The sequence below is a fragment of the Anopheles moucheti genome, chromosome 3, assembly GCF_943734755.1.
Source record: "Anopheles moucheti chromosome 3, idAnoMoucSN_F20_07, whole genome shotgun sequence".
NCBI lineage: Eukaryota > Metazoa > Arthropoda > Insecta > Diptera > Culicidae > Anopheles > Anopheles moucheti.
Genome location: NC_069141.1, coordinates 74,419,946 through 74,480,787, shown reverse-complemented (window position 1 = coordinate 74,480,787; position 60,842 = coordinate 74,419,946). Strand labels below are relative to the sequence as shown.

At 42.2% G+C, this 60,842-nt stretch overlaps 5 protein-coding genes across 7 annotated transcripts; all 5 read left to right on the top strand.

Moving 5' to 3' along the window:
* Positions 1-11,524: 11,524 nt before the first annotated feature.
* On the top strand, positions 11,525-12,240 carry LOC128304382 (bifunctional endo-1,4-beta-xylanase XylA-like). 2 transcript variants are annotated; one of them, XM_053041564.1, is made up of 2 exons: positions 11,525-11,846; positions 11,949-12,240. In XM_053041564.1, exons 1-2 carry the CDS (start codon positions 11,606-11,608, stop codon positions 12,098-12,100), a joined length of 393 nt encoding a protein of 130 aa, XP_052897524.1. In that variant the 5' UTR covers positions 11,525-11,605; the 3' UTR covers positions 12,101-12,240. The 2 variants fall into 2 exon arrangements, with proteins under 2 accessions (XP_052897524.1, XP_052897523.1); XM_053041563.1 differs by having other exon boundaries at positions 11,525-11,873.
* A 2,729-nt stretch (positions 12,241-14,969) lies between these two features.
* On the top strand, positions 14,970-18,484 carry LOC128302255 (ribonucleoside-diphosphate reductase subunit M2). 2 transcript variants are annotated; one of them, XM_053039037.1, is made up of 5 exons: positions 14,970-15,201; positions 16,295-16,567; positions 16,674-16,954; positions 17,036-17,483; positions 17,554-18,484. In XM_053039037.1, the coding sequence occupies exons 1-5, from the start codon at positions 15,151-15,153 to the stop codon at positions 17,704-17,706; spliced, it is 1,206 nt and encodes a 401-aa protein (XP_052894997.1). In that variant the 5' UTR covers positions 14,970-15,150; the 3' UTR covers positions 17,707-18,484. The 2 variants fall into 2 exon arrangements, with proteins under 2 accessions (XP_052894997.1, XP_052894998.1); XM_053039038.1 differs by lacking the exon at positions 14,970-15,201 and adding an exon at positions 16,125-16,226.
* A 4,311-nt stretch (positions 18,485-22,795) lies between these two features.
* On the top strand, positions 22,796-27,856 carry LOC128301256 (protein ABHD1). The gene is made up of 5 exons (XM_053037638.1): positions 22,796-22,852; positions 25,357-25,537; positions 25,619-26,210; positions 26,764-26,900; positions 26,986-27,856. The coding sequence occupies exons 2-5, from the start codon at positions 25,433-25,435 to the stop codon at positions 27,448-27,450; spliced, it is 1,299 nt and encodes a 432-aa protein (XP_052893598.1). The 5' UTR covers positions 22,796-22,852; positions 25,357-25,432; the 3' UTR covers positions 27,451-27,856.
* A 2,156-nt stretch (positions 27,857-30,012) lies between these two features.
* On the top strand, positions 30,013-32,408 carry LOC128302598 (transmembrane 7 superfamily member 3-like). The gene is made up of 3 exons (XM_053039453.1): positions 30,013-30,161; positions 30,253-31,353; positions 31,431-32,408. Exons 1-3 carry the CDS (start codon positions 30,023-30,025, stop codon positions 32,000-32,002), a joined length of 1,812 nt encoding a protein of 603 aa, XP_052895413.1. The 5' UTR covers positions 30,013-30,022; the 3' UTR covers positions 32,003-32,408.
* A 6,769-nt stretch (positions 32,409-39,177) lies between these two features.
* LOC128303004 (uncharacterized) lies at positions 39,178-39,947 on the top strand. Its single transcript, XM_053039855.1, has 3 exons — positions 39,178-39,402; positions 39,550-39,573; positions 39,672-39,947. Exons 1-3 carry the CDS (start codon positions 39,178-39,180, stop codon positions 39,945-39,947), a joined length of 525 nt encoding a protein of 174 aa, XP_052895815.1.
* The last annotated feature ends 20,895 nt before the right edge of the window (positions 39,948-60,842 follow it).

Genomic DNA, 60,842 nt, shown 5'->3' with positions numbered 1-60,842 from the left:
AAGCTTTCTTCATTCACATACGCACCGGAACGGCCTGAGCGCCTCTCTCTCTTTCTCGCTCTGCTGCCGCGCTACTGCGATCGATCGACATCGGCGTTTTTGCAAGCAGTAATCGAACGATGATGTGTGTTCCCCCGGGATGGGCGCATCTATTACACGTTACGTTACAGGGTTAGTAGGGGTAAAGCTTATCTTACGAACACGCTGTGTGTTTTATATTATCACCACCGATAAGGGCCGCACCACATCATGCTGGCGACATATCCGCCAATGTATTTGTTTCACTGTTTGACTGTTCTGTTATTTTATTACACTTCATTGGATTTCTTTGTTTATCGCAAATGACTCAAACAATCTGAAGGTTACATGAGTTAACTGACAAAAGGGAAGGAAGAATTCCCTTATGGATAGCTCTTTTTTCAATTATCGGTTAATTTAAGATTCCATATTCTTCCAACTACTAATATGATGCTTTTTGAATAAATAAGGGAGTTTGAATATACAGTCAGAATTTGTGTTGGATGAATCGGATTCATTGAGCTGAATGAATTGCCCTTTGATCCGCCACTATTCTGTAGATTCATGAATCTTTTGAGAGTCGAATCCTGCCCCAGGAACAAAATTATCATGCTCTCTCGTTCTAACTAATCCACAAGCAAACCTGGCGAAGCGAGAAAGCATGAGGATTTTGCTTGATGGGTGATTTGAATGACTCCTCACTAAAGATACGAATGACTCTTCTCAAATGATTCGTTAACCACAACACCGAATTCAGAATTAATATCAGGATGAATGTCTTACATCTGTTGTTACATTTTCCAAGTTGTCACAAGATCCAGGAATTATAAATATTTGATGTTCTTCTTCATTATATTTATTCTCCAAAACGACTCTTTGGCTCTTTGGCACTCAGAATTTCTCGAAAACCTTAAAACTCTCGGTGAATCCTAATCGATCCTTGACCAGAATGAATTTAAATACAAATATTTTTAAAGGACTACCATTCTTGACGCTGGCCTCCTATACAACCATCGTGATGCTCGTCCTCATTTTGATCGAACCGTAATGGCGTAGCTGATTCCATAAGTGAAAAATGATATCATTACGAATGCATTTGCATGAATAGCACGTATTAAATTATAATTCGTTACCATCGAGCAGACAGACAAAGCGAGAACTTGCTCCATTCCTACTGCCGCTACTGTTTTAATTGCTTCCCCCCAACGGGTGCAATGAACGCACGATCGTGATGATCGTGTGATCGCTACCGAAACGAGGATGTTTTGTTTGTTTGCTTTATCTTGCATCTGTAAACTCTGTTTGCAGATCGAAAGTGACAACTCCGCTTGCTTTGTGTATGTTTGCGGTCCACAATTAACGTATCATTTATTTCCATCCTTCCATGATAAGGGGAAGTAGATGGTATCGCAAAGCACCCGCCGTTACTTATCAGCCCTCTTCTATATCGCCCCGTGTGCTTCCCCAGCCAACCGTACCAAATCCAGCAAATAATGATATAAGAATCCATTACAATAAAAAAAAGGCACCCCCTTCACACGGTAATGTCTTTATCGTGCGAAACGAGTTTATGTATGTTTAATCAAAAAACTATTCCATAACCGAAACCACCGTTGCACTGTCTAGACCATGGATAAGTAACTCTTCACTCGTGGCGGTGTGCGCTTATCGCGTCAATATTCCTTTTTTCACGCCATTACAACCCATCCGTGACTCTCTCTTTCCCTCTCTCGAGTGTAGGGGGTGGCCAAGTGTAGAGCCGGACCAAACGGTGACATGCGTGCGCCCGCACAAACGCTTGTCGTATTAATTCGCCAATGGATGTTTGCTTTTTGGCGAACAGAAATGTGCGCTCGGTTCTTCTCTACCGATCCGGAAAGAGCACCCACAAACAGGCCACAAGTCAATGGGTGTAAAATGCACACAGCAAGTTATCACGAAGCGCCGCAGCTTACGTGAGGCACCGGTGCCATTTTTCACTTTCATTCCCAAAAACGCTTCGATCAGCTGTTTTGAAGCGGGGGGGAAAAGGAAGGTTGACAAAACAAAAAAAAACGAACGAACGCCATTGCGGGGAGCGCCGATTGATGTGATTTATGGATTTGAGCTAGTTTTGCTTTTATTACCGCGTGGAGTGAGGATTTCAGTTGCGCCGTTAGCATTACGTCAGTGGAAACGATGATCGGTTTTTGAACACCAGAAAGCGATAACGAATCAGGCGCGTGTTGGTTGGATCCAAGCCGATCAAACAATCACATTCCAACGCTTTGTGTGATGAGATTGTGTTTGAGCTACTTTGACAGATTGAAGTTAATTTCTTGGGTAACTTAAACTTGCAATTCTTAACGGCATGTTCTACAATATTTCCTTAAACTTATGTTCTCTTATACATTTTTTGAATAAGCCTAATCAATATACCGATAAGCAAGGAAGTTACAGTCCAAAGTGTAAGTACAAGCCCAAATCGAATACCTCGAATCTCTCGAAAAGTTGACAAACCATTTAACTTGAAATTGTTTTCGCATGATCTTTACAAACTTTATGTCAGTTATCTTTAGGATTTCGATTGTATTTTACGAAATGCTAGTATTTTATCCAATGACCCTCAGAAAGGTTTGTTAAAACGTCAATTGATGACATTTTCCAATCATTGTTTCCACAGCCTGCTTGAATACATTCTGCTATAATAGCTTCTGGTAGTCCACACTTGAGATAATTCTCCTTCTACATGAAAAGCAAGTTTCCCCCTTTTAAAAACTCACACAATCTATCTTTTTTTCGTGCTTCGAAGTGTATATGTTCTAAGACCATAAGAACTACTGGACAAGCTAATTCGACGCGTCAGTCTCATTCTAATCAAATTAATTTTTGGGGTTAAACAATCCGTATCGCTCGGATAGCAACAAAAATCCATGGGGATAAAGTGTTTCCCCGTTTTGGCGCAGAACGCAAACGTAGCAAAGACGCCAACGCCAAAAGCGGCTTGGAGAAGCGTACATTTAGCTTCAAAGGCGCGAATACTATTTAAAGCATTTTTACCTCCACAGACCGGCTGACGTCGGCAGTAGCAGCAACAGCAACAGCAGCAAAACCTGTGTGACCTTCACGTTGGCATTTCACCAGCACCCATATCATCATCCCGTGGTGCCATCCGTCATGTTTTTGTTTAGTTTCTTTGGTTCGCTTTACGGTGTGGCCGTGTGTGAATTTTTTGTTTGAATTATTCGTTCGCCCTTTTTTCCGTTTTGCTCTAAACCTAGCAAGCGTGTGACACATCTTCGGTGTCGCTGCATTGCGATCATCTCTCGCGCAATGTTCACGTACTGCTGCCCGAATATCGTGCATGCCTGCAATGGAGAAATGGAATGAGTAACGATGACCACACACATGCACACGGAAGATGCGATTTAAGAATAACAAATTCAGATTCTACTTCAATACGCCGCTTCGGTTTGCCTTAGTGGTTGCGCCAATCGGTCTTCGCTCCGTCTGCCAGTGGAGAAATATCGACGAATTATTCACAAAACCGGATGTTGCGATGATATCATCACCCGGGACCGACGAGAGCAGCACACACACACCATAGGCGAGACCATAGGCTATTCCGCCGTACCAGCACACATCGCCACTGTTCCTTCCAAGTTCATCTCGAGAAAATGCCATCGACATCGAAGGAAAGCATTGCATTGGGGACAGGTTCGTTTGCAGCGCAGCGGCACTGCGGTATGACTGCGGCCTTAGAAGCAAAACCGCGTTGCATCGAAAAGCGACCTGAAAAATCGATCAAAGCGAAAGTGGTCGATGTCGGTCGATGGACCAGCCGGATCCATACCAATTTCACCGGCACCGGAGCAACTTCATCTGCATCTTTGCACACACACTCACACACACACTGCCGGCCGGCATGCCGTTATCGGATCGTCGGACCGCCCGACATTGCCACCATCCCGACCAGCGCGCCAGGGTGTGTTTCGGGTTTCCCGTTCCGCGGAAACGCACACACTGCTCCCATTTCCTACAAATGCAATCAATACGCGAAACGGAACCGGCGGAGCCCAAAATGTGGCCCCCGCACGGTGGCCCACCCCAATAACAAGGCGTTGAAACATTGGCTTGCTTTGTTTAATATTCGATACGCCCCTTGTATCGGGGGGGAAGATGGGTAATCGTAACACGCACTCGGATCACCAGCGGTCCAGTGTGTGGCACAGTAACGTACTTTCGCGTCTTGTGCCGCCTTCTTCCATCTGAAGATGATGATCGTGTGCGCTTCTTTTGTGGCAGGTTCCGTGCCGCTCGCACAACATGCCGGAGACGTACGCTACACACAAAAGCGCTGGCTCGCGCGCTGACTGGTATTTGGCACATTTCTGCTACAGAGGAGGAAAGTTGTGTGGTGTGTATGTGCAATAATGTTTTATTTGAAGGCAAAATCAGCTCCGTTGATTGTGCGTGGTTTTTTTCTTTGCACCGATGATGCACTTGTCTTTATTGCATGTTAGTTATCAAATATGGGTCCTCCCGAACCATGCGCTTGTTCCGTACGTGATGGTGAGATGGATTGAAATTCCAATTCTTTGTTTTTCTTTCCCAATTCCCTACTCGCACGGTCCGTCTGATGTCATACAAGTGACAATTTGTGAGTCATGAAGTAAATAAACAAAAAAGGCATTTTGAGCATTCTTGCGATAGGAAAATTAGCTCCCATTTAGAATTCGATCCAACCGATACTCTGATACACCTTGAGAACGAATCCTCGGAGTCCAGTGCGAATTCCTCATCAAAAATCAAACCACGAGAGTTATATCCCAAAGAAAAAACGGAAATACTCTATTCTATACTCTACTCTATATAAATATAATATTTTAATCTACTCCACTTCTTCGGCTACAGAAGACGATGAGATAAGATTTTTAATCTAGATATGTTTTGTTTAGATTTATGTCTAAAAATATTAGGTATTTTAGATTCCTTGACAAAATCTTGACAGATCCAGGTCTTTAAAAAATCCCCAACTATTTTTTTGTTTTTTATTCCAATTGCAGCTTTCAATCGTTATCAATTGGGATTCTGAAGTTTCTGGACATTAGCGTTCTATCTCAATCCCCAATGGACTCGAGACTCCAGACTATCCTACTGTAGAATTCTAGAATTCCTATATAGAATGCTAGAATTCGATTGCCCAACACTATATCATTGTCCAAGAAGACACACCCACCGCATGAGTCCCACTGACATCTAATCTGATCTCAATATGCTTATCACACTCCCTTACAAAGTTGTTTGTCAGTGTAAAGTAGAGAGTATACAATACTTTCCTCTATTTGCGTCCTCTTATCTTGTTTAGTTTTCCAACATCCAACAAACAAAATCTTGTGAGAACTGGATCCAGATCACCAGATTCCAGAATCCGACAAAACTTGATCCTAAAGGATTCGTATTCTTCTTCAATTCGGACTTCTTCTCTTCTTCTTCTTCTTCTTCTTCTTCTTCTTCTTCATTATCGACAAAATAACCTCAAGAGGGATGTGTCGGTTCTGGCTTTCTTCGACTTTATTTACCCGCAGTCGGATAGTCAAAAGTCCTGCGTACGGTAGATTGGTGAGGATGAGATTTTGAACCGGTCCCCTTGTGTGAAGACCGGCCTCGCTACCAATACACTACCGGACCCAACCCATGAATGCTCGGACTAGAAACTCAAAACGATCCAAGCTTTAAAATTGATTCCTTCTATCTGACTCCCATTGCTCAACACTACAGCATTCCTCTAATCAGATCGCAGTAGGCAATAGTTTTTTTATGCTGACGTTTGTCACACTGCGGTACAAAGCTGATTGTTGGTGAGATCTTTTTCTTTTGGCAGAATGTGGGAAAGCTAGTGAAATCTAATGGTAGTTCGTTTGCTGTTCGTTTTTTTGGTGGCCTGCCTTCACATTATGTTTCGTACCGTTTGGCCTATATTGGCCGATGGTCACAGCTCTCATCTACGAAGGACTCACACAACACGTCGTCAAGAAAGGGGGAGGATGATTCTATGCAAAAACTTTCTCCAAAAAAAAAAACGCACATTGAAGCAGCCATAGTAAATCGAGAGACGCGCTTTGGAAGAATTCTTAAAGCGAATCATTCAGACGAAATATTGGTGAGTAAGTGAAACGCAGAAAAAAAGCTTTCGCAACCATCAAACATTAAACAATTGAAGTAAAGACACTTTCAACATAGAGAATCAGGACAACGCCGGATGGATGAGTCGACCGTACAGGGGGGTTTGTTGGTTGACCCAATTTGCTACATAAACACATACACACCCGGCCGTGGAATACTCGCGGTCACTGCTGGTCAAAGCACATGAGGTCTCTCTGGTCGCAAGGGAACGGAAAACGAGCCAAGCAAAAAAAAAACCCGCTTAATAAAAACATTATCTTGCACACGTTCCGACCACAACGCGATGTGTCATTTCGTGGCAAATGCGGTAAAACAGACGGGGTTCGACTAGACGCAGCAAAACACGTCCCTCCCCCGTTTTTGGCCGAGGAAAACCTCGAGAAACCATCATTAGTTAAGTAGTTTTCCACGGGGTTTGGGTGCGTGCGACAAAACCGGGCCTGGCTGGCGATCAATGCGCTTCGACGACGGGCCAACAATCTCCCGACGCGCGCCCAAAGCAACCGGGCAACATTCGCTCCGCCGTCAAACCGAATTCGCGCGCCTGGCACACCACTCACTTGCGTTCAGCAGCACAGACCTTGGGTCATATATTTTCAGCACGTCGTCGGTAGTCTCGGGCGGCAAAAATTCACTCTCGTCGCGGCCACGACCAGCGACAACTGGTCTGCGCTGTTAATGATACTTGGTTTTGGGGGCGAAGAGATCGAAACGAAGAGAATGAAAAAAACCCGAAACTTCCATCCACATCCGCCCACTCAACACACGCACACACCAGATCGCCACTAAAATCACTCCAGCTTCGTTGTTGACCAATGAATCTTATGATGATCTTTTTTTTTATTGTTGTTTCAGTACCACTCGATTTCGTTTCATTTCTGCATCTGTTTGGACTACCAAAAATACACGACTGGTGGATGGCGATCATTCCATCTTTCCACAGCCGCGTCAGCGTCGGCGATCGCAATCTAGATCTGGGCACTGCTTAAATAGACACACGCACCAAACGGGAACCGTCGCCCTTTTGCAGAACCGGAACATTCGCACATAACCTAACATAAAAACGAGCTCTCCTAATTACCGCGAATGGCAGGGCGATCCTGCAAGCTTGGGCGTTGGATGGTTACGTGATCCTCCTTTCGGTTTGCAAAGGGGGACGACGTTCGGCAAAATATTCACACGTAGCGAAGATTTTCAATCACATTGCACTGGCTTTTTATCGTCGCTCGGGCAACGGGCGGCGGCTGTGTGTGTCTTCGCGTTCGAGTCTTGGGCGAACAGCACCACGATATGCCCCGTCCAAGATTTTGCCGACCCAACACACTTCCCACACGCACACGGGGGGGCACCGAACTCGAATGTGGCCAGCCAGCCACAGGGACGGCTAGGCTACCGCACGATGATCAAGACGAGTTTCTCACGGCCACAGTTCGACGGTCGAAACAGCAAACACACAAGACACTGAAGCAAAAAAAAAAGGGCGCACCATCAACTCACTCACCACCCCGAGCAGTCACCGGACCGTCCGTTTAATGCCCTACGGATATTCTTAACAGGGCGTAACAGGGCAGATTGTGGGGTTCGAAACAACACGAAAAACGCACCGATAAGCGCGAACGGTTGTCGCTCGCACGGCCGGAACACACTGAGGGGTTTCTACCACACTTGTTTATCACAAATCATGCACCAGCTCTCTTTTTGGGGTGAGGTTCGAAAATACTACACGCATCTGCAGTACACGTTGCCCAGACCCGGCGGAGTACCCGTACGTACGCTTACCTAAACACCACCGTTCGCGAATGCAAATGCACGGCCGGCCAAAAATTTCGCAGCGAGACTCGAAAACTGGATATATATAATTTTTAATGTATCGCGATCAACCCAAAAAAGGCAATTCTTCAAGTGCAGTGGTTGGCAACTAGCCGATAGTTCGATCGTCTAGCATCGCTAGCACAATATTATCCGCTAAAAACACGACACAACAATTATAAAGCATTCTTCTGTAAAAATATCTATCGTGAATCATTTACCCGAAAGTAATTATACACTTAACCTAGTTAAATATCATAAATTTTGAAAAAAACACCAAGTTCTTCACTGTTTGGTATTGATTACCACTGCAACGGTGGCACGAAAATGACAGCATCATGCGTGCGTTTATAATAGTAGAGCTGAGGCGTTCGTTGGTTTGTCTGTTCTCCATTAATTGATCATTATTTTTATCATTTATCTGTAATAATTAATTATTTTTATATGGAAAATGGTTTATAAAACACCATTCAATTAAAAATAACAAAAAATACTACAATATTTGAAGGTGAAACTGCATTTCTGGGTTTCAATTTGAAAACATGATCGGGAGCTGTTGTAAGCCACTGAACTGTAATTGTGCATGTTTAAATTTCGCTCAGAAAACCAGTTTTCAAATAATATGATGATCATCCTTTTTAGCGTTGTAATAACATATCCAGAAAGATCTTTGAACGGTTGACAATTGAAAGGACTTTTACTACAGGGTGCAATTCTTCCAAGGTGCAATTCTAAATATAAAAATAATTTTTGAAATGATGGTAATGATTTCTTGAAAATTCCTAATGCAATACAATTTACTTACATGGTTTGTTAATAAAAACTTTCAGGAAATTGCATTGAATGGCCAACGGGCCAACGAGCTAGAACCGGTCCCCGTAAACATTCTTCTGCTTTCTTTAAGTGGGTCACTGCCATCAATGCCTGACAAGCTCGAAACTCCGGAGACATATTCAAGGGTGCGTCCAATCTTCTATTGTTCAACCCAAACCATAAATGTGGTGCAGGTTATTCTAGTCTTGGCAATCAACTGTTTGCTCCTCACAGATCTCGAAACTATTCGATTAATTCTTTCGTTTTGAGGATTGACCTGAAGTTCGGAGGTGTAGCTCGGTTATTCGCAACTGAGCGCTATTGGGAGGTATAACGAATCCACAATTCTGAATTAAAAAAAAATCATTGGGATCTTCAGTAGTTCGATCTTTAGCTTTAGATTCTGTTGCACTTCAAGGTGAAATCTGCTGTGGAGCGGCCAACACAAGACTTCTAATTTCTCAGACCCTAGCAGCAGATCAAGTTTCTTGGAGCAATAAGCGACGGCTTGGAAGTTATTGCAGATTCTTCAAATGTTATTGGTGCTCGTGACCTCTTGATGATCGATGCCCTCTCCCGTAGTCACTTAGTTTGGGTAGTGCACGATTCACCTCTGTCCGGCTTTTTTTCAGTTAGGAGAAGATTTTACTGATACCAAATCAGCAATATCTGACAAGTAGGAAGTCTCTCATCACGTAAAACTTCTTCGCTCTAGTGTGATGCATGCAAATCGAGAATAGCTTTCAGTCTAATGTCATTCAGTTAACGTTTCCTCCCCCGTCAGTAGTACGCTAGAATTCTAGTTATATCTTAAAACTCTAAACTTATGCTCATCTTTCAGAATTCCCAAAAGAGAGATACTCAAAGCACTTTACTTAAGCACTTAGCGCCAGCTAGTCGAATACAAATGTCAGTTAATGTAAATCATCCACACCTTATCGATGCACATTACAAAGCACATCAGAAGCGACTATTAGTTTCATCACTCAGTAAGATAAGAAAAAACCTTTTCCCAACACACGCTACCAAATTTATCAATACTCCTTAATCCCTTAGATACACCGTACGCGAATACTGTGCACCTGTGCCAAACCTTGGGCAGGAAGGGCACGGCCCTGTTCTTTAGGTTGTGGCCGATTGTTTAATCGCCATCACCTTGCCCGGCTTCCAATTAATTACCACCTCGCCAAGCCATAACAGCGATTAGCGAAAATGCCAAAGATGGCTCATATTTTGTTAGATATTATTTTTTATTACCTGCTCGCCCTCCTCCCGAAGGTGGGTGTGCATCGTTTATGCTAATCAAACGATTATTATTTGTGTGCCCGGTGCATATGTGTTGTCGCCGGAAAGGTGTTGCTATGAAATTTGCTACAATCCACACAACAAACGATATTTCATTTCAAACCTTCGAACCGCAGGTGAGCTGGTACCAGTAAAAGTGCATGTGCTAATTAAAGATCACCGATCAGGATCACATTGCAACGGCTTTTGCGTGAAGGCATATGCACAAAAATACACACCTACCACACATACGCGGATGCGCTTCTTCCAGCAACTGTAGATCGCTACTGCTGCCTAAAGATCGTGGGCGATCGTGGGGCGGTAAAAAATGTGCTCCAACACGCACCGGCTAGATCGGTTTGACATTTGATGTAGTTAGACAAATTACGTGACCGTTTACATTTTAATCAAACTGTTATAATGAATCGAAGAGGTTACTGACTTTACATGACCGTATACTATGTACCGCGTAGTACACTATGTACGCCTTCGAAAAGCAATAGAAATGAAGTATTAAATTAGCTTTATAAACATCCGTTCCCGCTCAATTGTAATAATTTAAACCACTCGCTAAAACATTGGAACAATTTAAATGCGAGCCACTAGCTAATAACATCCTCAAACAGAACCCGCTAAGGGCACGGTATCATCATCAATCATTTCCACTCGCTCGCTCGCGATCGCGACCGATCATAGCGCGCGCTATACATTGTGCGGTGTGGCGCATCATCCGCACGCCCTTCCGGAGGCGTATGCACCACGATGGGTAGCATAATCGATATTGCTATCGTTAGTGAAAACCACCCCGCACACCGTGGTGGCTGATAATGTGCAGCAGGGCTAATTATTTGGTGAACTATTAATCGAACAAACATTATACCGCCCGACTGCTGCGTTCGGGATGATGAATGGACCACGATCGTTCCGTTGCGGTGTGCGCGAAAAGTCATTCCCGCTCCTGGGGCTTACATGCCAACCTCCCCCCCCCCCCCCCCCCCCCCCCTGGGTAATGTAAATAAAGCAAAGCATTAGTTTAAATTATCGCCACAGTTAACATTGAGCGTTATGGCGTTGGTCTTTGAGGTGTTCCGAGACCCGCCGGATCACTGGAAAACGGTGGGGAAACTCACTGTGCGATTCGACGATCCGAGGCTTCACTTTAACCTTTCCCGCGAGGCTTGTTTTATCGCGAACCGAAGTAGTTTGCAAGCTGCGACGGTGCGATCGGTTGGTCACCTGCGAGTATTAGAATAAAGTTCTCCTCCTTCGCGGTGGCATTGAATATTTCACTCATCCAATCGCCTGGAGGAAGCATCATGTCGATCGCGAGCCGTTGTGTGCGAAGTGCATCCCTACTTACGAACTAGCAGAGACATACACATCCAACTATATAAAGCTTACCAATTAGCGTAATTTTCATTCAGTGTTGCAACAAACAGTTCCGCAGTAACAAGTGCTCCCAACGAGTCTATTGAAGCCACCGAAATCAGCAATCAACAAACACCCAGCCAGCAGAATGTTCAAGTTTGTGCTGTTCAGTGCCTGTTTGGTGGCTGCCGTCTGTGCCGCACCGGCCGATAACAAACCGGGCCAGCAGGGCCGCACCGATGGGCTGGACCAGGCTGAGTCGGCCTGGAACAACCCCAACGCCTGGAACGCGCAGAACACCTGGGGCCGGGATCCGGCCGCCTGGAACCATCCGTCGGCCACCAACACGTGGAACCACCCGAACGCCTGGAACCGTGGCTACAACAACCGTAATGACATGACCGCTGCACGATCAGGTTCCTATGCGCACGGTGGATGATGTCTTTTTTTTGTTTGCTTTCCTTGGGGGTGTATCAACATTTTTCTTCCAGGTTACGATCCCGCCAACCGTTGGGGCGCCGGTGCTGATCAGTGGAACCGCTACGGGGCCGGTGCTGGCTGGAACAGCTGGGCTGGACGTGGTGCGGGTGCTGGATGGCCGGCCGGTGCCGGAGCTGGTGCCAACCGCTGGAATGCCTGGTAAAGTGGATTTTTGAACCGGAAAATCGGCGGTGGCAGAAGCTAGCGATCAGACACGATGAGCCAGTTTTGTGTGAGCGGGCCATACTTCTTTATACTCCCCTCGTATTCACGTGTAAAATAAAGTTTTCTAAGTGCACCATGTACAGTGACGTTTTCACTATTGTTTGTTGAAACTGCATCCAAACGGACCGCGGCCAATTAGCACGGGAACACGAAATAACTACTGCGTAAGCGCCTAAATGTATGCATAACTGTAGGCGCCTAAATGTATGCAATGGTAGCATTCGAGTTTTAAAATGAATGTCGGATGTTATTGTATGTTTAACGTGTTTGGAATCTTAAAAGAAATATCGTCCTTGCTTTTGCTAATTACGACAGTAAAAATAATGTAAAGTTGTAACATTTCAGTAGAAATGCTGTATCTGTTATTTTGTTGAAATGTTAACAAAAATGATTAGATCGGTTTAAATTATTATAATTATTTTTGTTCCACGCTGTTCAGCTTATAATAGCAGTATTATATTGGCCGGTCCTTTAGTGCATTGTTAGTGGCGGTGGTCCTCACACGACACGATCCTCACGATCCATGACCTCGTTACATCCAAAAAGAAGTATTAAATTACAGACGTTGCATTTTCTCGGGTTATAGCGGTCCGCTATAATAGCGTATCTCGGGGACTGTCTGTACTAGAAAAAGCAATGCGGGGCGATTGGAAGGATCGATCAAAGCAAGATTTTTCGGATGTAGTTTTTTAGGGCGCAATGCAGTTATGGTTTCGGTGCCTTAATGCACTGTTTCAATTTAAATTCAATTAAAACACAATTAAAGGAGAAGTAATGTATAATACCTCCGGGGTTCTTTTAGATAAAGTAATACTATTCAGACACAACACTTCGTAGATTAAACATCACATCATTATTTTACATTCGAACTGGCGTTACAATTTCCATCTTCTCCGCGTTAATGTCGGAATCCATGACCATGGCCTCCACTACCATGACCATGCGTTTTGTGGAATGCTCCACCGGAGGAATGAGATCCAACATTGTGGCCAGGCACAATATGTGCTTGTGACACGTGTTTCACTGCATGTGAGGAAGCGTGTGCCGGTGCATGTGCAACTGCATGCGTCTTTCCAGAATACTTTGGCGGACCGTAGGGAGCAGCACTAACGGCAGCACACAGCACAATACACAACGCTGCTAGCTGTAACGCAAAACAGAAAGAAATTGTTAAACAATATTTCATTCAACAACAATCAAACTTTTTAACAAACAATTTTGTCACTACGATTAGTGCTAAAGAAGCTTTAGCACACAAGCTAATGTTACTGATTTTCATTAGGATTCTTTCTACCAATCACAACTTCACCAAAAAACTCGACATTTCGAAAAATAAATTTAAAATTGCACTTTCTTACCAAAACAAATTTCATTTTCGTGGAGTTTCTTTAAGATTTTGTTGCTCTCTTTGTAAGCTTTACTTTTGCAAATGGAGCACCTGCTAACCCGTAAACCGAAGTGATGGAAAGTGTAAATAATACTGAAACCGCCCCACCGTATCTGTCCGTTTTTATATTACCCGGCACTGGCATGTTTTGGGAAATGCCAAGAATAATAATATCTTGTTTCTACTGAAGCGATCGTAACTAACAAGATAAACGAAGTAATTATATCGAAGCGCGAAGTGTGTATGCCGGTCGAAACATAAAACTGGCCAGGACCGGCTTAAGAAGAACGTAAAGCAAGGAACGATGAAAATCGGAAAAGATGACGAACACGACGCAGATCGTACGCATCTTCCAGCATTACAGCAGAAGGAAGCAGCACATTCGAGTGAACGTTAGAACAGTCGGGGAAGTTTATACAAAACACGAACAGAAAAATGCCTCCGGCCACGAATGAGCTGGTTTGCGTCGACAACTTGCATTCCGCAGACTGCCTAAAGCTCGGCTCCGTGCGAGTTCAAAAGCTTGTTGGCTGCTGTTGGGCTTAACATGATGCATTCATTGAAAGATAACAGAACCGAACCGAACCGCTTGTGATAATTCTATCAGTGGTGGTCCAAAATTTGCTATTCTTGTGCAGGAGAATGCGTAAACGAAACAAGTTTAACCGGTTTTGTTGTAGTGGGTTTTTTGAAACCATCCATCCGAGGCAGACGAGCCTCTTTCTTGTATTTGACGTATCGTAATCTCGCTGATTTTTTTGCGTTGATATGCTCTGGTTTGTGATTAGGCAATTGTGGTTTGGTACCAGTTTGAAGATACAGGTAGCATGTATATATTTATTGTTATTTCCTATACGACTTGTACAGCATGTCTTATAACCTCTGATTCCAATAAGATTTTTCATTAGCTCTTGTGAGACTCATGCAAAAGAATATATCTCAAGGGTTTGGTTTTAGTATGTTCATATCCTTGCATCGCACCGGTGGAGTATTTGGTCCCACAAGACAGAGCCGATATCAAATCCAATCCCAGCTTTGTTTTACGACCGATACGGCTTGCACGAAGATTCGAAAAAAACTTAAACGCACATTTGCAGCAAGAAGATTTCGTTTAAAAATAAGAATATATAGATTTAATAAACAGTTTCAACATAGTTTAGATGTTAATTAACTTACACATGAAGAAAAATACGATTCAACGATTTCCTTTCGAAACTTTTTCAAATTTTGTCCCATATCCTAGCGTTTCTCCGTTTTCCCACTAGAGGGCAACGCTTGCATTTCGCATCCATCACTATAGACTGTGAACAGACATACACCCTTCAACGCACAAAGCATTGAACAAAGCATTATAAACAGAATGCAAAATTAGGGAAAACGCTATGGAAAAATTTGGCGCCATCTTCACCGGGCAGTGGGTTCGATGTGTAGCGTTTCATTCAATCTTATTCATACTTCGACGAACAACGGATGCGAATAGTTGCGATCTCGCTAAAACAAAGGAGTGCAGTACCAAAAGTGCAGTCTGGTGTGAACTGAATTTTTGTATATCCTGTATACTGTGTTATTTTTTACTTCTGTGAAAACTTACTTGTGAAAAGATGGTTCTGGAGAAGGAAAACCTAGCCGAAGCCATGGAGGGTATCATCAAGGTAAGAGTAGCGTGCGTGTGGGCTTGCCCAGTCTGCATGTGCATATTGTGAAATAGCTTCCAAAAATCGCTTTATATATTTTTCGTATTATAATTGTGAAATAACAATCACGCGCTACCCAAGTACAACATAAAAGACGGTTCGCGATTTTTCTCATCTACGGTCGTACGTAGGGTTTGGTTTTGGTTGGCCATCCCTTTTATTATAGGCTACAGCAACAGTGCAGGCCATACATACCCGTTCTCACTGCGGGGGTAGATTTGCAGGGCTTTGTGAAAATAAATGACACCTCAAATGGCGCGCATTTGCTACAATTTATCTGACAACTACATTTCCCTCCAAATGCGTGCATCGCTGCGTCGGAAGATAGCTGTGAGTCGCGCCAATTTTTCCACGGTGAGCGGCAAACGTATTCGTACAAGAAAATACACGTACCTAACGGTGGCGTCGTTTACATCGTGGGCATGCTTGTAACATGTGTCCGAGAAAACCCTCGTGCAAAGGGATTTAATTAGAGGAAAGGAAATTATGAAGAAAATCTTCATTTGCAGTTCGTACACCCTTTTTTTTACAATTTATTATTTTTTTATGCATCCGAATAATTCCATAGCATAGGAAGAAACGTGTTCGCCCTTCCTAAACACGCGAAAATGATGCTGAACCGCTTCTTTGGGGAACAAGTGAGCAACATTTGTTTACCTCGCGTAATCAGCTGATTTATCCCTTTTCGACGGAACAGCCTACCTGGACCAGCGTTTTAATGTGTTTTTTTTTAATTCGAACGCGGTCCTCTGCGATGTTTGTGTAGCAAAAGGGAAACGAGAAAGGGATCTGACTGACACGAACTGTCAAACATGCGCATTACGTACGACTTTGCATTAGTTTGTGCTGCGAAACGATGCGAAATGTAAATAAGAGTAAAACAATGTTCCAATACGGCCAGTGTAGGGTTTGGCCCGAAGGGTTGCGCTAAAAAAGGGCAATTAAATAATTCAGTCCCTTTTCTGCTACATTCTTGTTCCTAAGTCAGCTCTAGTTATAATTGTGTTGCTTAGCACCGATTGTATGTATGTTGTGCTCTACTCAATTGCAGAACACTCGCAAAGTGCTTACGGAAAGTGGAGCTAACGTAACCCCGACCAAGGCGACACCAAGCACCATCACGACCGCGATGGAGGAAGACAAGGAAACAATGGACGGCAATACTGTCGATCCGAAAGAACTAGCCAAAAGCGAACTGTCCGAGGTCCATCTGCAGGAATCGGCTCCGTTCGATCCATCGATCGAACCACTGCTGAAGGATAACCCTCGTCGGTTTGTGATCTTCCCCATTCAGTATCCGGACATTTGGCAGATGTACAAGAAGGTATGAAGCATATTGCCGTACAGCATTTACGCAACCGGGCAAGTGCACCCGAGAGAAATATTAGAGACCTAATCGTAACGATCCCCATCGTCCCTCACATTTACAGGCTGAAGCTTCCTTTTGGACCGTGGAAGAGGTGGATCTGTCCAAGGACATGAAAGACTGGGAATCGTTGAAACCGAATGAACGTCACTTTATCTCGCACGTGCTTGCCTTCTTTGCCGCATCCGATGGCATCGTTAACGAAAACCTGGTGGAACGTTTCAGCCAGGAGGTACAGGTTACGGAAGCGCGCTGTTTTTACGGGTTTCAAATAGCGATGGAGAATGTGCACAGCGAGATGTACTCACTGCTAATCGACACGTACATTCGCGACCCAAAGCAAAGGTATGTGTGCGTGTGTGAATGATGTCAGTAGACAATAAAATAATATTCTTTTATTTTTACCTTCCCTTCCCCGGTTTTCAGAGATTTCCTGTTCAATGCCATTGAAACGCTGCCGTGCGTGAAGAAGAAGGCTGACTGGGCACTGAACTGGATCTCGAGCAAGAAGGCAAACTTTGGCGAACGTGTCGTTGCGTTTGCTGCCGTTGAAGGTATCTTCTTCAGCGGTAGCTTTGCCTCCATTTTCTGGCTGAAGAAGCGTGGACTGATGCCGGGACTGACGTTTTCGAACGAGCTTATCTCGCGCGATGAAGGCCTGCACTGCGATTTTGCCTGCCTGATGTTCAAGTATCTGGTACAGAAACCTTCCAAGGAGCGCGTGACGGACATCATCCGTGATGCGGTTGTGATTGAGCAAGAATTTTTGACGAAGGCACTACCGGTCGATATGCTCGGTATGAACTGTGATCTGATGTCACAGTACATCGAGTTCGTGGCCGATCGATTGCTGCTGGAGTTGGGCTGTGACAAGGTATGGAAATATGATGCCGCGTCTTGTGCGAGTGGTGGCGGTAGTTAATGCCTTTCATTTCCATTTCCAGATCTACCACACCAAAAATCCGTTCAGCTTCATGGAGTTCATCTCGCTCGAGGGCAAGACAAACTTCTTCGAGAAGAAGGTGGGCGAATACCAAAAGTGGGGTGTGATGGCAAACCGTCTTGACAACGTGTTCACGCTCGATGCAGACTTTTGAGAGCGCGAGCGCACCAAAAGAAAAAGGAATCGTTAGATAATTTCGTGATCAGAGGCTGACGCATCCGGTATGCGTGTGTACTTCTATGATAAGCAGCGCGGCATTCGTAAGATTTGGCTGGAGAGGAGTTAGTGCAGTTCAGCCCCCAATTTCCCAACCCATCGATCCTTCGCGAAGAAACCTATAATTTCTATTAATCAAACCTTTTGTTCAGCAAACACTTGACAACACTTTACATCGAGATTCTCATCAAGTCAGCATAGGTATGGTAGGCCAAAGTAGTAGACACGAGAATATTGTATGTTTTTACGCTTTTTATTTTATGCAATACTGTAAAACTACTTCCCTCACAACTGTATTCGGTAACTGTCTGTTTGTCAGCCAGAGTCAGAGTTATTCCTCTCTTTCCACAATTTCGTACATTAATTTTACCCATTTAAATATCGAGGCAGGAAACGTGTGAAAATTTGCGATAAAGAAACTAGTTTTGACGCGAGTTGCACTGACGGACGAATCACAACTTGAGCAGGGAAATGTGTGTGGCTACACGGTTTTCTTTTTCGACTTACTATCACCCAACTTCGCCGAATGGTTGGTTCGACACACGGCCTGCATTGTCGTGGAAGGCGGCATTGCCCAGGTGCTATGAAGTTTGGGATACAATTAAATTGTAGTTATATCATTAATATTATATAATCAGACGTATACACATCGTTCAATGGAATGGAACATCTGTTTTGATGAATCTGCCTACGAATAAAGCTTTTATAAATATATATTCAACTAAAAAAGTACTTTGTTTGTATAATGTATAATATTGAAGCCGTTCCGAATTTAAGCTGTCTTGGGTCATAAGTTAACACCGAAAACAAAATCGATGATACGATGCATATTGCAATCCAGACGTAGGTTTGAACTATCGAAGCTGGGATCTCATATGCAAAAGGACATTGGAGGACTCGCTTAAACGATAAGCTCCACGATTTAAACGCTGAACGCATAATGGTGTCAACCTCATGCCATTAAAATGACACCGAACAACCCAAGCCTGGCCTTTTGAAGTCTTTTCTGGCCGACTATATGCACAGTGCGGAGTCACATATCGAGATGTGATACTTGATACTTTGAGGAATTTTTAATAAACTCTTTAGAAAATATTAGTAAAATGACTATACCGCCATCCAACAATTAATATTGTCGAAACTCCTTTTCCTGCTATTGGAATATTTATGTACTGAGTAAATGAGTTGAATATACATTAAATAAAACAAGGCTCCAATGGACCATAGTGAAACATTTTTCTTTTACTCCCAAAGCGCTCTCTTCCGCAACCCTCCAGTTCTTGTAGCCTGTGTTTTCCCTCTTTGGAAGTTGGTCACATAACATATGAACAGAAATTCATTAAAACACCACGTGTTTTTCCATTCATGAAAAATCTCTCTTTCTCGCTGTTGTTGTGTGTGTCGGTTTGGGAAAAACAGTTTTCCCTTGGGAAGCGGCACACACTCAGTAGAGTGTAGTATAGAGAGAGAGAGAGGACCTTCTTTAGTTGGTGGAAATCTACAAAACGGGCAAAACCATTTTCCTCTCGCACACAGAAAGGAAAATTAATGCTCTCCGTTACTTGCCAGCGTTGAGGTGTGTATACTCTAATGTAAGAGTGCTTACATAGGCACGGTTGGCGCATGAATTTTCCGACCCTGTACGTTGCGCGCTCGATCAGCAATGCGGCAGCCGGAATTTTCGGGTGATGTGTGTCCACCATCCGGACACGGATACACACACACACACACACGCCTGCAGGTGTGAGCGGGAAAGTACCAGCGAGTGAGCGAGTCGGTGCCACATACCGCCGGTACGGTGAAATAGCCGCCGGTTTGGGGTGCAGCAGTGGTTCTTCGTCCTGGTACCATCCAGTCTAGCGCCGCGTGCTCAGCTGCTCACCAGAACCAATAGTACCGGGGGGTATCCTGGAACCTGGATCTTGGGTGTTTATCCTCAAAAGAAAAAGGAACCACCTCCTCCCCCTCATCTCCCTGTGCGTGAAGGGATTGTATTGTGTGTCGGTGGGGTTTTTAGACGAATGGTTCCATCAAACAACCAACCTCGTATCCGGTTCCAGTGCGCCGGTAACGTGTCACCCCGTGGGCGACGGAACCACAACGGGTTAATGACCGGGTAGAGGTCCAGAGGTGTGCAGAGAGTGATTGCTAGAGTGTGTGTGTGTTTTTTGTGGTTAGTTCTCGTCAGTTGTTTCACGTGTGACGCCACGCTGTTACATTGGGGGCTTTTATCCGCATTGAAGTCCCGGGACCAAATTGCAATGGAAGCTGTTTTGTGAGTTTGTATGTGTGTGTGTGTGTCGAATTGTGAGGACATCGTTCGGTTATGTCCCTGGGTTGGTGTTTGATTGATTTGGTTTAATGTGCAGATCTTGTGAAGTTTAAAAAAAAGGAGTGCATGCCCCCCCCCGGTGTGTCTGCCGTGGATGGATTTCAACCGATCGCACTCTGATAGAGTACAGGTATGGAAAAACTGGTGCATATGATGGAAAAGGTCAACACACATATGCGGGGCATTTTGGTTTGCAATATGGATTTTCCCAAACAAGGCATAAACGAAGTTAAATGTACCATTCCTTATTGGCGCATTGGCAAACAAGGGCCAAGACAAACACGAAAGCGAAAAGCAAGAATGCAACCTATTTACTGCAGCACCAGCAGCAGCAGCACACAGATGCACAGAGAAGATACCCTCCAGTAACAAATAGGCCGGAAGAGCGAAACCATGCGCCATCCTCTCCCCTGCCGTGGCAGGACTACAGTTGGCCCTCACCAGGTCTGTAGTGACATAAATGCACATAAGGCAAGGGAACTTTCATATTCTATTGTCCATTCTTAAAAGGACACTTTACACGATATGAAAACCTTGGCTTGGGGGGCTGGCAGTCACAATGCACAAAACAACTATTTGTTGTTCTGCACCGTATCGTGACACACACGAACACGTGGTTGGGCTGCAGTTTTGGCACGTTTTGTATTTGCGCATAAGTGTGTTCGCGCGTGTGTGTGTGGGTGAGAAGTATTTGTTTGTTTGCTTTTTTTGTCAACACTTTTAAGTAAAGTTTGTGCATTTCTTTGTACAATCAGTTAAGTAAGTGTGTTCTATCACTGTCTGATAGTTAAACGAGGACGTAACCTAGTGAAAGTAACAACAAAATATGATGATGCTTCATTCAGCACATCGGATGAGAGGGGAGGAATGTTTCTTATCAAGTCCGATTTGCCAATGCGGATGTCTGGGGCACTGCCATGTTTGGGTTAAGTAAACAAACTGGCCGTTATTCCGTTACCTCGCGCAGAGTGTTTGATCTGTGTGTGCAGCCAGTAAACAGTGGCAATTGCAATCGTAAGCCAAATTTATGCTACCCGAAACCGAAGCTCATCCTACAAACTCGTTGGACGTATTCGTCTGTCTGTTGAAGGTTTTCCTTATATAAACAGCGTCACGGGCAAAAGGGTGAGAAGTTTAAATTGCTCCTCCAGCTTAAAAGATCCCCTCGGGTGCCTCGGGAGTTTTCCATACGATGTTATTTCTTTTTTTATTATTGTTTGTACATATCCGTAGGGTAGCAAAATGGAAACAATTGAGCCTGAAGTGCCCGGATAGTGTCTTTCAATTATTAATTTTTCACTTGCGTACTACCGGAAGGAGGAAAAGGTATTCTTTAGCAGGTGGAGAGAGAGAGTCTTTAGTTTGGTTTAAATTGTTTTTAGTGGATTGTTAGTATACAGTGCTTTAAAGGTACAAAATGAAGAAGTCCCGACTTCCGGAGAAAGGTTAGGAATAAGTTGCATAACATGGCTACCTCACAAGATGCCCGATGAATCTAATGCCTTAGGCTTGAGAGTCTCAGAGGTTTATTTTTATGCTGGAACTTTGAGTGTCGTAACAAGTTCTAGCTTTAACAGTCGCGATATGTAGTATTTCTTAATGTAGCATATCAAAGCATATTAAACTTGTAGAGCCATTCTATTCAAATCCATATATTCATATAAAGAATAAATGTTTGAAGCCTACGGACACAACAAATAACTTCTAATGGATGTTCCGACGATCTCTTCGAGGTATAGTTTCCTGGAGTTTGTGAACCGAGAGTCCTGCAATGGATAAATAAGATCAAAGGTTGTAGTGCTAGATGTCTACGATGATCTCACTCGATATATCTGATAAGGCAAGGTTCCTGAACTCACGATACTTAGAATTCCGGACATTTGAGGATCACGACCCTTAAGACTCGGATAATAGAGGGAATCAGAGTTTTACTACTATCGCAAATCTGTTTCTCTCGTGCAGCAACTTTCCTTTGAAAAGAATTCTAAAATCTTCAGATATAAGGGTCATAATGTGCGTAGGCTACCCTAGAGGCTACTACTAGACTCATTGAAGATCCTTTCGACATTGGAGCAATGAAAGGATCCTTAATGGATTTATATCGTCATCAGACACGCATCAACTAACCAATTCATCTACTTAATTTGAATAATCAGATATGAACATTACAGGTTATGTTATGAGTAACCACGCAAAATGTAGTCTTCTGATCTCCAATCGAACCGAGCATAATAAACACACCAAACTTTGCACCCAAAGTCCACCTAGTAGCTCATATCCTTTAGTAATTGTTGCTACCGGAACGGTTTTTCACGAAACCCACACATAATCCCTGCCACGAGATAATCTCAAGCGGGTAAAGCTAAATCCCTCTGAGTGCTGGCCACAAAAAAAAAACCCTCAACACGCACTACATACCCCCGGGTTAAAGCAAGTGCGATCCTCTTTCATGAGGTGATAAGTAGCGGCATAAGCCGGACGCACACGAAACCATCCCTTGGCCGCCACATACAGCCGCCCGCTGTGGCCGTGTTCGCGTTCCTCTGCGCATACCGCACACACGTGGAACGCATTACGTCACCGTTGTACGCAAGTGTGCGTTGCGCCGGGTGTTAAGTATCGCGAACGCGACGCATCCACCGTCAGTCTGGTGCGCGAATCCGTCAGCTAAGGTCATCCCCCGGTGTGAGCGTGGAACGGTGCGCGCGCGCGCACGCTTGCAAATTCGTCGGGCCAAACAAACCAGCAGTCGGTGAGTGATCTCATACTTCAGTCATCTCGCACAGTCGCAAAAGTTAAGTGGGACGAAAACAGGGTCCATTCGCTGTGCCTCAGACATTGATGACCGCGGTCACATTTGCGGAAGTACACCATCAGACATTGAGTGAAACAATACAGTCAGGGATCGTGATAATGGGCGAATGATGAATGCGTTTAACTTTGAGCCCGTTGGAGATGTATGGCGCGACCTTATCAGTGACGACAATACCCGATAACAGTGTAATCTCTACCGTGTTCGTATTTTGGAAACAACACACCCTCTCTGAGGGTGGTAAAGAGCTACAGCAGAGGGTGTATTTGGATTTGGAAACCTTCGAATGCGGTACGCATACACAGTGAGGTGAAAAAAAAACGAAACGCCGCAAATGAGTGATCGTAAAGATCGGGCCCCGTCGTCTAGAGCTTTCGATCGCGTGCGTATTACACACCGCGCGCATATTGTACCGGGTGTTTGTATGCGTGCGACCACCAAACCTTAAAACGTGATTGTCGCGTGCATTTTTCACCCTTTTATTTTACCCCCACTGCTCAGAAAAGCATAGTGCATGCAGCACACTCAAACGCCGGGATAAATACAGGATGTCATGAAATGTTGATAACTTTTGCTTCCAAATGGTTTTGTATGATGTACAAACTGAGACTAAACGTTATTTAGGACAATTTTGAATTCGTCCATCTTTACATTAAAATCCTCCCCCCAAATAATTAAAATTACTGCAGTATTGTAGGAAATATTATCGTTCAATCTACTCCCTTTCATTTGCTCAATTTTACGGTCATGGCAACTGTGATGATTTATTTTGCCGGAAGTACGGGGTTGTACAATCTCATTTTTCGCCTTTCGAAAGGTATAAGCGTCTACTTTAATTAAAAAAATACTGCGATTATCGATATCCGTTTAATAAAAAGAAATCACTTTTATTACGGTCTGCGTCCACTGTGCAAAAGCGTGCGGGGTTTCTATTGCGAACGAGTGAGTGTGTGTGGCGCGCTTGTATTTATAGGATAATCACGAGGGTTTAAATAAATTGTTCTCGCTGTACCACAGCCGGTGGAGGGCAAAGATCGTTGGCTGCTGCAAAACAAACAACGCCTAGTAGCTAATAGGACACGGTGCGTCAACATGTGCTGCATGGGTAGAGCGCAACATAAAAGGTTCACAATTCGTTACCGGATCGTTCACCATCGCAATCGATCGAAACCCGCTAATTCGTGATAATTTCCCACGGCTTTGATTTTTATTACCAACTGAAGCTAAAAAATTGAGCAACACAAAAAAAGCTCCCCATTTTATGCTTTTCCGACACGGCGAGTTCTTAACCCAAACCCCCACCCCCCCCATTTGCTTCAGTGGCTCGTCCACTGACCTTTACGTATCGATTTTCCCCTAGTGCGGCTTTTCGCATGTGGCCTTTTGTCCTACCATCACAACACAGCAAATGGCCTTATCGTGCGGTCAGTATCAGGACGGGACTAATGATGCATTAGGCAAACGAGGGCCAAACACCCAAGGTATGGGGGGATTTTATTTCAACCACCCACGCACAGGGTCATAAACAAAACAAAAAACAGAAATGGTGAAAGACGACCAAACAAAACCGTATGGAAATTCGGACCTGATCACGCGTGTGTGTTCCCGTTTTTCCCCCTCCAAACCGTGCCGTTTGATTTGATTTGTTTTCCCCGGGGGCATTAGTGGTGAACAGAGAGTTTTCCCGCGTTCTTTAATTTTCCCTTTCATTAACACGCACGCACGTTCTTAAGGCGGCGGGAGGCGCGCAACAATTGACATTTGTACAGCATGTCGTGGAAAACTCCTCCATATTTTAGCAGCATGTGTTTCATGCCCTCGACATGTTGCTTTTGTCGATGGTTTTACCCCTTCGCAAGCCATTAAATGATACAATCGTATTTAATCGATTACATTTAAACGACGCTTTAAGGCCAGCGCTGATGTAGTACCAGCCAGGTGCTTTCGGTGGTTCCGTGTGGTACGAAGCCGCCTCGAGCTGTCTGTACGTTGCGTTTCTGGTGCCGCTTGCCAAACGGTTGCAGTCGGTGCATGCAACACAACAAGCGTGTGTACTAAATGCAGAACATTGAACTGCCAAAGCTCTGTTACAGACTCGTCGAGAACTTCGCTTGTGCGAGAGGTTGTTGCGATGACCTCCATATTGGAACAACACGAGTGGCTTTCGTAGGGTAGTAGGGGTACGTGTGTGTGCGGAGTTGGAAAATGATTGGTTTTTCCACACATTTCTGAAGTCTTAGCGGTGTTGGGATATACTGCATGATTTGGGCAGTTGAAGTCGTATCGATGTTTAGTTCAGACATCTTATCTCTCAATTCTAAGTACAAAGTTACTGAGGAGTCCAACATTCCAAAAAGGAACTCAAAGGTTTACTGAGAATTTAATCGCACAACTGTCTTACCTATTTAACTCATCCGTTTTTTTTTTTGCATGCTCTCTTCCAGAAAACATTACATCATAGCTAGAACTAAGGAACCAAACATCAGTAACTTTCCGCATAGTTAAAACCTAGTCCTGAAAATGCTGTCCTACTTGTACACTTACCTGACCAACCTGCCCCGGTGGCATCTGGTAGCAATAGTTCTAGTAGGCTATCTCATCTACTACCTGATGGAAGTGGTCAAGGTACTAATGGGTTGGACATCTTCTCGTCCGAATCTGTTCTAACTGTCTTATTCTCTCCCTCGAATTCCCTGTTCCTTCCAGCGCCCTATTCTTGCCGTCTCGAATGGACCGTTCAAGAAGTACCTCCGCAAACACATCCCAACGCTGGAGAACAAATTTTGGCCCACGTTCTGGTGCGTGGAAAGTCGTGCACAAACCGTGTTTGCCAGTATCATCCGGTCGAACATTATGCCGCTGGTCGAGTATAGGCGCGAGGTGCTAACGCTGAAGGACGGTGGCCAGGTGGCGCTTGACTGGCTGGAGACGGGCTGTGATCCGGAGGCACCGATCATCATCATACTGCCCGGGCTGACGGGTGAATCGCAAGCCGAGTACATCAAGTGCCTGGTGACGGCCGCCAACCGCATCGGCATCCGGACGGTAGTGTTCACCAACCGTGGGCTCGGCGGTGTCGCACTGAAGACGCCCCGCCTCTACTGTGCGTCCAACTGTGAGGATCTGGCCGAGGTGGTGAAGTACGTGAAGCAGACGCACCCGCACGTACGGATCGGTGCGACCGGTATCTCGATGGGTGGTTTAATTCTCGGCAACTATCTGGCCCGCCACAGCGACGAAGCGAAATCGATCCTGACCGCGGCCACAATTATCTCCGTACCGTGGGACGTACACAAGGGTAAGTGCCAGCTGGGTTTGTGCTGTGCGGGAGAGCAGTTTATCAATAATTTCCGATCGCTTTGCGGTACGTTTACGTTCGCCCTGGTGACATGTTAATGGTAATGAAGCAATGGATAGTTTGTATACGTATCGATCGTCACACATCACGGGTCCAAAAAACCTTGTCGAGTGAAACTTGTTGATGTTGCCATTTGTACAATGAAGGTAACGAACATCCGGAAAAGACAACGCAGAGACAACGCTAAAAAGCTAAATATTTTTAGGTATGATTATATTTCAACCAAGCGTTAATCTCAAGAGCAGCTGAGGCTTAGGCTTATCAGTTGCCAAATATTGCGTTTGTTCGGCAAACAAAGCAGCAACAGCATGTGTGATGTATCCCTCATGTACAGGGCTTAGACAAGGCGACGAAGGGAATGTTAGCTTTGATTTTCTAGAACATTAATTTTTGTGTCTTCTAGAGGATTTATTTCTAAAGTAACATTTATAGAACTCTTCGTTCTTAATGGGTTCCAATGGGGTCTTATCGTTTTACGTTTGTTCTTTCACAGGTTGTGCCAGCATTGAGCAGCCCATACTGAACAATCTGCTCGGTAGGCATCTAGCCTCGAGCCTGTGCCGAACGGTGAGCAAGTATGATATACTGCGAGGCGAAGAGTTCGACTGGGACATGAACCAGGTGCTACAGGTAGGTTGTATCTTATCGCTTCCCCATTAGAATGGGACGATTTTTTTTCCGATTCATTATTAATCGTTCGATTAATCACTTCCAGAGCAAAACCATCAAACAGTTTGACTCAGCGTTCACGTCGAAACATTTCGGCTACAAGGATGTGGACAGCTACTACACGGACGCGACGCTGCACAACAAACTACACCAGATTAAAGTGCCTTTGCTGTGTCTCAGTGCGGCGGACGATCCGTTCCAGCCGCTCGAAGCGATCCCGGTAAAGGCGGCCGCCAATTCGTCCCACGTCGCCATCCTGATAACGGCGCGCGGTGGCCATATTGGATTCCTGGAGGGTTGGTGGCCCGCCAACAAGGATCAGTACATGGGTCGGCTGTTTAGTCAATACTTTTCCGCTGCCCTGTTCGATCCGGACAATGAGTTTTACCGCACCGCCCAGCTAATGATGGAGCACAACCTGACCACGTCCACGTCGGTGCCGGGAACGCCGACAAACAAACCGGCTATGGCTGCTGCCAGTGCCATACGGAAAAAGTCCATCCCGTTTTAATGGAGGTTGTCTGTACGGTGGGTTGAGTTGTGAGTTCGGTACGATATGGGACACAATTCCAACCACGCCTAGAATGCCTTCATCGCTTGCTTGCTATGCGCGGCATGAATTTCTGGTGTGGTGTAGTGATAGGTGCGAAATAGTAGGCAGCTTAATCTTCGCTTAGTCGACCACCGTGTCGCATGCGTGATCCTGTTACTAAGCGAAAGTAAGCAACGAATGCACCAGGGCAACAGCAGAGATCATGAATCATGCAGGGTGCGTAGTAGAATATTCTTTCCTCTAACCAATCAATTATTACGTCCAGCCAGCGTTTGCGCCTTTTAAAAGCCCACGTAAAGCTTGACGCAGATTGCAATCGATTGCAAGGTGGTTGGGGTAGGTTGTTGCAAAAAAAAAATACAAATGCATGTGATAAAGATGATAAGGCTCTACCGCATAACAATAAAATAACATGTCAGCTGTTTGAAAGTCTTTTGCCCTCGTTAGCACCTTTTTCCAAATAGATGCTAGAAAAAAAAAGAGCCATTAAAGCGAAGCTGTATGAAGCACTCCACTTAGGATGAGAGAATAATCAATTTAATGTTATATCAGTATAGGTAGAAACAAAACAAGCAAATTTGTAACATTTTTCTCAGGATTAACATTTGAACCAAAAAAAACAAAAATAGACCATAGAAACATACAGACGATAACTTAAAGACACAATAGAGCCTGGACGTTGAGCTAACGTTTTGGCTGGCTATTAATATCGACAACGAATTGTTACCACACATTTGCTTTTGCTGGTGACGCACAAACCGTAAGCTTATGCTCGTTTCGTTCCGACAATTGTTGAGTTGATTTTAAGTTGAATAAGTTTACAATGATACAGTTTATAGTTCACCGAACAGTTCCTTTTATTTTCGGTGGAGCTTTTAGCAAACCAAACAACAACAAAAAAATACATTCGTAGCATGAAGTAGTAGTGTCTTATAAATTAGCTAAGCTGCCTAGAGTAATACTGTTGCGAGAAAAGACTTATTTAAATAAAATATTTGGTTTTGAGCGGCAAAAAAGGTTGGACCAAAACCAAGACTTTCTAGAAGAGAGCGCGGTTCGTCACTTGTTATTATATATTAGAGGAAAAATCAACGGTTGTAGTTGCTACAAATATATTTGGTTTCTGTTCGAAGGATCATCAGTTATATTGCGCGGTTGATGCGTTTAGGGAAAGGAGCAATAAAATCGTTAAAGTTGCTAACTACACCAGTGTTGTTTTGTGTCGCGGCGATGGTGAAAGTATGTCTAGGAAGACTAATCTAGTAATAGAAGGTTGTTGAGAATGAATTGTTCTATAGTTTAAATGATCCTTAGGTAAATGATAGCGTAAGAGTGACATACATTCAAACGATAATAAGTAGAAACCAAAAACAGAAAAGAAACGAACAGAAAGACAAGCAATCTAACTAACAAACATTAATAAATGCTAAGATTACATACAGTGCAGTCGAAACAAGGTTCGCAGTTAGGTAGCTCAACACGAAACAAACCCTACTTGGAAATGTTATACCACAACACTTGTTTACATATCCTTGCAACGTAATCTTTAACCATACAAAACGGAAGTTGTTCGCGTGCCGGCTTTGCTATAGCGAGCGGGAAATTTTAGTTTGGATCGCGTTTTGCCTAGCGAGTACCAGATTTGAAGCGAATAAGAGGTCCTGAATGAGAGCTTGTATGTTTGGTCGAGTATTGGGATGGAATAAAACAAACTACAAAATGGCTCTGTTTTACATCACACTATTTACTGGATTTGGGTTTAGAAATTACTTATTGAATGCAACTTTGCCCAACGGACATGCACGCACATTGCTCGTTCTGAATAGTTTAGTAACGTTTAAAAAGTTTCACATTTATATTAAATTGTTGCAAAACGAATGTTAACATTGTATGGTGAAAAAAGCTGTAACAAACAGAGAACAGGTTTGTTTTGCGGTCGAAATAAAGATAACACTGACTTTAGAAGAATGTCGCTTCGTGTTAATTAATACATCCACTTATTTCTTTGATTGATAAGCGATGCTTAAGTACGAAAGCATAAGTTTGGATGGCCTTCTAACGTCTGGCGTCTTGTTTTCTAAAACATAAACATACCTGGCCTGAGTGAAGGATTGAAGCAAATTTTGCCCATAACTGCATCTGAAACATTTTGGATGGAACGAATTAAATAATACAAGTAGGAAACAGCCAATGTTGCTTCTCCTTCTCATTTGCTTCTAGAACACTGTTCGTTTTGTTTTGCTTTGCATGTGTCGATACACAATCTTTGAGCTATTCGTAAAATAAGTGACAAGCTTCCATGCATTATCAACCCTTCGGACGGTTATGCGCTACTCTAATTATGTTTGTAAAATGCCGATTTTGAAGAAAAAGCACGGTTATGAGCTGAGTTTCAAATTGGAACGATAATAATGTAAACAAACACATTTTGACAATTTCAATTTGACAGTTTGATGAAATCGGCAACACTGCTGTCAGTTAGGCCGATCAGAAAACAAAACAATTTGTGATTTGTGTAGACAGCGCAATAATGTTGCCCTGCTTCGGTGCTCGGTTTTTCGTTTTGTTTAACTATTTATTTGCACTTTCGACGTGTTACGCATCTATTCCCGCTTCCAACAATGCTTCCGAAAACATTTCCACCACTGAACTCCCGAGTATGGAGTTAGGTAAGCTGTATAACATTGGCTTCAAGCCTGCCCATTAACTAACTGTTCTCTGCCTGTTTGTTTCGTACGTTCGGGGCTTGGGTGATAACAGCGCAAGAGGTCATAGAGTTGACCGTTCCCGTAGCGTTAAAGCCAAATGATATCAACGATTATCGCGAAATCGTCCTGCAGCCGTACTCGAATACGCGCATTCACATTGCAAATTATTCTAGAAATGCAGGCAACTCCACCGGCTATGCGCTGGTGCAGTTGAATGCATTTGAGTACAATGTTACGCTTAGTTACAACAGCTCCATCGTGGACGGAGGACATCTAACGGGGCTGAATGTTGGGCTGCTAATGTACGGCGATGGTGATCTGTACGCGTTCAATTTGAATCCTCTTCAAGCGGTATGGGTTTCGTTGGTTCTGATGCTATACAACACCTCGGCACCGATCCCGGGTGGATGTAATCTAGAGTTCCCGGTCGAAATATCACCCATCCTCAATTTGACGCTTACGCCTGAAACCATAATTGTCGATACACCGACAGCTTCGGTCGCCAAACCGTTTCAGGGATCACCGAACGGATGCGGGAAGGCACGGTTGGAATATGAATCTTTCTATTACATCATGCCATCGCATGATTTTTCGCAAAGAGCTTACTTTTCCGCGATTCGTAACGTGATAAGCTACGCGAATGCAAAACATTCCGGCCAGCAGAATACCTTGCACGACCCACTATTACCGAACCGGCACAAATACGGTCGACTAAATGGTCAAGGCATGGTGTTCGTTACGGCAGTGATTGATCCCGTACATCGCGGTTTTGCGCTGTACGTACCAACACACACGTACTCGTGCAAACCGTTCCTAGATCTGGCCGGATGTTATGGGCTGAACATTCCGCTTCGTCTGCTTGCCATTGTGCTGACGATTATAGCGGTGCTGGAAGTGATTATGGGATGGTTGCCCATTTTAGTAAAGTGTCCCGCAACTGTGGGCTGTATGGGAATGTTGGCAGCAGTTGAATCGATGAACATGCTCGATAAACCGCTATCACAGGAATGGATTATATCATGCTTGGTAGGAGGAGCGATTACGGGTGCTGCAATTGGACTGCTGCTGGGTATATATGCGCCAAACGCAGGCAAGGTATTCTGCTCATTCATGACCGGTTACCTCATTTGTCTCACCCTGTTCGGAGTGACAAGTAAGTATGGCGCGATTGCATCGCAATTATATTTACATTTCCATATTAATGTAATTTACCTTTTAAAATTCTTACAGACGGCAATTTTTACGTTTTACCGAACGTTTCGTGGTACGTTGCGCTAGGCGGTATAGTAATTGGTGCAATCCTGAATCTGACCCTACCGATCATACTGATCACGCGCTCGGTAATATTCGGTACCATCTTCATTTTCTACGGAATAAATGTGATCGTTGGCGCACGGTTGGACTATCCGCTGCGGCACTTTGTGCGTAGGCTATACGTAGAAAACTACGAGCGCGTTTACTCGGATCCAGCCCTGGATGAGAACGATTTTGTTGCGCTAGCGGCATTTGCTTTCACGATGACAGTGACACTGTTCTTACGCTCCCGCTATCAGTCGGATGAGGTGCAAGGTGATTATTCACGCATTGCAATTCCCTGCCACAGTAGCCCTGCCAATGGGGATGATGAAGATCGCATTGAAAGAAGTACGGTGATTGCGGCAGATGATACAGCCGCATACCAACGGTTCTTCAACGAACAGCCAATCATTACACGGTGGACCAACGGTGATGATGATGTGTTTGAATCTCCCGAAAGCAACTCTCGATTCTACCGCCTGTTACGGCGCAATGCCAGAAGATAAACTAATTTCCCAAGATCATAGTAATCGTAAGGTTATGTTACCTTATTTAATGTATAATTATGTAGATAGTTCCACATGATTAGAATCTCGAGAGATCAAAATGAAGACTAGAATTGGTACCATTAATCTGTCACACTTGATATATGTGTAGGTATAAAACTCAAAACGCTTGTCAAGTAAAACGAACTAGTTAGAGCGCATCGTATTTTTGATGTTGACAGAATGGCTTATAGGGACGTCTCTCGCAACATGTTGTTGTAAGTATATCTTCCAAAAATGAAATATACATTCTATAGGAACAGCTAACGATATACAAAACAAAAACAAAATTTACAAGCAAAATAGGTAGGTCAAGTGGAAGAAACAAAGGAAAATAAATTAGCTAAAGGTTTATTAGCAAGTTAAATTACTGACGTTGATAAAAATGTGTGTTTATGTTCATACATCATAATGAACATATAATAATCATAATTCATAAAAATAATGTTATTTCGGTCTAACGTAAAGACTGGCATTTGCAATGCGAACTAGCTTTAATGCTTGACATTACTGTAGATGAATATTTTTGTTTTAACTAAAGGGTTTCGTTCTCAGGCCTTATCAGCCCTTGTCAGTAGGGTAATGTATATTCATCAGGGGAAAAGCTACAATCCGTCTGCTGTTGTTCCATGATCGCTTCCAATTTCATTTGAACTTTTGAAATGATCTTTGATGTTCCATTTAATCTTTTGATGATGATGTGATGATGTGAATCTGTTGAGTTCTGATGTTGAATCCATCTCCTTCTGGTTGCAAGCCATATTTGCAACACCTCACGTCATTCGCATTTTTCTTCTGATTTTCAATGTCATCTCTATTGAAGATGACTGATCTGCAATACATGAGGAATACATATGGTCTTGTAGATGATCTTGTAATGGGCTAACTTTGAATTCGTTTTACTCGTCCACGTTTCAATTCCCATGTGGCAATGTGATGTTGGTCATTCGTACTAATCAAGCCTGCTTAAAACGGTGGACAGAGCCGGAAAATGTTGTCAAAACTCACTCAAATAGTTCGATACTGTTATCAACATTAACCTGTGCGCACTTTTTATTTGTGCTATAAACAACAACACAAGTGATACGATCAACTGCAGAATGCATTATCTTCGTTTGAAAAGAAGCCCAATGGTGAGAAACGTTAGGCCGGTGGCATATGTTCACAAAAGTTCAAACAGAAGTGCCAAGACGGCGCAACAATTTGGCTCCTTTTTTCATCCGTCTGCCCTGTTGGCCCTTTTGTCGTCCATAAAAGGAGTCCTCTTGAGGAGTTCCGTTCAACTTCAATTCGGGTGGTGGGGTTTTTGTGTTTGCTTCAAATTTTTGGAACGAACGTGGTAGTAGGTAATAATCAAAATAAACTCGATCAAAATCGAACGACAAGAAAAGAAATAAAAAAACACACACACACAACGTCTAAGACAATCGCCAGACGTTAGATTGCGAGCGAGCACAGAAGGCACAAGGGAAGGCTCCAACTGGGCAGCGAACGGATGGGTTGGCGCATTTTTCACGTACGGTTGCATCTGTCGTCGCAATCTGCAGTGACCTTCGGAATGCTTCTAAGTCTGAGCCAAATGTACCGTTAGGCGAGCAATTCAAACGCTAGTGGGAGACAATGCGCTTTCTTTGCGCGTCCGTCTGCATTGTTTTTGATCTCGGGCTGCGGAGAATGTCAGCAATCGGTTGCATTTTATTGCATTATTTTCGGGGCCCCGGTTTGGAACGCTTTCGCACGTTTCTTTCGCCTGGTGCATTGTCTGTACTTTATCATCATGTTTCGGTGGTTTGCACAACGATAGTTGAGTCTTTTTTTTTTGTTTCAAATGTGTGTGTATGTGCATGTTTTGAAAAATAAAAATGCACGCCAGACGTGGATCGGCGGTCGATACACAGACTGCATTAGTGAGCGCAGATGCAAAGATAAAATAATATAAGCTGATGGAATTCGCTGTATTGCTCATAAAAATTTCATAAACCTCTCGTTCAGTGCAGTGCGTAGGGTTTGTGTGTGTGTGGTGGACGTTGTTTTTGTAGATCAACGACGAGTTCAACACATTTTTACACGGCATAATAAAATCATTACTTATATCACACACTGTTTAAATTAATTGATCTTATGAGTGAATAATCTAAAGGTAACATAACCAACTCATGCAAGCTTTAAGCTCCATAAGAAAATTTGGATGTTCATTTTGTATTTTATCATCTATCTTAGTTAAATGTTGTTCAAACTTCACGTTCTACGAAGCTTTATTGAGTTTGATCAAAGCTAATAACATAAACAACCAGGCAGCTCCATTGGAACTTCAAACAACATTTTTTAACTTTTGCAATAAGACACACAGTGAAATTGACAATTAATTTAACAAAGTACAATAATAAAATGATGTGTTCAAAAGACACGATGGGCAAAGAGCGCACGAAGAAGGTAGGACAAGGAGCCTATCTCAGGGAGTACACGGGTATTCTTGTAAGAACTCGTATTATGGTAGTTCCATCGTTCATGGACATAAGTTCATTTCTTCATACTGGAGATGTAGGTAATCTGGTGTCAGTTTCGTCCAGGACGTCTGGAAACTCTGAGGAGTCTTATGAATTGCTTTTGTAAGCTATATTTCATATCCTGATAGATTACACTCTGGTAAAAGATCACTTCTTCATGCTAGAGATGATGGAAATCAGGATAATCAGGATAATCAGGATAATGTCGCTATCTGTGGGATATGGAGTGAACTCTAATGACTTCCTTTATTTCCCTCTTAGTCAATATCCATATCCATACGTTTAAGCTTACATACATCCACAATATGACCGTTTTTACTATGGAGGGATCCAACTGCATTGAAAGGTGTCTATTTACGCTCCAATAGTATCCTTCCCGTAACTTGTGGTGAAGAACACTACAAGATCCATAATAATAATCGCTAATCCTTGCATTTTCTGCGAGTTACGTGGAAAAAACGCTGATAATCATCTGGAATAGCTCAATATTGAGAAAATAATGCAGAAAAGAGAGTAGTCTAATGTTATTGTAATGACCATGACCAACAGATATCCCGAGTACTTATATCCGTTGGGATTTAAATATAATGATTTGGAGTGTGTTTTTCACTTATCTATTAAACTTTAAACATGAAGAATTTCATTATATTAAATGGAAATCTTCGCGGCTTAACCGTCTGCGCGAACGAGAAGCACAAAAACGAACACCCAACGAATGGTAATCCAAAACAATTAGATAAATTGTACCAAATTTTATCTGGTGCGGTGACCAGGCTCAAAAAAAAAAAGCTGAACCATAAAACCATTGTTATGCATCGTGGTATCCAATTAGCTTCCCCCTGAAACGGCAGCTCTTAGCGATCATTCCTGCACAGCATCAATGCCGTGTGGTCTTAATGTATGATGAGATGTGCTTTTTTTGGCGCTTACAAAATCCCGTGCTAAGAAGGGAGTAGAATGCAATGATGAAAAGAGAAGAGCATTTGGTCCAAAGTGTGGTGATGCATGGTGCGTTTTGTATGGACGATGATGCAGTTTTATTATCCTTTTAAGTTTCACGCTTCTTCTTGCCAAGGAGTCCAAGTACTTAATACTCCTTAATAATAAACAATAGTCATAGTTTTTCGAATCATTTTGTTTAATCATAGCAATATTAAACTTAAGTATCTTGTGGGAGAGGTTTTTTTTCCGGAAAGCAAATTGATAACAGATTGGAAAACCAATTAACATTCGCCCATCGGTAATGCATGCGGGAAACAAATCGACCAAAACAACAACATATTCTCACGTTGGTGGCCAATGACAACAAATCTATTCAGCGACGCTTCTTTCCCAGCGGCATCATCAAAGTTCACCGTTTCACATCATTGTTAATGATCGTGATTTGTTTCACCTCAATATTCAATACAGCCCATTTCCACCAAGCGGTTTCGTGCCCCCGCCTCGGTTGGCCTCGGTTGATTCGTGTAATTTGTAGCACCACCACCCGGGCCGGTATTCATTTCCGCTTTCGTCAAGCAGTCTGATTATGTTTGCTCGCTCGGTACGCTTGGTCTCTTCCATCGCTACACCCGGCAAGCGTGGCGTGCCGGTGTAATCTTTCCGCGATCTGACAATCCACCGTAAGGAGGTGTTAATAGTCGTCGTCTTCGTCATCATCGTCGGCGATCGGGCATGTCTGAGAACGTACCCGAAAAGACAAATAAACTTCCCCAAAAAAAAAAAAGGCAGACAAGGCAGTACGCGGTGGCGCAACAAAGTGTTGCGCTCCCGCGGGGTCTTAGGGCAGGGATAATAAAGACATGTTTAAATTTTAATTTCACATCTAACTCAGCGTGAACGCCAAAACCATGCTGCCAACAAAGGGTCGTGCAGAAATAAAACTATCCCCCCGCACGGGGACCGCAAAGAGGTCAAGCAACGTCCAGCCGAAGGAATCCTCTGCATCCTTCACGGGTGTACAAAACACAACATAAAACAAGTGATCGAGAAATGAAAACAAAGCAAACGGTACGAAATTAAGTTGCTTCCAGAGCGCCGGTAAATAATCACTCATCTCTCAATCCCGAATCCCGCGCAGTGGTGGTCCCGCAAAGACCTTGCACGCTGTGTGTTTGAGAGATCGCCGGGATGCTCTCGGTACCAGCCAACCGAGCGCGAGATGTCGTTCGGCTTATGTCACCCGTGCTGCTGACCGGGATCTCTGTTTGTGCCCATGCACCGAAAAGTAAGGAAAAAAAAACACACACACCACCCGACCCGTGAGACCGTGCATCCGAAAGGATCATTAGTTTATTATAATCAGATTTATATTAACTGGCTTTAGCCACGGCATAGAAGCGGTGCCACGGCTTGCGCGCGGATATGTCGCCTTCGGTTTTGCGCGGTCGTGCGACTGTGCACCGGTGGACCATTCCAGACCACCAGGGATCTGTTTTCGGATCTTTGTATCCACACTGTCCATCCCGCACCGGGGTAGGTGGTATAAGTGGAAGCGAAGCAAAACGCAAAACTCAATTTAATTTAATTGTGGGAATTTTTCGACCAGCCTTTGGGCAGGCCGGGTTTTTTTCCCCTTTTTTTTTGTGGAAACTCTGTTGGTCAGACGTGCAGTTGCAGTTGTCTGCTCGTTTGGTTTGGGTGTTAGTACGGCGAAAAGGTTTGGCGATTTGAAATGCTTCATCAATTGTACTGGATTTGTGTCGTAAAGTTTTATGATCGTCTCGTATTGAGCGTTAGTTATTAAGTTGTAGGAACTGAAGAACTTGTTACATTAACTGTACAGTCTTTTACCGAGTTGTGCTAATAATGCGTGCTAGAGAAATTCGCGTAACTTCTAAAAGAACTTAAGAAGAAAGATTTGTTCTTTTTGCGATAAAGAGCACATTCAAAATTAATGAAACGTTAAAATGTTTACTTCGACTATTAGCCTATTTTTTTAAACTTAAATTAATGTTTATAATGTTAAAATGTAACGTACTTTAAGGAAAAATTAAAATTTGACAAAAAACATTCTATTCCACTTACAAAATTACACAAACGGTCAAAATTTTGAGATTCGCGTAACTCGAGTGTCACGTAAATTGGGAAATGACTGTAGTTTAGACATAGATTATTGTTACAAAAAAAAAAATTAAAAAAAAATTCTAACTTTTGATATGTCAGTTGTTTGTTTTATAATCTAATGGTGCTTTAATTTACGTCAAAAGTACACGTTAATGATCTTTAACCTATGTAACGCAATAATATATTTTTTAGACCCAATTAATTTAGAACAATACACAGCCTTTCCCCGTTTTAAATAAAAATCTCGAGTAAACCTTTTTCTTAGCTTGTAGAAGTAGTTTTTTCGATATCATTAACGTGTACTAGTAAACCTTCTATTTTGTATAAAATATGTAAGAAGAGTAATTGTTAAAATGCTTAAAAAATACAACAAAATAATTAAAATTTATCTGTATTAGGCAACAGATGCCGTTTCCAACTCCCATAAAATTAACACCTTTCATAAGCGAAATTTATAATCTCATGCCTTTCTAAACAAATTTACGACCTTTCCCATTCGTTCGTTATCACGCGCTACCATCACCGGCCACACAAACGCACCAGAACAGAAACCAAACTACTACGGTTCGGTTTTGCGTTCTACCGAAATAATTCGACATTACCCCAGGGGTTCCGGCTGATGATGGCGCTGAGTCCCGCAGTCGCTGCACGGGTAGAGACGGCAGGTTTTGACGATGATTTATAAACATTGCGCCTGCATCCAGAAGCCCAAATGAGGAAACAGGCGTGATTGACCGTTTTTATGTTCAGCCTTTGGGTCCTTTGGGATATGTTTCGTATGGTGGTGGCCATGCCTGCAACATGGTCGCACGATAAGGATCACCGAACCTAACGGGAATACTGGAAAGAAAAAAATGGAAAGATAATTCTAACGTACCAAACCGAACAGATTCCGTTGCAGTGCCATCCCCCGATTACCATTAGAAAGTGTCGGACAATACAACGTTTTCAATTGAATAAGACATTACAAAAGAGTTTATCGGTCGCACATAATCTTGCGTTGCAATGCCAGCAATTTTATTGTATTGTCCCTTTTTTTTAATATCGATGAAAGCGGATTGATTTGTAGCGTACAGCAATTGTGTTATGGCGCCGCTCAATAACGGTCGTTGTGGTCTTTGCTATGGTGGTCGACGACACGAGATTTGATGGAATGAAATTATTATTGATTAAAGATAATTTTTATGTGCTAACTAATATTTTTATACTTTCTTACATTTCTCTTTTTCAGCTCGTAAGATGTTAGATCACTTTTTGATGCCATTCGAGGGACACTGTGAACTATGTTACCTGCATAATTCACGGCCAAAAGTTGGTGGACTCACCTCCAAATGGCTAATATCAACATCGCTATTCAAAAGGACGGTGGATGCCGGAGATGACGACAGAGGCGATAACCGCGGCGAGCAAGAATTTGTGAGGCAGCGCTCTTGGGACATCTTCACAAACAGACCCCACAAACAGACACACTCTATTCCGTGCGACATCTCAATAGTCATTACCTGGTGACTCACAGCTCATCTGCCGGGTTCGATTCATCCAGCCCATGCAAACCAGCACGTCATGTGGTCCGGTTATGATAGGGGCAGTGGCAAGCTTGATGCTGCCAGCAACAGTCAACAAGAAACCTTGGCCGATATCGAGCACATTTCTACGATTGCCGGTTCACTCGGCAGCATCGGTACCATCTCGCAGTCCGGCGACGGAGAACCAGTTTACGAGACGGACCACACAGACCTCAACTCGGAGTATGACGAAGTGGAGCTGCGCCGGGAACTTATGAAGGATGTGAGTATACGGACGGAAGCAAACTTTCCTTGGGGGATCCCAACGCAAACGCGTTGGTGTTCTCCCGGCAAATGCATTTTGGGGAACATTCTCCAATTCTCCGATTGTTAACTGACGGCTCGATCTGTAATTCTTGTACTTCCACAGAAATGGCGTCAATTATTCGATGCGGTAAGCATGACCCACCACAAACATGGCCGATCACCACCGCGATCATCGCGTGCTCGTTGTGCAACTGTCCAATGCAATTGCATTCTTCTCGTTTGCAGTTCGATCCCGAAGGATTTGGCGAAATTCCTGTGGACGATTTTGTCGCAGCACTGAAATCACCAGAATTTCTCGCCAACGTGCCGCCCAATAAACGTGACATACTGTACGATCGCGCCCTGAAAGCCAAGACCTCCAAGGTGGAGGCGATCTCTTTTCAAGATTTCGTCAACGTGGTAAGTGGAGTATATTGTCTTTTTACTGTTGGTTTTAATACTGGAGACATTTTTGCTGAGTTCTTGTGCCTGAATAATGGCAAAGAGGTCCTTCATTCGTAGTTCATCTAAAACAAATTAATTAACGTTAAAGATATGTTGAAATGGTGGGTGTTTCTATTGAAGAACTAACCTTTTTTGTCTGATTACACTGTTTAATGTTATTCTGACTTCTTCGTGTCTTATTCGCCTCTCTCAACCATCTGAACAGTTCAGATCCCAACCGCGTAGCGCCATCAATAACCCATTAATGGAGTGTCACTATGCCGCTCGTTCTACAGCTGATTTGTTTGTTCTACGGCTTAATGCACAGTCAGCGACCTCTGAGGCAATCAAATAACTACACAACCATAAAATCCTCTCAACATCCATCTATCCATACATCCCAGAGACAAACGCAAGGGTGACCGCGGCTGAACATTATGACGTTCGCTTCGCGTCCAATATGTCACCCTCGTTTACAAGCCTTTGACGGTTCGGATGGAGAAGTTGCGTTCTGTATCATTAGATAGTTTATCTAGAAAATTACAACACCGCCATCATCATTATCATTATTACCCTTCCACATTTGACGTTACCGCCATCGCCATGCGATCGTTTCCATAAGGCAAGGAAGAAGAATCCAGCCCACCCTGCTGCTCGGATCAATATCATTAGCTTTTTTTGGGACACTTTAGCTGGAGAACAACCTTGCCGCCGATTTGGAATAAAGACGCAACCTTCTTGTGTAAGGTCGAGAAGGGATAAAGGACAGGTTGGGGGAGGGTTTTGAAATAAATTAGACATAATCAGTCTGTGACCTGCGAGTGACATTCTGGTTTTTTCCCCAGTCTGTTTGTTTTTCGGTGATTACCACCTTACCTTCTTTGGCTCGTCATATCTCCGGTCACGACCTGGGCGGTAGGTGTGATCAGGATGTGTGATCTTTTATAAAATGTTCGTTGAGGACCAACAAAAAATCCCATCCTGCGAGAACTCTTGCCATTTTCCTGGCCGATGTGACAATGTGATGTTATTTGAAGGTCCACCGCTGAGTTGTGTTGCTCGAAAGGAATCCGGAAATGCAGCCGGTACCTTTAATCCTAGAGCAACATGAACTACCGCGCCTGTCATTTATTGAACTGTTTTCTAAGAAATTCTTCATCTTCAATTAAGGGCATTGCTGGCAACAGCACGTTGCACAGCATAGGACGATGGTTTCAGGGTGGTTTGTTTGGTTAATTTCACTTATTTGTACAGTAAACATTGAAGAGGAGACAAGACACAGCGAAAGGATCCGGAGCAAGTAGGAGCAAAGACTGCACAAAAAATTACGACAGCGGTTAGAGTAAACGCCAACCCGGGGCTGTGACGTGTCTGGGGACCCCTAGACCCAACACCGTGACAGCTCAGGTAGCGTAAGGACATCCTTCCCAATCCCATTCCCAATTGTTGTGTGAGGAAAGCGTTGTGAACAAATGCTATCGAATAGACGGAAAATTGAGATAATAAATCTGAGACAACGGTCACCGGTACCGACCAAATGACCCCGTAGTTGTCGAGCACATTCCGTAAGAATGATCAGCGATAAACGGGATCGACTTCTCTACGGGAAAGGTAATGGTCCGGCAGTGTCGGCCCCGGTTCAAAGGATGGATAGTTAGGTACTGCAGTTTATGTACGGAAGGTTGACAGATTGTAGGCTATTTTTGATTGGCCTTTTGGAGTCCTTCTTCCCCGTTTGATCCACAGAGGGCACCAAAAAGAGAGGTTCTACTATCGGCCGACAACAGTCATATTGGTGTAACTTGCGCAACGACAAAACTTGTCAGTCGTGAAACCCAATTGGAAGCATATAGAAACGCGTCCAAACAGGAACACACGCACCACACGGATCAGCTGCTGGGGTTTGAAAAATACCAAAATTTCACCATCGAAGGGCCGAAGGGGGCCCGAAAGAAATCACAAATTCCTCGCGAGATGAAGAAACGAGATAGAGCTATTATAAGTGAAAACACGCTGGCGTGGCACCGGGGCATTCCTCGATGGAGGTGTCTGGCATGTCGGCAAAACAAGCTGATAATGAAGTGATTAACGAGTAGCTGAACCGGCCGGAAGATTTTGGAACCTTTTCCTTTGGCTCGCTCCGTTAAAGATCACTGCACACGAACATTATGATCCCGAACGAATTGGCTGGACGCGGCGGCACGGCGGTGTAGCACATGCGCCAGAATCGCCGATGCAGCTGGTTTAGGAAAGATAAATGCTTCCTGGAACCGTTGCTTCCTTTTGCCATCGCTGGCACGTTGTGGCACGACCTATTTTTAATTATTTGTATGCAGCCTGGTTGGTTGCCTTTCTCCGACTGCGGTGATTGTGGTGCAAGGTTCAAGGTTCCCTCGACCGTGGCCACGTGTAACCAGATAGTCCGGAAGGCGGACGTGCTGGGTTGTAAAGATTTCTGGGTGTTAAAATGGATTTGACAAGTATTAATGATGTATCTGTCCAACCAAAGTTTGTCGCAGGATGTGTTAGATCAACGGAAATATGTCGAAATTAATTTGAACCAGACCTTGAAGTTTGGCAGTTCGCCGTTGTCTACCAATGAGTTTTGATCCAGTTGTAATGTGAAGTTTAACGAAAGTAAAAGCGGAATAATGTTAAAGGATAGTAATTTGAAAGCAAAGTTTAAAATCGATAAGAATGTTTTTATTTTATCCACATCATGCTACTTTCCCAAATGTATACTTTGAAATAGAAAATTCTGTAACTGCATGCAAGATTGCAGGATCGGGAAATTCTCCACCTTGATCATCTACCTACATGATCTTCATAGCAGATTGTACGCAACGCCTTCTCTCAAAACATCGCTTAATCCCCTGTAATGAACCAGAACGTGAGCTTGGACATAGTTCCCGGTTCTGTTCGGTAGCGAGACACAAAGATTGACTACGCGCAGAATGCCATCAGTTGAAGCAACGCATCACCCGGTCATGTTACAACCCACCAACTGGTCCTGACCCTTCGGGCTGTAACCTGATCGCTAAAACCAATCAGCCGCACGTGCTGGATGTTCAACTTTGAAGCAGTTGGTCTCGTCTAACCATGTTCGGAAAGGTTTCATGGTCTGGAGATCCTTGAGGATTTCTTGTTTTGTTATGGAATACGGATCGGTTTTTACTATTGCGAATTCTTGAACATTGAAGCTAATAGGGACTATAACGTCCACTTTGTTTAGATAGTTTGCAAGGATTATATCAGACATTGGACTATATTTGATTCGAAATAAGAATTTTGGAATTTGGGACCTCTTTTTTTATCTCCTTATATCAAGTACTGATTGTCTGATTATCAAACTTTTACTATAAAGTCTTCCAAACCAAGGCATATATTGCAGGCATTAGCGTGTAGATCTGTAAGCCCAAGATAGCTTAGGTTTTGTGGATCATAAAACTCACATCATAAAGCAACTAAACAACAATTTTTACTAATCAAAACTTGTTATTGATAACAATCAGATCATCTATTTATGTTATAAACTCATCACGCGAAAGAACACCACCAAAGAAAACATAAACATCGTTGATGTTTGGTATGGCATGCGTTCCATTGTTTATAAATTCATTGCACGAAATAATGCACTTGTTCCATAATTCATGTACTTAACCATTGACTTCCCGCAAACGAATTGGAAAGCTTTTTTTGCGAGTCAATCAATCTGAATCGATGGCAGCAAATGTAACGAAGTTTGGTTAATGATTAACATGATTCCCTGTGTTCGGCCTGCCCGAAATGTTTGTACAATAAGTGATTTTTAAACGTTGTTGTGACATATGATTATTAATATAGTGTGTCACAAATCTTGTCTTGCAATGTTCAACAGTCTCAGTAGAAGATCAACAGGTGCTGAAAGATTCTCAATCTATTTCAACACATTATGAAGTTCAATTTAAACCTAATCTAGAAATGTTGAACTCCAAAAAAGCCCAACATAACTCTATAAGATAATAAGTTTTATATTTTACACCAAAGCTGACACCAATAACAATAAAAATGAAAGGAGATAGTTACCCAGAAATACAAAAATACACAGTGGAGTAATGGAAGCAAAATACCAATTCCGTACAGAGGATATAGCCCAGATTATCAATCGACGGATCTGTATTTTCACTTAAAAGGAACACAAAAAAATGACAAAAACATGAAGCAAAAGTTACTCCCAAAACCAGAAGGACAGGTAAATCAATTAGCCACTGTAAGCATGTTTGTTTACGTTGCTACGGTTGAATTCTTTTCTTTGCTATTGCCCTGACGTGGTACCGATCCTTATCAACTGTGCTAAACCATGTTTTCTTTCTGACCGGTAGGTTGGAATTTTTTTTTTTTGCAACTCTATTCAGAAGTTTAGGTTCGTTTTGTTTTCTTTTGTTTGTGTTTGGCTTTGTTGAATATATTTCTCAATTTTTATTATTACTTTCACATTTTTAAAAGCTATATTTTTACTTATAATATAGATAAAAAAATTCATTTTATTGATTGTTATCTCCAAAACTCCTCTAGTAATAAATTTTATAATAATTTGAAGTGTATTACGATAAAGAGATTATCAACATAACCATGCATGGTATCTTAAGGAGGCTTTCTTTAATGATCAACGATTCATTGCCATAAAAAAGGGTTGTTGTAGGTGGAGTTATGTTGCGACATATGATACCCGCTGTGGGAGAGCTCCCGAATTTGGGCCTTGACATTAACGGGAAAAAGCATCTACGCCAACGGGTGGAAAATTCAGCAGATCACCGCGACGTCAGGCGTAAAATGTTGCATGACACAACTTCCCCTTCACCGTGCGTAAAATGAACCTTTTCTCTCTCGCGACAAGTGAATCTCTTTCTCACGAACGTTTGCCGGCTTTTTTTCCCACTCTCTTTCTCTCGCTTGCTCACCAATCTCACGCATTCATGCCGGTCCACCCGGTTCTCCACGTCAGTACAATCGACAGTTTTTTTGTTCGGGACATCAGCTGACACCGATCCTGTTCCAAGGAGACAAGAACGCACGCAGTTTGTTTCGTGCCCTGCCTGATCCTTGCTCTGAGTGTGTTAAGAAAAATGTGGGAATTAGTGAATCAATGAGAATTATTCTCCGATTATTAACAGTGTATGTTTGTGTTTGCTACTAAGAAAGGAGTACCAACTATGCTTTCGTAGCTCAATTACGAAATCAGTTCATCTAGCATCTCGTTAGTGCAGCTAAAGGAAAGGAAAAGGTTAAACATTATGTCTACACTGTATACCGGAGCTAAACCTAGAAGATGTGCGCCGTACCGTACCGGCTCCATCAAGTTCGGTAAAGCAAATATGCTTTACTAACTGTTTATTAAAACACCGGTGCACAGGTGTTTTCACGCAAGCGCTATTTTTCTTTACCAAAGACAAACAAACGAAACAGTTCAGTTTTGTCTGCAGCGCATTGCTTTGCTGACTAAGAGGAAATGAGTTGAATGACTTTTTTGTTGCAGTTTGTACGTTTAATATGGGCCGTGAGAAAAAAGGTATACTACAAGGACTTGGGAGGCTTGTGAAAAATGGAGGCCAGATATGGCAGACATATATCGCAGTAGGTCGTTACGTCTGAGAAAAGACTGAGCAAGTCTGGAGAGTGAGAAAATGCCTACTATATATACTACATATTATAAAGGAATATCTCTTAAATTTCTGGATGCTACCATGAACTCACCCAAGTACAAAATTGGATTACTTGACAAGAACTTACACTTACTTAAATGCCTTAACATCTTGCAAATGTCAGCTGTATGTGTGCTGATAAAACTCGTAGTAAAAAATACATAATATAATTTTTGTAACAAAATTTACCTGTAACGGCTCAGATGCCTCCCAATCTTAGCTGCAAATTTGAAAAAGTTATAGAGAAAATTAGCATTTAGCTCTTTTAGAACACCATTTATGTGTTTCCCTGCAGCTTTGTCTTCGATTGTTTAATAAAAAAATAGGAGTCATATAGTTATGTAACGCACTGTACAACAACGGTTGGAAATTATTAAATTAATTAAAAAAGCCCATTGAAGTGAACATAAACTTTTTATAAAATAACCATTCGTATGGCATTCTTTCAGACAGTTGAGTTATGAAACAAATTCTTTAAAAAACAAAACTTTTTTAGATAAGTGTATCTTAACACAAACACTTTAATAGCTCCTTGGAAAGGATTTTTTATGGCAAAGCGTGCGGGTGGTAAAACGCACCCGTGCAAGTTAGTAAGGAAAAAATGCATTGTTGCGGTTAAAAACATGTCCTCACCTGTATAAACGCGCGTGTGCTTAACTCGCAGATTGAACACGTTTTGGAATTAAAAATGAATTACGTAGCATTAAGTTTTGCCTATCGATTTTTTGTTGTACCTATTTTAATAATAACATTTTGGAGTTTTGGCGAAAATTTAAGAGAAATTTGAGTTTGAAAACTTTCACAATGCGATCATAATTCGAGGCGGCGATCTTTTCGCCGTTCTTGACCTAGCGCAACCAGACCCTGGGGGGTGTGTGTGCGAATCAGCTGTTCGGCATCGTGTCGAAGATAGCCAAAAGCTAGCTAATTGGAGTCCGGGCTGTTGCTAACATGCGTAAACTAAAGAGTGGCCTAACTTTTGATTTTTTTTCCTCCCTTTTGCTACCCCATTTTCGATTTCTTTCGCTTCCGTGCTGCACCGTTGTCATGTTAAAGATCGCCGATCTTTCTCATCTTCGATGCGATTTCGATGTTCGGTGTGCATTTTTTAAATGAAACAGTGCACATTTAATTAGGGAGCTTTGTTTATCAAAACACAAACATTAACCCCTACACACTAATCGGGGGAGGGTTTTGGATGACGTTTTAATGTGGATTTTAATTGTGGAGCTTCTTGCGGCTATCTTCATCCATGCTATTTTGTTTTCCCTTTGCGTTCAGTAAATCACGTGTCGCTTTGCTTCTTCGTAAACAACAACATTAAGCAGAAGAAAAAAAAATCAAATACTATCAGCATGTGGCTGTGGAGGCGTGAAAGCGTAGCTCTCTTGCTGTTAGCCCACTATTTTGCGCTCTGATTCACATTATTTTAATGTTTCATGTCTATTTTTTTCTGTGGCGCGTACCATTTGTGGCCGTTTGCTGGATGTTGACTGTGCGCTTGGCGCAAGGGCTGTGGCACAACAGTGCATGAGTGAATGCGCGAGAGGGTTAGGATAAATGGAAAGGGGGTGGAAAGAAGCGTGAACAACCGTAACAGTATATTTAAATAGTGAGTATATGTGTGCGTTTTTCCTGCTGCTGTTGTTGTTTTTTTTTTTGCAATTCCCCTTTTTGTGCGAACACGCTCGGTGCTTTTGGAGTTGATTGATGCGGTTGGCTGCAGATGCGATTGCACCGTGGGGTGAACATTGTTTTTGACTCATTATGTGCAAGAATTTTAAGGAAAAAAACAAAACTTCTGTGAAATATTGTTGATTTTGTTAGAATTTTAGCATAAAAACATCTCTTTTCTCAACTTTCCAAATTACAACCTTAAAATTTTTCTAATATAAAAATTATTTTCCTCATTTACACATAAATTGCCATCTTTATTAGGCGCTTGTTCGAAACAGGTTGCATTCTAGATAATAAAAAAAAAGATTAACTCCCACTCCCACCGTTTGAATGTGTTTCGGTCGGTGCAGAAGATGCGCTGCACGATGATCGTGAGCTTTTGTTCACAGGCAGATCCCGTACCGCGACTGCACTCCATTTACACCGCGCGCGCATGCATCGTCTTCGCTGCGCTGCGAAACGATGCATTTTGCTTTTAGCCACGCTTTGCTTCCCAACAATCGGAACGCATCGGAAGCGAGCATTAAGTGGTGGCGTTCATTATGATTAACATTTTTAATTTATGCTGGCCACCGAATGATGGTTATGGTAGGTGCATCTGGTCAGCCGGCGCATAGTTTAGCATGGTGTACTATTTGGAAAATTTCCTGCAACCCCCGCACCCCCCTCACCGCTCCCTCGTGCGGCCACCATTTGGGTCCGTTTGTTTTTTTTTTTTTCAAACAATTGTAGCAATCGCTACCCCACAGCTTTGTCCAGAACCAGCACCATAATTTATGCGGAGGTGTGCATGCGGTCGTCTTTTCCAGCGGTGCTCTGATGGGTTCACGAGATGTCATTGCCGTGGTCGTGTAACGTTGGCCTACCTTTTTTCCCGGTTTCGAACGTGGATCGGTGGATGTGCTTTGGTGGATCGTGTGTGCGAGCATACACACGAAGGCGCCCGCGAACGCAACAAGCGAAGCAATTTTTGTGAGTAGGTGATCGCGACATGCCATATGAAATAGGCGAAATGATCGACGGTTCATGGTGTGCAGTTAACGCGATGCCGCGTTACATGTGTGGGCCAATTGGCCGGTGTGAAAATATGACTCATCGGAAGCAAGGATTGATTCTTTCCTGAGTTCTGTTTTACTGCTCTTTCTTTTATGTGTTTTTTTCTTCTCTTTTCTGTCATGATGTCTTATTAATTTCTTTTTTTCGAATAGTTTCACTGATCTTCTATTTGTTATGCATCTTCTTTTTGTTCTTCTTCTACTTCAGTTAGAGTTTTGTTGTCAATAATCATTTGTCTTTTGTTTTTGTCTTTTCAATAGTTTATCTGTTTTCTTCATACAGATTTTTACAAGCAGCGCTTGTTTTTCCTAGTTTTTATTGCCCGTTTTCTATAGAAAAGTTTTCTTCTCCTTCGAATTCGACGAAGATGTTAAAAATTATCAAATGGTTAATTACGGAGGTTAAATTTGTTTCACCCTGCTTGATTTTCTGATCATCACTACGGTTTTTTGAAATGAGTGTGACACATTTTTCGTACAGACATGTAAACAAATGACACATTTTACCAACGCCAGTACGAGAAGATGCAAATAATGTAAAGAATATAAACAAACCCCACTCAGTTGCAAGGCTCAACCAGGCCCCATGGAAGCTGACATGCTTGGAGTGTATTTATTATTTAGATTAAACGGTAGGCTTGTTTGAAATTGGGTCACTTCGGCAACACTACTGTTTATTTTCCGTTAATCCATGCTGCGTTTGAATCGCATATTGAATCCATTTTTGTTTCGAAGCATACAAAAAAAAGACAGCAGGCACATTGCAAGAAGCTTGTGTCGTGAGGAAAATTGGATGATGAGTGGGGAAGCTGTAAAAATCAGCGACACAACGGTACGAAAAGACACCACCAGCGGCATTAGCTTTCACGATCATCTAAAATATCGATACGCATCGGTTCGATTTCAGTTTTTGTTGCTGGTTGCTTCACTCCGTATGTTTTACTCGTTTCTTTGCCTAGTTGTACTTTTTGGAAGTCAGTTTCCTTACAGCTTGAATACAAATTAAATTTGATCCATCGCTAATTGATTGTTCAAATCAATTTTCGTTAAGATCATCTGGTTCGGCTGCGTTAAAGAGATTTCTCCTGTTGCGACGAGAACGAAAGAGAAATGAAGCAAAACCGGCAAAAAAGCGAAACGGAAAACAAAATCTTCGCTAGCGGCTTTAGCTGATGATTTGTGTGAGAAGTTGCGGCTGTGGTGAACATTTAAAAACTGCCGAAAGAATACACAACGCAATAAGAAAACTTATTTGACCATTTCAGGAGAATAAGTTTTATAAAACAAATGAAAGATTATTTATTTGTGCGTTGTAGATGTACGTAATACAAGCTTCAAGAGCATTTAGTTTGGCAGAACAACACAGCATTTGTCAACTTGCTTCATAGGTCAACTAGGTTTAATAGATTGCTCAAGGTCAGAATTAAGTAGACTCCTGGTTTGCCCTATTCTCGCGAGACCGTCGCATTTCTTTGACCTAAAATCAGCCACATTACGATGTCAAGGCTGCAGGCGTTCATTGTAGCCAATCTTCACAAGGATTCGGTTACGGACTAGAACTGATTTCTTCTTGCTTTCATTCGCTTTCTCCAGTTCGTGAAACCCATTAACGATTATGGGTAATTAGAATCACACTGCGAGTTCTGTTATATAAATGTATGCTAAGTTGAAGAGAGCCAGAGCACTCCGAAAAAAAACAATGCCTTACTTATGCTTTATGCTTTTCCGTGAGGGTTTGTATTTAGGTATAGCTAAAACCTTGTGGACGGTCTAGTGCCTTAGTGATATTAGTACCGATCTTCAACCCTTCGCCTTTGAGATTTACCCACACTAGTTCTTTTGGACACTGGAACATTGAGGGCTCCAAGAACATTGTGGACATTGGATTAGACTTATATAATTCACCAGTCCTGAGGGGCTCCGGTGATTTTTTGACATAACGTTATGAAGTCGATGAGCTTGATGGAGTCGTCAACTTCCGGAAGACATTTTGTACCTACATCTTATATCTCTGTAAGTCCAGTAGCTATGGAGAAATGTATTGGTCACTTTGTCCAAGATATTCACTTTTAACTTCCGGAGATCTTCTGCGGTGGTCTAGGCATTCGATGTTTAGGCTTTTCTCCAGAAGACAGATTATATTATTAACGACAAATCTCCCAAATTTTGCTCAGGAAAGTAGTGTTTCGGCATGTAACATTGCTTCGCCCTGCAGTGGAGTTCGAAAAACTGTTGTCCGAATGTAATCACAGTCCCAAGCACAATATAGTACTTACAATAGACGTTGCATAGCTAGATTCCTCTCACGGTGGTCAGGAATTCATGTGAAAAATCACTAAAGTAAGGACATTTTTGAATGCAAACGATATTGTTGCGTGTTACCTATTAATCCACAGGGACAAATTCTATTACTAAGCATTAGTATTGGACTGTTCGTACTTTGTACTTTTCCTTTGCAAAAGACATTTCTTTCATTTTCCTGTTAGCGGAGCATAACGAATGACAAATTTGAAAAATCTCTTACGCTTTTCTCTTCTATCCTGGCGCATGTATACGACGTGTTTATATATGTTATTCGCACGTCAATTTTATCTGATTGTACCCTGACATGGAAATCATGTTGTGTCATGTCATCCTTACACGCCAGAGTAATAATTTGCCTGGTAGGCAGCCACTCCTTTACGCTATGCTAGACACGTTCACCTGCAACGGCTAGACTCTTCAACGAACAGCTTTAATATTGTTTTTTTTCCTCTTACAAGTTCTTTTTTTTCTAGACGTTGGAGGTGGAGAGTCCCCAGCGCATAGCAGCCGATCTGTTAAACGTGTGATCCATTCTGCTACTTCAAATGCGTTTTAAAATCACGATAACAGTCCCACGGCACAGGTCAACAGAAACGTCATTCTTTGTAATGGTGCGGGGAAGCTAGCGGCACGAGCTAGAAGCTTTGAAGGGTGGCTTCTAATAATTTTCATTTTCCTCTTTCTTTATCGCTGTATTTTACCGTAATGGCCGACAATTATGATGGTCGCCAACCGCCGGTCGCTATGACTGAACCAAAAAAGACACACACACACACTCCACTTTCATTACATTCTTGTTCGTACCGTAAAGTTCGCTTTTGCATGAGCTTTAGCGTGTGACAAAAGGCCGCGACACGGAGAAAATTGAAATGAAAATCAAAAGAAAAATTCGGAAATAATTGCCACATCTCATCTGTCCGGTATATATATATATGTCTCCCCCAAGGCATACCGGCCGCGCTATCCTTTACAACCCCAGGAAGACAAACACAACAGTCACCGGCTGATTATTCATATCCGCTTCACGATGGTTCCGCACAGTCGATTAAATTCCGTGTCGATTAAAGTGTCAAAGAGAACGTTCGCGGGAAAAGTTTTTGGCAGCGAATGACTGTTCAAGTTTTCCACACCACAGACCGCTGGAACTGGAATGACGCTCTTTTGGGAGGGAAGCGCTCGCGTAGATCTTTGCACCACTTTTCCTTTACACAAGATCACCGTTTTGGCGGCATTTTGATGGCAAACAGTAGATAGATGACGAAGCGGTTCTTCTTTTTTGTTTTGTTTGTTTCGAAAACCGGCGCAAAGGGGAAGGTGTCTCTATTCTTGCGATAGTTTGAACGTTTTCGTTTTTCACCTTCAACATCATTGCTTTGCTGTTAGCCCAGAGAGACGGGCAGTCTCCGGTTAGCAAGGCGTGAAATTATTTCATTCGTCGGCATCTTTGCTGTTTCATGCTCGCTTTTTTTTTTGCTTAAGGGAAGCATGTTAGCCCGGCCTCGACGTCTAAATAATACTCCTAGTTTTGTGTTGTTATAAACAGCCATATTACTGTTTTGGGAACTGCGGAAATGTCAAATAGAATGTTGGGTTTCGGTTAGGTAAAAATTAACTAACTCATCGGCAAAAGGTTTATAACCCGGTGAGGAATAAAGTTTAGACGCTCCAATGTGTGTGCATGGGCGTTGTTGGAGTGTATGACGATTAAACGGCGGCATTGTCACACTCCGGTAGTCACAACAACATAAATTCATCCACCCTTCTGAAATGAGGCGATGCTTGTACGTGTATATGAGTTCAAGGAGAGCATAGAACTATTCTGGAAGAAGCTTCTGTTGCTCCTCTGTTATATTCCACACTAGAGTGTAACTTTAAAGTTCTGGAGTGGAGACTTAAAAATCTTTAGTTAATGAAATATTGTTTCTTATTTTTTTGGGACTTACACGGGTGACAAAATCGTGTTGTGATGTCCATCACCAGGTTTTCAAAAGTAGACGACGATCAAGCAGAGTTTAGTGTAGCAAATTGTTCTTCCGGAAGAAGACGTTAATTGGTAATGATCACGCTAAGCAGATGCAGCAGAAGAATTGCAAGAATTGGACTGAGAGTTACAACTCTATTCTTTGTATAAGTCCAACAATTCTTTATTAGAATCCTAAAGAAATCAAAGATCAAACGTAATCAAAGATCAAAGATCAATCAATTCAAACGTGGAGATATATGTTTCCAAGTCCCGGATGGTAATTCTCCCTGACAGCATGTAGATATGTGAGATTCTGTTCATATATTAATGGAACAGTATGTCATGAACGCTGGTAGACCGCTGCTAATGAACAGCTGGAACCTATGCAGTTGTGCTGTTTATCATTGGAACTGCAAGGTTTTCGATAACTTCGATTAGAATTCAAATTGTCTGATCGATAATTCAGTCATTCCAGAACCTGTGCCGTGGGTCTTCTTGCAGTACCGATAAATGAATGCAATCTGGCCCCGATTCACCCGCCCGATCAGAAGATTCATCGACGTTGATCCGCACGTTGGTATGATCCAAATAAAAAAAAAAACGCAAGTTAGGGTTAAATGTGAATTTCCTGTTCTACATTCGAACGCCCCGAAACCATTTTGGCCTGTAGGTCAAATGCACAAGTTTTTGAGGGTGCTCGCAATTTCCCATCTTGAGCGCGGGTGGTGTGGTTGTGTGAATTTCTCACTTCCTACCCTAACTGGCCGCACAATAAGGTTTTCGCTTAAGCCAGCGCACAAAACTGTTGGCCGAAGCAGGTTGTAATGGACGGGCCGTGCACTGCCCCGGCGTTCCTTCATTAAGAGTGCCAGAGATGAAGTTTATTTCCCCTACCGTCGAACGCATCATCGTCTAACGGCAACCGGTTCATCCCGAAGCGGGAACCACCCTTAGCGTTTGGCGGATCGGAACCCCGCGAGGGTTGCGGTGGCACTGTCGGTCGGCTAAACTTTTTTAACAATCGGAAATGACTTTAACCTAGTGAAACAGATAGGTAAATTATATCGTACCCTAAATATAGAGGTGGCAATGAAAAGTGAACACGGTACGGTGAGCACTGCCCCCGAGGTTGGGCAGTTGGGAAGGAAATGGTAGTTAAATATGCCGCCGTGTGTGTTGGTTCGGAATCCAGAACATAGGAAGGTTAAAAGTGTTTGAATATTCAGTTACATCAAGTTAAAGTGTGTTGTGAAGTATGGTTGCATCCAAACGACTTACATTGATATTAAACTTTTTGATAATATTCAACCTATTTAACTTCTCGTTTATTTTGTTTTTGGTTTAGTATTTTGTTTTGTTTTCGAATTTTAATAACAACAGTACAATATTTTTATTTATCTTTTTATAATTTGACATGCAATATAATATATTGATATTAATTGAATTGAATTATAATTATATCAATCGAATTAAATTATAATAATCGTTCGACTATAAAACATCTATCTACCTAACTAACTATCTACTGCTATTTATTTGCTCCAGTTTTGTCTCTTTATTTTAATTACTCTTTTTAAACTTGACTTATAAATTTTATTATCAGTTATTATTTATTTAACGGATGATGTTAAATTTTATTTTTCAAAAACAATTATTGTTTGCTGGTTGTGAATGAAACACGACAATCTTTGTTCAAAATTCTCACCTTACGTAGAACTTCTCTTGCAAAGCTTCAAACCCTTCCCGTATTTATTATTGCACAGCTTGCGATCCTGAACGAATTATTCCAATTAGTTTGAATCATATGGCGTTTGAGACATTTGAGATGCTAATTGCTACTTCGGCATGCGATTTCAATTACAACACGGCATTGTGATCTTTGAAGATCTCACCTCTTTCGCTTATTGCTGATAATTATAGGGTTGCAAATTAAAGATACTTTAGGTAGGTAATGATATCAAGCCCTTCATACACAATATTTAACATTGCACCATCTGTTGTAACGCAGTATGAACAGGTGTAGTTTATTTCTTTTTAAGAGATCGAGTTTTGTAACTCATTTAAAGGGAACTCATTTAAATCTTTTGTGCGTAAAGTTAAACATCTTAAGACTTGTTTATAAAAATGTTCGTATAATGCCGTTCGCTATTTTCTCAATGCATCATGAATGTTTATTCTTAAATCCCACAGTTCCCACGGTCCATCTGTATGTCCCAGCCTGATCTTGTCTTCAGGAAATGTGTAAAAAACACAACAGAAATTCGTGTTCAAACGCGTTCGGTTTGCCAAAAGCATTTACTCCCCTGCAATGTCAGGGTGCAAGCGTCTTAAAATAGGCTCAACATTTGAGACCCTTCCAGTTGAGCATGTCGGGAATATGAGTCCCATGTCGGAAGTATGCGTAAAACCCTCCAATGTCAAGCCATCGTAGCAACAAATTTTGCTTCGTGGGTTGTTGGGTTACTGGGAATAGTTTGGTCCAATTTAGTTTTCTCTTTCTTCAAATCTCTTCATTTCAGTTCTTCTCACAATCATCTTTACCGAACCCCCAAAAACAAATTAAATATAAGAACGGAATGATGAAATTATGAACAGCATTACATACACAAATTAAAATCATCGGGTCGCAGTGTCTCCTCCTCAACAGCTGTTTTGTAGACGGCTTTCTGGAATTTCGTTTGCAACAGAAACACGAAACAAATGTTTAAATTTCGTCACCCGTTTTGCGATTAAAACATAGAAATAAAAAGAAGAACCAAACCAATCCGTCATCGCTTCCGTCTCGCGGCCACCTAACGAACTCTATTATTATTAGCGTCTCGCTGGAGGGATGATGCGTTCCATACGCAAAAGGGTGTTCATTGCAACCGCGCATAGCCGTAATACGCTGGAACATGTTTGAACTCGCAGTTTGTGCCATATATTAAACCTGTTCGATGTGTTAGTTTGGTCGCGAATGGTTTGTTCGTAGGGGCTTTTTTATCGGCTTAATATCATGATATGATCATGATATCATGTATGATTAACTAAAGCTTTATAGAAGCAATTGTTTACCTCAATTCTAATGCTTGTAAATTAATTAAACGAAGTGACTGCATCTTTTCATACAAGTAAGGCTGATTGTTTGCCAGATTCGATACGTTGCCTTTTGTTTTTTCACTGTTAAGCGTTCGGTGTCCGATCCACGGTCAGATTAATTGATCGTTTGGTGGTCGTAAAGCTCAATTAACCAACATCGAGTTGATCTCGTTTCACGCGCTAGCATTAAATGCTATCTTATGCGTAAACTGTAGATGAGATTAGCATAACACCGTACACTATGGGTTAGCAACATCCATCGTTAGGGATGGGAATGTTTTCCTTTTGTAGTTAACATTGCGCTTTCCGTTTTTCCATTTTCGTTCAAAGCACACTTTCGCTCTTAATGGTTTGAATTTCCTTGTCTTGTTAAAGGTAAATAAATTTTTATTTTTTAGTTAGGTACGTTGCAGTTTCCGTGCGCAATGATATTTAAAAGATGTGTCTTCCCACGGTGGGAAAATAAAATTAGAGAAATTGCATGCGGAATAATCAATAATAAACATGATAAACATGTACAGAGGGGAATTATAAAGATAAAATATTCTTGATTGGCATCGATTACATCAGACGGTTTCTATGAAGCATCTGTCTGCTTATTCTGTATTAGCTTAAGTACTAAAAATCATAGGAAGATACTATGTTCAAGGATTTGTATGTTAAAGATAAAGAACTAGTGATGAAACTGGCTTTACTCTATCTTACTTCACATATTATTGTGTTCAACAACTCAATTTTCTATTTTCTTTTGTAATATTTTATTTTGAATTACAAGCAAGACTTAATTTTCCTAATATTAATAGCTTGATCGTACAGATTTGATAAGGCCAAATCACGACATGTTTAAGACAAGCTATGTTCTATCCCCTGCGATCTTTCTTCATCGCCAAAGGTTCGTCGTCTTAGCTCATCTCAATCTTTTATGTTGGACTTCTGCATATACTTCAAATAATGATCCATATACACAAAAGACACGAATTATTGCACTTGTATGAAATGGGGTTTCCAATACGGATTTAACAACCCAACCGGTGTTTGATAATTGATTGATACAATTTCTGCCCTCACAGATCGATCGCAGATGATCCTATGCTAGATCGAGACGAGAAATGATGCTGCTCTGTTTAACGTGCACGTTTCCCATGCTCGAATGCGGTAGATCCTTATTACCGAAACTTCCACCCGGTCGGGCACCTACGATAGGGGTGAGAGAATCGTGAATAAATAAATATTAGCTTTTTATTACTATTACTATATTTTATAGCATTATAAAAAAGTGATTCTGCTGTTTATGGCGCGAAGGTGCTTGATCCGAATATCCGTCGGTCGTCCACGATTTCGGTGATCCCGAGTGTTGAGCAGCTTCCCTTCCGTTCGTTCCTTCCGTTCGTTCTTGTGTGTTGTGGACGCTTTACCGCCTGAGTAGGATGCTAGCTCGCCGCGGGTAAGTTGTTCAGTTAGCACGATTATCTGCTCTCTGTTTTCCCTGACCACCACCGATGACGATCGGCTTTCGTTTCTTCTCGGCGACCTGAGACGGCTGTCGGCTCGACTTGGCGTGCAGTTAAAAGTGTCCCCACAATTTCTCGAAAGAATTTTTATGGGTGACCTATAGGTGTTCGACACCCCCCGCTTGCATTGGGAATGGGCTCCGTTTCGGCTAGACCGTCGGTGGTCAATCGATTTTGAACGTGTTGAAAAAAAAAAGATCAAACCACCGATATGGGTGTTGTAATCGTTTGGGACGTGTGGATAGTGTGGGGCACTTTGAATTAAATGGCTTATTCAGATAAGAAGCCTTGTTTTCTCAATGGATTTTTTTGTGGAAAGTAGATGATTCTAGAAGCACGCTGGTAAAAAAAACGATATTGTAAAGAGTTGTTGTGTTGGTGGAGCGATAAACGATCCTACTGATGTGATATTTTATTCCATGGACAGTGGAATTCGTGATGTACACTTTGACACTTTATCCCAATTAGGAAGTTTTAACAATATGTTAAAAGATTTAATCATTTAATCAAGACTCGAACCTAGTTTTGTATGAAAAAAAAATTCATAAAAGTAGAATCAACAAGCGAGAGTAGCTCAATAAGAATGCCCCTTAGAATATAACGGTGGAGAATATGGTATTTTTGGAATTTCTCGCAAAAAAACCCATCAACATTCCGATCCGCCCCTAATTTTTATACTTCTTAGTTTATCTTTAAAACTCGTGCAATTCAGTAACGAAGAGCCTTACACGGGAGAGTCCCTAAACGTGGACGATGCATTTGACTGCATTATTAATTATCAATTTTTGTTTACCACATCTTTTTTTTTTGGATATGTTGGAATTTAAGAAAAAAATGATTTTTTCAGACAAAAACAATTTAATATTCTTCCAGTAAGTTGTGGCAGTAGCTTTGACTTTGTTCGTTAAATTAATACAAGATTTTTTTAAATAAAATGGTTTACCCACTTTCATGTCCTTATTAGATCTTAAATGTACTCGCTAAACTGATGATGCTGTTGTTGGCAAAATGTGAACGAACCTTATACAACGGTTAAAATGTAGCATCGATTAATTAGCCACCAGCTCCATCATTGCTGCAGAAAGAAGTTGAAAGGGCGATGATGGCGAGAAGCTTTCCTTTTGTTTGATTTGTTACTGAACATTTTTCAAAACTTCTAAAGCGTTGAAATCAGAGCAACGCAAAAAGAGGAACAAAACGTGTGTGAATAATCATTTGAACGCTGCTTGATGCGGTGATCGCGCTGATCGCACTGTTCGAAACGTCCGCGTAAAAGGCGTGAACCAATTTATATATGACTTAATTTATATGCATCTGATTCCGAGGCACAGATTTAAAAAAAAAACGCGAACGGTCAAGGTTATTGAGCATTGCATTTGTGGTTGAGTTTTATTTTTCTCTTTCTATTAACTTGCCCAGCAGCAGGAACCCGCCAAGGATGGTGGTTGTGTCGGCGCCATTGTGTTTTTTCTTTGCTGTGCAGAAAATAAATTATTCAATCGCAAGAAGCCGCCCCAAAACAGACGCTCTGCCCCAAACTTTTGCTGGGAAAGAAAGAATTGGCCGGCTAACTGCGCTTGTACACCGTAAAAGGATGTGCATGAAATGTTCGCGCGCTGCGTTGCGAGTTGTGTAGTGCGGAGGATATGCTGGTGCTGCATACCTTCCTTTTGACACCTTTTATGGCAACTGGATTAAATTTGTTCTCCATTCTTTTGAGAGTGCCAAAAGCGCAAAAAAGGTGCAAGAAGCTGTTTGTTGGTATGACAATAATACACAACATTGCAAACTACATCAATGCGGTCTGGTGGCCGAAAGAGTCGAATAAGTCTTTCACTGTGCGGTATCAAAACGATGTTTTGATGATACATTTATGATCTTACTTCATCGACTACGAAAAAACTCAATTATTTTCCAATTAATATTTTTTCTAGATGTTAAACAAAATACCGCAAAACGATCGATTCGAACTGCAGAAAGTTAAATTAAATATTTAAGGTATTTGTAATAGTTCTAATATTAATTTAAATTGCAATAAGAGGGAGGTGAATGTCACATTCCAAACGTTTTCAGAGAAATTTTTCTGTATGTCTCATCAATTGTAATTTTCTGCAAGCAATTTTTGCGTAAAATAACCAAGAAATGCTAAAGATACACACAAAGTCGGTACTAAATGACGAACAATCTTTGATGTTTAGGGAATTACCTCCAGATATCAAATGAATCTTACATGAGTGATGATCTTTCTTTAACCGATAAAAGGGTTTATTTGAATTTTAGTTATTGAATATCATTCTTGAGCAAGAAGCTCTAAAGCATTGTAGCGTATGCTTCTTTTGCTATACTATGTTTGAGCCAGTCCTGCTTCCAGAGGACCAAAGCCACATTCTTTCATCCTCGTCCTCATCCGATCTTGGACTTTAGGAAATTAGTGACAACTTTTGCAACTTACAACTCTCAAATTAGGCGTTATCGCCCCCAATCTAAAGCTGATCCATTTCTATAAATACTTAACCTCAAAATTAGATGAAACCTATTAAAGTTCTGTATATAGTGGCCTTGTCAACTAGCAGAAGAATTCATGCAATTTAAGAGCAGAAAATAAACGAAATAATAACATTTTAATTTCTATAAGTTTTATAAAATAATTATAAACAGTACATAACATTCCCTCAACCGTTGTTCTCTTATTAAGGATTTCTGACAAACATTTTAAATTACATATAAACAAATGAAAGCACGTACTATTAAAGTCATAGGTTAGCACAGTTAGCAAACAATTTTTCTCTATCGATTTTTCCAAGATCCTGTTTCACTGTTTCAGATTTGTTTTCCGTTTTCCCTTCTCCGCTTTTTTCCGATTCGTGTGTGGTGTCAATCAAACAATAACCAACAAGCATAACCAACCAACGACCGCTACAGTTGTGGTTAAAGTTGTGTGGTAATAAATAAAAATGATACACACACACATAGAGGGAACTTATGAATGTCGCTATGTGTTTCATTCGGAGGGGAAAAAAGGGCCAAACCCATGAATTCAGCTGTCAGGGTTGCGTAAAAAAATATGATCCAAGGATAAAACAAACATGCACGACCAGAGCACAAACTCAGCAGCAACAACAAAAAAATGGGGACAAGGATCGAACGGTGGGTGACAAGTAATGTTGTGCTGGGGTGTACCAGGGGCTGCGGCAGGGAAGGGGCAAAATGTCTGTATTTTCATGTTTCTGATGTAATCGCCCTGCTGCTGTAAGTAGCTGTGTAAGACGCTGGCGGCATGAAACTATCGATTTAGCAAGCAGCCAGCCAAAAACAAACAAGAAGGCCATATACTGGTTGATGGTTCGAGGGGTTGATCTATAGAATCTTGCCAAATTCTTAACCTCAACGGCGCACGGCAGCGAAGCAACACGAAACACACTTTTGCTGATTCTTGCAAACGGGGTTTAATGGTGAGCGAACATGCGATTAGCGCCAGCCAAATGTGGAACAAATTGGTACGTGAAGCCACCAAAAGCAGGCTGTGAAAATTTGCCCTTATTTTATGTACGGTACGGTGATTGATGGGTGTTTTTTACATCCGTAACACTCTGTGAACTACCAGGCAGCTCCACCTTTACGAGCTACCGATGTAATATAATATGAATTCGATGCTGTAATTTCGATGTGTGGAATTTAATTAACAAACCCGAATTTGTCACATC

Coding starts and splice junctions, on each gene's coding strand:
- LOC128304382 (XM_053041563.1), top strand. CDS start 11,606: ATGTTCAAGTTTGTGCTGTTCAGTGCCTGTTTGGTGGCTGCCGTCTGT. Junction 11,874..11,948: donor CATGACCGCTGCACGATCAG/GTTCCTATGCGC, acceptor TTTTTCTTCCAG/GTTACGATCCCGCCAACCGT.
- LOC128302255 (XM_053039037.1), top strand. CDS start 15,151: ATGGTTCTGGAGAAGGAAAACCTAGCCGAAGCCATGGAGGGTATCATC. Junction 15,202..16,294: donor CCATGGAGGGTATCATCAAG/GTAAGAGTAGCG, acceptor ACTCAATTGCAG/AACACTCGCAAAGTGCTTAC. Junction 16,568..16,673: donor TTTGGCAGATGTACAAGAAG/GTATGAAGCATA, acceptor TCACATTTACAG/GCTGAAGCTTCCTTTTGGAC.
- LOC128301256 (XM_053037638.1), top strand. CDS start 25,433: ATGCTGTCCTACTTGTACACTTACCTGACCAACCTGCCCCGGTGGCAT. Junction 25,538..25,618: donor ACCTGATGGAAGTGGTCAAG/GTACTAATGGGT, acceptor TGTTCCTTCCAG/CGCCCTATTCTTGCCGTCTC. Junction 26,211..26,763: donor ACCGTGGGACGTACACAAGG/GTAAGTGCCAGC, acceptor GTTCTTTCACAG/GTTGTGCCAGCATTGAGCAG.
- LOC128302598 (XM_053039453.1), top strand. CDS start 30,023: ATGTTGCCCTGCTTCGGTGCTCGGTTTTTCGTTTTGTTTAACTATTTA. Junction 30,162..30,252: donor ACTCCCGAGTATGGAGTTAG/GTAAGCTGTATA, acceptor GGGTGATAACAG/CGCAAGAGGTCATAGAGTTG. Junction 31,354..31,430: donor CACCCTGTTCGGAGTGACAA/GTAAGTATGGCG, acceptor AAATTCTTACAG/ACGGCAATTTTTACGTTTTA.
- LOC128303004 (XM_053039855.1), top strand. CDS start 39,178: ATGTGGTCCGGTTATGATAGGGGCAGTGGCAAGCTTGATGCTGCCAGC. Junction 39,403..39,549: donor GCCGGGAACTTATGAAGGAT/GTGAGTATACGG, acceptor GTACTTCCACAG/AAATGGCGTCAATTATTCGA. Junction 39,574..39,671: donor GGCGTCAATTATTCGATGCG/GTAAGCATGACC, acceptor TCTCGTTTGCAG/TTCGATCCCGAAGGATTTGG.